Below are 63,139 nucleotides of genomic sequence, written 5' to 3' on the forward strand. Positions count from 1 at the left end.
GTTGACACACCCACTGTATGCAGGCCTCTCAGTATTCTGTAAATTTCAATCATATCCCCCTCATCTTTCTAAACTCCATCGAGTAAAGGCCCAGAGTCCTCCACAACTCCTCGTATGACAAGTCCTTTGTCTGTGGGGTCATTCTTGTAAACCTCCTCCGAACCCCGTCCAATGCCAGCACATCCTTCCTTAGATATGGGGCCTAAAACCGTTCTCAATATTCCAAGTGCAGTCTGACCAGAGCTTTGTACAACCTCAGCTCTGCTCTTGTACTCTAGCCCTCTTGAAATGAATGCTAACATTGCATTTGCCTTCCTAACTGTTAACTGAACCTGTGTGTTAACCTGCAGAGAATCCTGGTACATGATTCCTAAGTGAAGCTAAGTGCTAAAGATAAAGTGAAACGAGTAAAGTTTATTGTGTAACCTACAGACGAGTGATATGTTCAAACTCACAAGGCAACAGGTTTAGGTTTAGTCAACTCACATGAATGGTGATGCAGATGTAGAAACCCGCATTGAGCTAGATAGATCCAAAGGTCCTTTCTCAGCTGTCAGAAAGAGAAAAAAAATCATGTTTATGTGAAACAAAATAAGGATTCTGCAGTTATCTAGCTGCTTCCTCCTCCACACACCTTGGCACTTCACAGTCAGTGGAAAATTCTTGAGATACATTTGTATTTTTGTCTTATTCTTTCATGGGATATGGGTATGGCTTTGCAAAGCCATTTTCTGTCAGTCCCTAATTGCCTACAAATCGATCGGTTTGCGAGACCATTTCAGAGGACAGGTAGGAGCCAATCACATTATCGTGGGTCTGGAGTCACGTGTAGGCTACACCAGGCATAGACGGCAGATTTCCTTCCCTAAAGGACATTCGAGTATCAGGTGCATCTTTACAACAACCAATGATAGATTCATGGTCACCATGACGGAGGCTGAAACTAGCTTCCAATCCCACCAGATGGATGGTGCAATGTCCCCAGAACATTAGCCTGGTCCTCTAGATTACTTGGCCAGTGACCTTACTATTATGCCAACCTCTCCACTTGACTCCTGACCCATTATGCAGGTCAATACACAAACTGCAAAATAGATGTACTTTCTCTGTACCACCCAACCTTTTAAATTGACACATGTTCAATGAGAAAGATGCCAGGCTTTAGAAGAAAATCTCCATGTCAGCATTGTGATATCATATCGCAATCGATATCTCATTATCTTAAGGATGTAATTTATGATGTTACAATATGCAAATAATATTTAATATCAAAAGATGAATCATATCAGAAACAATAGCTCCCTTTCTACTTTAATTATATCTATATTTTCAGAACACTTTATTTGTTCATGAGATGTAGGCTAACATCTATTGCCCATCCCTGGTTGCCCAGAGGGCTGATGAGTTACCCACATTGCTGTGGGTCTGGAGTCACATGTGAGCCAGACCAGGTAAGGATGGCAGTTTCCTTCCCTAAAGGACATTAGTGAACCAGATGGGGTTTTTACAACAATTGACAATGGTTATGTGGCCAATGTTGGGCTAACCTTTTATTTCAGATTTTCATTAAATACAAACCCACTTTAGGTAGATTCCAAAACTGTCATTTTGCGTGAAATAAATGTTTCAAATTAAACTAATTTGAAAGGAAATATGCAATTATTGTTAATGGCTCCCTCCAGCTGAATGTTATGCTTCATGTATGTCCTGGAATTATTAACATCATCAACCATACCCAACATATCCATGCAGGCAAAACTCATGCATCTAAATGAGTTCATTCAGGTAACAAGAGATGTGAAGCATGTTTTAAAACTGCGAGGGAAAATGTCATTCAATATTTAAAACACAGCTTAGAGGGTAATATGTACTGTGTAAAATTTAAAATTATAATTTAGATTAGTCCACTTAAGAAGATAAATGGCTGGAACAGAAAGTGTATGGACACCTAGGCTGCAATTACAAAATACTTGCAAGAAATAGGAACTCAGAAAAGAAATGATAAAGAAGAAATGTTCAATAAGGAACAGGAGAGGAAAGGAGTAGAAGAATGAAACTGAAATGAACAAATGAAGCAAGGTTAGCAGCGAGATACTAGCTGGCCATAAGGGGAGTTAGAGGTGAAAGGGGCATTCAGTTTGGAGAGAGCAAAATGGGAAGCATTGTATCTGTCCACTTTTCGAAAGACTTCATTGATGTGGTTGCATATGTTCCTGATGGCAACCATTACTCACACCAGCAGTGAGAGAGAAATCGATTCCTAATCTCCAAGATAATCCTGGACAGGTGTCATTCCTAGGTGGTATTGTCTGGAGACAGATCCACAAATGCTGAAGTGCTACAAGTAGCATTCTATGAATACTAAGTACCGTGGAATGATTTGATGCAGAACAAGGCCATCGGCCCACTATTCCGGCTCCAGTGTCAGTAACACTGAAATTTACCTCATGCAGTCCTCACATTCAAGGACACAGGCTACTGATTTTGAACATGTACCAAGCCCAAATTCATACATTCTTAATTACCATGAGGTAGATTTCAATAATGGAAGAAAAGGCTGGAACCAAAAGGAACAAGGGAGAGAATGAACACGTCCATGAAATACTTATGAATTCATTAATGAGCCAATATTAAATCACGCTGGGAAGATTGTTCTAAAATCCGAAGTTGGATACCAATACATGGCAAGAGATACCATTGGTGAAACTGTATCAATAATGTTGGATTTTAGTCTCTGGTTTGCAGTGTGATCTGCCAGTTTCTGGGGAAACATTCGATAATTGTGAATTAGTACAGAGGGCCATGCACCTGCCAAGCAATCAATGCCCTGGGTTAATATAGAAATTCAAATGATGTGTTGACCATTTATCTGAATTTGAATCAGCAACCTGGACATCAAAACAGTTATCAGTGAAACTGACCATAAATTTGTCAGATTGTCATTAAACCCAACTGGTCCACTCTAAGCATTTAGAGAAGTAAATAAGTGGTCTTTAACTGGACTGGCCTATCTGAGCACACATCAGGGGCACAGTGGCTCAGTGGTTAACACTGATGCCTCACAGTGCCAAGAACCCAGGTTGGATTCCAGCCTTGAGTAACTGTCTGCGCGGAGTTTGCATATTCTCCCCGTGTCTGCATGGATTTCCTCCCACAGTCCAAAGTTGCCCAGATTAGATGGATTGGCCATGCTAAATTGCCTGTGGTGTCCAGGGATGTGCTGCCTGGGTGGATTAACCCAGGTAGGCATGGGATTACAGGGACAGTGTGGGGGACTGGATGCTCTCCAGAGGGTTGGTCATATTTCATAGAGTCCCTATAGTGTGGAAACAGGCCCTTTGACCCAACAAGTCCACACCAACCCTCAGAGCAACCCACCCAGACCCATCCTCCTTTATCGCACCTAATTTACAATCCCTGAACACTATGAGCAATTTGGCATGTCTCATCCACCCTACCTGCACATCTTTGGACTGTGGGAGGAAATTGGAGCACCGGGAGGGAATCCACGTAGACATGGGGGGAATGAGGGTGGGCTGAATGGCCTGCTTCCACACTGTGGGGATTCTATACTTAGAGTGTTTGACTTGCAAGTTGACCTTTCAATTAAGGCAACACATTCTGAGCTTGCCATTACACCCACATACGTCCTGAGATTTTTTTTAAATGTTCTAAACCAGCCCCTGACATTTCTTTAGCAGGTGGGATATGAAACAATATAACTAAGGATGGAGGTGACAGTAACTAAGAGAAACATCTCACAAAACTGAGTTCGCTGCGATCTCACTGGACAAAAAAATGAATACACAAAACATAATATAATCTATCAGGAAATGTCTATTTCACATATGTGTGAGACTATATCCTCCCTTTAATAGATTTTAATGCTAATAATTTGTATCATTTATTTGATTTGCATGGAACTAAAGTGAAGGAAAATGCAGTTATTGTTAATAATATTCTTTAACTAATTCTTACGCTGTCTAGATATCCCAGCATTATGTTATACATTCTTATGTGTGTGTCAGTAGATACTTTGCAGTTTGGTGACAGACAGGATCAAAAATTGCAAAGTGAGAGTCACACAGTCCCAGAGGACCATAGATTGCTCCTCATTAGAGAGAGGACAATGGTGGTGAGTTTAACTTGAGAGTCACCGTGCTTTGGGTGAGGAGTAAGAGTGACCTCAGCCCCTACAGGAAATGAACCCAAGCTGTTGGCATCGGTCTGCATGGCAAACCAGCTGTCCAGCCAACTGAGCGAAACTACACTCACATTTACAAAACACAGTAAGAAAAACACAGAGGGAAACATTAAAGATATAATTTAAAGAGTAACAAATTTCATCATCTTTGATTTTGTTTCATGTTTTGATAGACAAATAAATACAGTGCAAGAATAACATTTAAATCAGGAAACAGGGATGTGTGCAATCAGTATCATTTATTATGCACTTTGTTTTTTTTTAAATTAATCAGCGCTAATCCTGCCTGATGGCAACCGATGTGATAATACTGCTCATTTCCATCTTTATTAGCAAACAATGCTGCAAAACAGGGCAAGTGTGGGGAGCATACCAGCATGGGAGATAAAAATTTAAAGGAATGGAGATAATTAATAGAGAAGAACATAGCCATGGGAAGGACAAAATTTGATAAACCTTCAGGAGGACTCAAAATGCGTTATTTAAATATTTATAAAGCACTTTTGGAAAGAAAGTGAGGTCTATGCTCAAGTAGTGGGTTTACTGAACATAATGATAAACCAAGGATGGTCAGACAGGACATCTTACAGCCCTAGTCTCTAGTTCCACGTGATCTAATGTCACTATGACATAGTTTCTTATGGACACACTCAGTAGTTATACTCAGAGTAAAAAGTACAATTCCCTTTACTCTACATCTCCCCAAGTTCTTTTACAGTGCCCCTTGAAATAACTACTGTATACCAAGCCACGCTTTATTTACACACATACAGCACTGAGCTTCCTCAGAGCCAACTCTTGGAGTGAACAGGATGTCTAACACAGATAATGGGAACTGCAGATGCTGGAGAATCCAAGATAATAAAATGTGAGGCTGGATGAACACAGCAGGCCAAGCAGCATCTCAAGAGCACAAAAGCTGACGTTTCGGGCCTAGACCCTTCATCCTCTCTGATGAAGGGTCTAGGCCCGAAACGTCAGCTTTTGTGCTCCTGAGATGCTGCTTGGCCTGCTGTGTTCATCCAGCCTCACATTTTATTATCTAGGATGTCTAACACTCCTGTTTATATCTGTCAGACAGGGCTCCCTGACTGGGCCAGGTTAACAGCCCCAATCAGGGGACTCATATTCTAAGAGGTCCATCTGGCTAACCCTGTTACAAACCCTTTCTACCATTAACATGTTACCATGAACATCTAGCAATTTCACTCCATCTTCCTAGCCCAACCACCACACACACACACACACACACACACACACACACACACACACACACACACACACACACACACAAAGTCTCGTGTGCCTCAGGGAGTGATCTCCAACTGTGTTGTTAGTTCTCACAGAGGAATGTAGGCCATACATTTCCCCTTGACATATCCCTGGTAGGTGAACACATTGGAGGGATGTAATTATAGAATCTGATGGTGACTGGTCATCCGGCTGGTCTCCTGCTCCTAAGGCACAGTGATGGGTTTCTCCTGCAGCCTCCAGCTCCCCTGTGTTCAGATCAACAAATTCTACATGTTACACATTTACAAGACCCACTTTGGACTCGGCCATTCCCTTCTCTCTGGGTGGCTTTCTGTCAGTGACTGGAAGTTGTTGCATCTCCTCTCGATGGTGCTTCGCTGTGGATTGAAGTTTTCTTTTTCTGTTAACACTCCAAGCTTACGCTGAGGTTCTCTGTGCACCATTGCTGCGGTTTGTCATATACAAATGATTCCTATCTATTAAGATATTGGCTCTATCTGGCCTGGCTGACGCTTCGACTGTTTTCAAGCTCTGAGTCTTGTATGACTGTACAGCTCTTTCTAACCCCATCATTGCTGATAGCTCACACTTTACTGGCTGTAGAAATTCCTGCAATTTCACTTGCTTTCGTTATTGACTGAACCAGCATGCGGCTACTTTCTTGATTCCTAGAGGTGACCTAACTATCTAACTTCATTAACTAACAGTGAATATTGTTTCTGTTGCTACACACCCCGGGGCAAACACTGAGTAGGTGCCCCCTAATGGCGAGTCACAGCTTTCTTTAGCGTCTCCTTTGTCACTGTTTCCAGCTTTTGTTTGTAGACCAATGGAGGTTCTACACTATCCTTCCTCAATGCCAATGGCTGTTGGTGCCTGTGAGCCAAGGAGCTAAATAAACGGCTCTATTTAAAACAGAAACATAATGATTAGCAATTATAGACAAGGTCTCATATAACAATTATAACAAGGTATAGTACGTATCTGGCCTCATACTCTAATTTTTCTACTTCCCACAATCCAAAGCTTAATAGGTTCCTAACTTTAACACAGCATCCAAAAGGATCGATACATCTGCTCCAACTAGTGAAAACTAGTTTATCTGCCATTTACTTTATTCTTGGTGCCCCAAAGTTCATCATGCAGGTCTATCACTTCGCCAAAATAGGGATACATTTTGTTTGTCTTGGTCCTTGGGGGCATCATCCTCTTGTACTTGCAGTGGTCTACCTTTAAACCTTAAAATTGTAGGCTAAAGTCTCCTATCAATGCTTCAGACACCCACATGAAAGTGCCCTATCTTAATGCATGCAAGGCATTTTGCATCTGTGGCTGAGCAGTCCTGTCATTGATGTGAGGTTTCCCTCCATAATATGAACAAGAAGTCGTGGTGGAAGCAGTATCTTCTCCACTCTGTGGTTACTGTCTTGCTGGCTCTTTAATAACTTCCTGACTAATGACAACGGTTTGATTCCAGGGTTAGTCTTTGCCTTCCTAGATTAAAAAAAAAGTCCAGTTCAGCCTCTGAAATTCAGCCTGCCTTTTTTTTTGCAATGCGAGTTCTTCTTTAGACTGTGAAAAGGCTGACTAGGCTTCATCTGTATCTCCACTACAAGGTGGGTCCTTATGAGTTTATCTTCCAAGACTCTACACTGGCTGTATAAACCATTTACGATGGTTTCTCTTAACCCTTGCTTACCTTGATTAAAGTTTGTCCCATGTCTAATGGGGTTTCTTCTTAAACAGAATTAGGAGTTGAATGCTTTAATTCCATTGTTGTATGTCACAGTTTCTTCCACATTACCTTGTTTTATAAGTACTGCAGAGCATTGCCAGCTCTGTTGACAACTGAGTACGATAATAGACTGACCTGGCCTTTGTCTGTCTCCTTCTAGAGACCTGTCTCAATGGAGTTTTGCTGAATCATCGCAGCAAGTCAGGGCTCTCGTGTTTTTGAATGGGTCTGGTAAAAGTTTTGCTGTTTCCATCATCCAGGTATTTACAGTATGGGCTCAGGTAACTGCGCTATTTCTGTCTTCCCTGCCCTTTTCTGACTGTTATGTGGCTGTCTGTTCTTGCCTGTATCTTATCTTCCGGAAGCTCCTGATGTAGTGAACTTACTACTCACTGGAGTTGACTGATTTCTTCCTGTTGCTCAACTTGTACCCTGCTGTGAGCCCTCTGCCATTCTTTCTTCAGTTTCTGTGTGGGCTCTCCTATCGCACAGAGCTCGGAGTGTGGCTACATCTTGAAGTCCATTGCGAGCTGCCTCCTAGCACTGCTGATCTTCACATGTGGGGGCTATCTTCCCCGGCTCAGTGTTTGAATCACCAGGCTAATCTCGTGGTCTTCACTTCAGAGTTTTATCCCTGGCCTGTGATTCTCTGGGTCTGTTCACAGTCACGAACATGTCACAATGTGAGATCTTCGCTCAGTGAAAGGCAATAGATTTTTATTGAAGGTGACTACATACAGAGGATGATAAGAGCGGGCCCCTTGCTTGCCTCTCCACACACCCAGGTTCTAGCTCTGTGCGATCTGACTTGCTTTCATACCTGCCAGTGACTATTTAGAGCAAAAGTACAATTCTCTTGACTTGACACTCATTATGAAGAAAAAGCACTAGAAGTATTTTGCAGAGATAGTAGGAAATGCCGATGCTGGAGAATCTGAGATAACATGGTGCAGAGCTGGATGAACACAGCAGGTCAAGCAGCATCAGAGGAGCAGGAAAGCTGACATTTCCGGTCTGGACCCTTCCTCTAATATCTGTTATCTCAGATGTATTTTGCAAGAGTGTCCTTCTCTGTTGAGAGTTCTCTGCCTGAAAACGGCTCCACCATGGCCAAGGTAATCCTAAAATCCATTATGGCTGGAACGCAGATTGAACCCTGTGCTACTGGCACTAATCTGATCCACACTGGGCGATCAGCCCAGTGAGGAAGCTTAAAGGCCTAGAGTTTCCGAGGCAATGTACACCATTCCAGGGATAGAATAACCTGGAGCGATGGACAGCAGAGGCAGAGGTTCCAATAGCCTTCCATCACATGGGCTGTGGCTCAGTTTTCCACCTGCACCTTTGGGTGGCACAGTGGCTCAGTGTTAGCACTGCTGCCTCACAGCGCCAGGGACCCAGCCTCAGGGCACTGTCTGTGTGAAGAAGAACAAAAGAGAAGTACAGCACAGGAACAGGCCCTTCAGCCCTCCAAGCTTGTGCTGATCGTCATGCGCTGACTTACCTAAAAAACAAACCTGCTGCCCTTAGTCGGTCATATCCCTCTAATACCCCCTGCATTCATGTTACCATCCAGGTGCCTCTTAAATGTCGCCAGCGTGCCTGCTTCCACTACCTCCTCAGGCAGTGCATTCCTGGCTTCTACCACTCTCTGTGTGAAAAACTACCCTTGCACATCTCTCTTAAACTTTCTCCCTCTCACCTTGAACCTGTGCTCCCTTGTAATTGAAACTTCAACCCTCTGAAAAAGCCTCTCACTAGCCACCCTTTCTCTGCCGCTCATATCAGGTCGCCTCTCAGCTGTTGTCTTTCCAGTGAAAACAATCCTAGTCTTTTTAACCTTTCCTCATAGCCAATGCCCTTGAGACCAGACAACATCCTGGTTAACCTTCTCTGCACTCTCTCCAAAGCTTCCACTTCGGTCTAGGTAGTGTGGTGACCAAAACTACACACAATACTCCAAATGCAGCCTAACAAGGGTTTTACATGGCTGCTAGATAACAAAGTGTGAAGCTGGGTGAACACAGCAGGCCAAGCAGCATCTCAGGAGCACAAAAGCTGACGTTTTGGGCCTAGACCCTTCAGCAGAGAGCTCCTGAGATGCTACTTGGCCTGCTGTGTTCATCCAGCTTCACACTTGGATTCCCCAGCATCTGCAGTTCACATTATCTTTTATATAGATGCAACATGGTTTGCCAACTCTTATACTCCATGCCCCGGCTGATTATGGCAAGCATGCCATAAGCCTTCTTAATCACTTTGGCCCCTGTATTGCCACTTTTAGGAAACTGTGGACCTGCACACCCAGATTTGTCCATATGTTAATATTCCTGAGGGTTCTGCCATGTACAGTATAATTCACACCTAAATTTGATCCTCCAAAATGCATCACCTCGCATTTGTCTAGATTAAACTCCACCTGCCATTTCTGTGCCCATGCTGCCAATCTATGTATATCCTGTTGTGTCCTTTCACAATCATCTGCACTTTGTGTCATCTGCAAACTTACCAACCAGACTGTCCACATTTTCCTCTAGATCATTTTTATATACGACAAATAACAGAGGACCTAAGACTGATCCTTATGGAACACCACTAGTTAGTGGTCTCTACTCTGAAAAACACCATTCCGCCACTACCCTTCGTCTTCTTTGACCGAGACAGTTTTGTATCTCCTTGTGTCTGTATGGGTTTCCTCCGGATGCTCCAGTTTCCTTCCAGAGTCCAAAGGTGAGCAGGTTAAGTGGATTGGCCATGCTAAATTGCCCGTAGTAACTAGGGATGTGCAGACTAGGTGGGTTAGCCATGGGATACGCAGACTTACACAGACGGGTTAGGTCTGGGTGGGATGCCCTTCACAGGGGGTGATGTGGACTCGATGGACTGAATGGCCTGCTTCCACAGCAAAGGGATTCTATGCTCCTACAGTGTAAGAATTCACTCATTAATACTGATCCTGTTTGGTACGTTTGTAAAAGCACCTTTCTTGGTCATCAAGACCAGCAATGGGTCTTAAACCTGGAGTTTCTGGATTAGAGGCTTAGACGGTCCCTACTGCAACACCAGACCTGTCTCGCAGGAGCATTGTGGGTCAGAAATCGACACTGAGTATCTGATGGAAATGGTGGGACAGGGGAAGCTCGTCATGTTTTTAACAAATAGAAGTTGTTTGGAGCCAATTCTAACACAGGGAAGATGGCTGCGGTTGGCAGAGGCTGGTTATCTCAGCCCCACGACATCACTGTCAGCGTCATCTGTAGGACCCCGTTACACCAGGCCACTGTCTAGTGGTGATGGCTATGTGCTACAGGCAGGAGCTGACACTGGGCACCAGATTTAAACTGGGCCTTGAAACTTTTTATGGTAAGTTTGCAAAAGAGATTTGTCACGACATGTGAAGCATTTTCTTGTGATTATGAATGTTGGGGATGGTCAGCTTCAGGCTGATTAATGAGAAGTGACGTTTGTGCCATTAAAAATGCTGGAGAGAGAGGCTTGATATTCAGTAAATGCCCCACTATCAACATCCTGGGAGTCATTATTAATCAGAAACTGACCCTGAACAGTCACAGAAATACCACAACAGCAGGCTGGGAATCCTACATGGAGTAACTCACCTCCAAATTCCTCAAAGCCTTTCCACAGGCCCAAATCAGGAATGAGGTGGATTACTCAGAAAGCTTTTCTTTTTCTTTATTCATTCACAGGGGTGAGGGCGTTGCTGGCCAAGCGGCATTTATTACCCATCCTTAATTACCCAGAGGGCAGTTAAGTGTCAACCACATTGCTGTGGGCCTGGAATCACACCAGAGCTGGTAAGATGGCAGTTTCCTTCCCTGAAGGGCGTTAGTGAACCAGATGGGTTACACGCCATTCAGGGCCAAGCAACCTATTAATTGGGATCTGTCCATCAATTTTAACTTTCAGCACACATCTTTTCCACCACAGACACACCGTTCAGCAATGTACCATCTACAAGACACACCGCAACAATCCCGGCTTGGAACTACATCCCCATTCTTCCACTGTTGCTAGGTACCTACAAGACACAGAAAGCAGCAATTCAAAAAGGCGGATCACCACCACATGCTCAAGGGTAATTAAGGATGGGATACCAGGTTGGCCCTGCCAGTGATGCCCACATTCTATAAAAGTCCATATAGCTTTGTGAGTGTCGGTGACAGAGTGCATCTATATCCAGATGTGACCTTAAAATGCCACAGTAGGCTATGGACCAAGTGCAGTAAATGGGATTAGTGCAGTTTGGTGTTTGTTGGTTGACTCAGACATTGTGGGCCATGCTATATGACTCTCTGACTCTATTTTAATCTGTTCCTGTGTAGGTGCTGCATCTGAGGCTCGCGCAGTATTCACCCTGTGCTCTACTGCCATCTACTGGGTACCTTTTGGAATAACGGACCCTCTTTTCCTCCACTTGCTAACATCAGTGAAAAGATCAGAACGATTTAAATTGGGAGAATATTATTTCCAGTCTGACCTTTAACAACCATCAGTGAGGAAAGGGCACTGCAACACAACAGTATGTTTTTCTGGCACAGTAAGTCGTCAGTATCTTAGCTCCAGATAATCAGAGCTGGATTTTTGCTGTTGAGAGAGGAAATCCACAATGGGAAATTTGGCAGACCTGTCTCCATATAACAGCCTCCTCCTGCACTGCTTTTGCTTCAAAGAGGTTGGGGAAGAATTAAGATGGCCCTGTAAACATCTCAGAAATGGACGAGTGCTGAGTCAGGCTGGATAGTGGCCCTATCTCAGTCCTCTAGGATTTTGACCCAATTGTGTTAAATTATCTGGCAACTGTACCAACAGGAATAGGTGGCCAGGCATATGGTCTTGTCATGAATGCTTGGCTGAGCTCCAAGATCCAGACACCCCTTCTTCAGAACTTCACAATTTCAGTCCTGAAGAAGGATCACTGGACCCGAAATGTTAATTCTGCTCTCTCTCCACAGGTGCTGCCCGACCTGGGATCATTCTTTTCCAACAATTTCTGTTTTAGTTTCTGATTTCCAGCATCTGCAGTTCTTTTATTTTTGTTAACCGAATGGGTGATTTTTGATGTCAACTTTAAGACCTGCTATTGTTACTCTAACGCTCATTGGTTCTGTTAACATTGTACATAGGGTGATTGAGTATAGAGATGGAATGGTATGATCTGTTAAAAAAAGTTCAAAAGTATCCTGTTTCCAAAAAAAAAGACTCAAGTACCCTCTGATCAACAGTAAAACTAAGCACTCAAGAAGTTGTCAGCCTCATTGTACGGTGATGGGAGTGGGGGTGGAGTGAAGGATATAATGTGCTGAACCTGCCAAATTGCACAGTTGATTCGACAGCTGGTTTGCAACGCAGAGTGATGCCAACAGCATGTATATGTACCAAGGAACAGAAAGTGAGTAGGATGCAAAGTCGAATTGTTCAAGAGGAATATTCACCAGAAACAGTGTGAAATCAGGCCATTATAATTAGGCTGACCCACAGTGCCGTAAGGGAGAGAATTCCAGGATTTTGACCCAGTGACACTGAAGGAACAGTGACATATTTTGAAATCAGGATGGTGAGTGGCTTGGAGGGGAACTTGCAGTTCATGGTGTTCCCATGTATCTGCTGCCCTTGTCCTTCTAGATGGAAGTGGTCATGGGTTTGGAAGGGGGTGAGTAAGGATCTTTAGCAAATTACTGCAGTGCATCTTGTAGATAGTACACACTGCTGCTACTGAGCGTCGGTGGTGGAGGGAGTGGTTGCTTGTGAATGTGGTGCCAATCAAACAGGTCACTTTGTTCTGGATGGTGTCAAGCTTCCTGAGCGTTGCTGGAGCCGCACTCATCCAGGAGAATTGCATCACCTTCCTGACTTGTGCCTTGTGGATACTAGACAGGCTATGGGAAGTCAGGAGGTGAGTTTTTGCTGCGGTATTCCTAGCCTCTGAAGAAATCATCAAATCTGACAAGTTTGAATTCATTAATGTTCAAAACAGCCATTACTGGTGAATATCTTACCCTCATTCATGGAGTTAGGGAAGAAATGAATGTGGTCTGTGTTTTTTTTAGCAGATCATACCCATTCCATCTCCATACTCAATCAGGGCAACACAGAGATGAGTGTGGTATTAAAGCACTTTAAAATATCTCAGAACTTACCGAAATTCAACACATTCATGGCCTCAGGCAGATCCTAGGACTTCTCTCAAAGTTTCTCTGTTTCTCTAGCTCTCAAAGTCCTCCAACAGGCTTAAGCAATCACGTGCAGTTACTTAGGTCAAAGAACAGACCAGGAAAAACCAACTGAATACTACAGAAAGACATGGACATGGATATTAAAAATGTAACAAAATGTGAAACAAGATTGGTGAAACTTTCCAATTTGGGAAAGAGCAGGAATTGGGACCAGTGTAATCAACATCAATGTTCTGAGAAATGTGATGAGGGAGGGGACCTGAGTCAAACTCTGGGTTTATCGAAGTAAGGTGTGTTGTCCAATGAGATGAGCATGAATGTAAAGAAAATAAAGCTCAGTATGATGCCCAACTCCAACGTCACTGTGATGGAGTTACATGAAGCTGAGACATTGCTGAGGAAGGTCAAAGGGCATGGAGAAACACAAGTGTTTTTGCAAGGATGAATGGGTTCAAAAGATACGTAAGGGATAGAAAGATCAAGACTGTTTTCTTATATTTATCCATGGGACATGAGCATCTATTTATCAAAGAGTTAAAATAATTTATAATTTGGTTGAAAATAAATGGCTATTTTGCTGACAGGTTCGGGCAGACTTAAATGTATTTTCTTATCAATTTGTTAATTTGATTACACACCTCCAGACTAGATAGGACTTGAACCTAAGCATCCTGGCTCAGAGACAGTGGCACTACCATTATGCCACAGAGCCTAACTGAGTAATTTGTACGCAAGCCTGTTAAGGCAAAATAGATATTAAATAAGAGCTTTAATAATGAGATACACCTCTCTGATAGTCTGATATTAAAGCAATTTTATGCCTACTTGTTGCTTCTGGAGATTTAGCACTCGTAATAGAAGCAATTTTCATTTCTATGTGGACTCCATTCATCTACCTTTACTGAAGTGAGCTAGCTAATGGACAATGATACATCTCAAGATATTCCCTTTTGAAATCCATACTGACTAATAACTGTTATATTTCTAACTGTAGGTGTTCTTCCATTCTCCCTTTTAGGAATGTTTCAACCTTTTTCTACTGCTGATATTTAGCTGATTGGTTTGTAATTCCCTAAACATGTTCTATCCCCCTTAAATATCAGAATTTTCTTCCACAGATTCTCTTAAATTAAGTGGTACCATAACCATGGATCTGAACCCTGGACCAGCTATGAACATAACGAACTTCAAGTCCAACATTTATGTTTAAAACAGGACAGATACAGCCAAGATTACAGCCCATATAAATTCAGCTCTGATGAAGGGTCTAGGCCCGAAACGTCAGCTTTTGTGCTCCTGAGATGCTGCTTGGCCTGCTGTGTTCATCCAGCCTCACATTTTATTATCTTGGAATCTCCAGCATCTGCAGTTCCCATTATCTCTAAATTCAGTGACTGTTTGGATACAGTGAGAGACAGAAAGAGACAGAGAGATCATATAACATGACACCTAATGAAGGGTCAAGGAAGGATTAAACGGATGGACTTCAAAGGGAGAAATACATTACAAACTGGACTGGAATCCCCTGTAAATATCTAAGCTTGTGAATCTGATGATATAAAGAAGACAGTGGTCAGGGAGACCTCCCCCCTCACCCCCATTCCAGGCCCTAAGAAGACTTTCCACATCAAGCAGATGTTCACCTGCACATCTGATAATGTGGTATACTGCATCCGCTGTTCTCGTTGTGGCCTCCTCTACATCGGGAAAACCAAACGGAGGCTTGGGGATCGCTTTGCAGAACACCTACACTTGGTTTGCACTAAACAGCTGCACCTCCCAGTCGCGAACCATTTCAACTCCTCCTCCCATTCCTTAGACGACATGTCCATCATGGTCCTCCTTCAGTGCCACAACGATGCCACCCGAAGGTTGCAGGAACAGCAACTCATATTCCACTTGGGAACCCTGCAGCCCAATGGTATCAATGTGGACTTCACAAGCTTCAAAATCTTCCCTTCCCCCACTGCATGCCAAAACCAGCCCAGCTCGTCCCCGCCTCCCTAACCTGTCCTTCCTCCCACCTATCCCCTCCTCCCACCTCAAGCCCCACCCCCATCTCCTACCTACTAACCTTATCCCGCCCCCTTGACCTGTCCGTCCTCCCCAGACCGACCTATCCCCTCCCTACCTCCCCACCTCCTCTCACCTTTACTAGTTCCAACCCCACCTCTTTGACCTGTCTGTCTCCTCTCCACCTATCTTCTCCTCTACCCATCTTCTATCTGCCACCCCTTCTTTCCCTATTTATTCCAGAACCCTCTTACCCTCCCCCATTTCTGAAGAAGGGTCTAGGCCCGAAACGTCAGCTTTTCTGCTTCTAAGATGCTGCTTGGCCTGCTGTGTTCATCCAGCTCTACACCTTGTTATCTAAATAACTTGTTAATGTTTTTTAACTCTTATTTCATGCTCTTTGATAATTTAATAGTTCATATCTGCCTTCTGAATTTCCTACCACAACCCATTTCTGATTTATCTTGCACCACTCTGCTGTCTATATGTTTAACCCATTTTCCCTAATCAACCTGTTGAGAGATGTTTATACACACCTCTGGAGCAAGTGGGACTTGAACCCAGGTCTCTCGGTTCAGGAGTCAGGGCACTATCTCTACACCCAAGAGGGCCCTGTCTCCATCACTAAGGGATGCCTTTTTCAATATTTTCATCCGTTCTCTTACATTGTCATTTATCCAGAGTCACAGTCATGTTTAGTTTGTCCTTGGTTTCAGTAAAATATATTTTCTCAGTTCAACTCTGTTGAACACTTTTGTTAATGTTTCCTAGTGTTGTTCTGCATCATTTGCCAACATAATTGTCCTTTTTATTTTACCAAGTTCCATTCTCAGCCCCTCAAAATCAGCTTTTCTCTCTTCTACTAATCTGGCTTTCACTATACCTATCTCTTCTTCTATCATTATATTAAGGTCACTATTGCCCAGATATTCCCGTGCTTTCAGTGAATTCTTCAAAGAATTTCCAAATATTAACAGCATATTGAAGATTTGATAAAAGCACCTTGGAAACTCTTTTAGATAACAAGGTGTGGAGCTGGATGAGCACAGCAAGCCAGGCAGCATCAGAGGAGCAGGAAAGCTGACGTATCAGGTCTGAACCATTTCCCAGACTGGACCCTCCTGGAAACTCTCTTGACACACTTCAAGCGACCTCTTCAAACGCTCAATAGTAAGTGAATATAAATGGCTCTAAATAGCATTTGAAATTCTTTGCAACTGGTTTACTCCTACTCAGTGGCTTGCTATTAAGAAACAGAGTTAGTTCACTTGCTATTAATAACTTAAATACATGACTCTCTTGTTCTTGCTGATGATATAATGTTAACTGGGAATGCAAGCCGTAAGTAGGCCATGAAATGGGGTGAAACTTGTATATGTTGAAGTTCAGAGAAACTTGGGTGTACTCATTCAAGGAACATGCAGTTAGAATTCTGGTACAGCCATCAATTAGGGAAAGAAATGATGTGTTGACCTTTATAACAATGGTAAAGTGTTTGAAGTTTAAGAGTAAAGGTGTCATTTTACAGTGGTACAGAGCTTCGGTAATATTGTACTATTTTAGTTTCCAAAGGAAGGAATCACTTGATTAGAGGCAACGCTGCGAAGGTTTACTAAATCGGTCCGTGGGACGAGTCTGAGTAAATAATGCTTACAATTCCTGGGATTTAAAAGAATGCAAGGTGATCTCATTGAAATATTCAGGATGATGAAGGGGTCTCATAGGATATATACTGAGATGTTAATTTTTTTTAACAAATTTGTTTAATCTATTTTTCCCAATCAACCTGCTCAGACATGTTATTGTACACTTCTGGAGCAGGTTGGACTGGAACTTGGGCCTCTTGGAAAGGACGCTAACACTTTGCCACAAGAGGACCCCACTGAAACATTGTTTCTCCTATCTGGGAAATCTAGAACAGGAGGGCATAGTTTCAGGTTAAGGGGCTAACATTAGAACTGAAATGAGGAGACAATTCTTCACTCAAAGGGTGAACCTTTGGGATTCTCAACTTCAGAGAAATGTGGTACATCATCATTTCTATATTTAAGGTTGAGGTAGAGAAATATATTGGTGCTTCAGTGAACTGTGGGAAATGGGGAGTGGACAAAGGTGGAGTTTGAAACTTAAGATTAGCCACATTCACATTGACTGAGAGGTCAGTTTGCTGCCTGATTGACTCTTACTCCTTTATTTCACATTCTTACTGTTAAAATGTCATGCAGCCTCACTAACAAACACAATTGGCAGTTTAAGAGCAGTTGTTAATCATCTGGGCATCCAATCATCTCTCACACAGACACACACACACACACACACACACACACACACAAACTTCCAATTTCTTTACCAACACTGTATCTCACATTAAACTGCTGTTTGCAGCTCAAGATTTCATCTTTGCTGCCTTAGAGATTTATTTCATACCCAAAATATTTGTGTATTCACTCCCAGATCATCCGCAGAAATGGTCCATCACTGGAAACAGACAGAAGAGCTTTGACTCATCTTTACTGCATTGGTGGGCAAGCAACACAATTGTTTTCTTCTTATACAATCAGTTCCAATGCCATTTCAGCAGTACCTCATCATAATCTATTAAGCACAAAAAGATCCTGCCAGAATTTTCAGCACACTTTTTTTTAAAAAATGGAATTGTGCTTTGATGACACCTTGTAGTACAATTATGTTTTAACTGTTCAGTATTCTATCAGAGATGAAGACTGAATTTATTGTGCAGAGTCAGTTTCAATCCTGCAGGAGAAATAAGACATCAAGCAAATAAATAGAGATAACAAGGTGCAGAACTGGATCAGGCCAAGCAGCATCAGAGGAGCAGGAGAGCTGATGTTTCAGGCCGAGACGCTTCTTCAGAAATGGGGGGAGGGGCAGGATTCTGAAATAAATAGGGAGGTGGGGGGGAAGGCAGATAGAAGATGGATAAAAGAGAAGAAAGATGGTGATGACAGGTCAAAGAGGTGGGGATGGAGCCAGTAGAGGTGAGAGTCGGTGGGGAGGAGATAGTCAGTTCAGGGAGGACAGACAGGTCAAGGGGACAGGATGAGGTTAGTAGGTAGGAGATGGGGATGGGGCTTGAGGTGTGAGGAGGAGATAGGTGGGAGGAAGGACAGGTTAGGAAGGCAAGGACGAGCTGGGCTGGTTTTGGGATGCGGTAGGGTGAAAGAGGAGATTTTGAAGCTTGTGAAGTCCACATTGATACCAATGGGCTGCAGGGTTCCCAAGTGGAATATAAGGTGCTGTTTCCGCAACCTTCAGGTGGCATCGTTGTGGCACTGCACGAGGCCCATGATGGGCATGTCATCTAAAGAATGGGAGGGGGAGTGGAAATGGTTTGCGACTGGGAGGTGCAGTTGTTTAGTGCAAACCAAGCATAGGTGTTCTTGCAGGAACAGCACCTCATATTCCGCTTGGAAACCCTGCAGCCCAATGGTATCAATGTGGATTTCACGAGCTTTAAAATCTCTCCTTCCCCCTACCCCATATCTGAAGATGGGTCCAGGCCCAAAACATCAGCTTTCCTGCTCCTCCGATGCTACTTGGCCTGCTGTGTTCATCCAGCTCTACACCTTTTTTTATCTCAGGTTCTCCAGCATCTGCAGTTCCTACTATCTCTGAAATAAATAAATACCTACGTTTATAGACACCTCGACATCGTGGTGTTCAACCACGTCATAGGTCTAATACCATATTGCTAAGCTACTCTGCTTTGTCAGAAAGAAGACAGCAACCCATGTACCAGACAAGCAGTGGCGTAGTACAAAGCTGTTCACTGTTAAATGTGGAACAGAAGTCGCTGCTCAGCAGTTGTACACACGAAAAAATGTTATGGATCCCTTCCTGCACATTGAATGCAATGGTTTGGGCAGGTTGATTAAAAAATATCTACTCTAAGATACTAACAGAAGGTCTCTTGTGAGACAGTATTTGTCTGCCTATCTCCAGTCCAAGCAGTGCATGTCCCAACTACCCCCAAAAAAAACACACGTGCCCCAACACCAGCTACATTCAATGCTGCTTAATACTGGAGCAGCAGGCATTGACCCCGCCCATACCCGGAAGTTCCGTGGGAGCCCCGCCTCTACTTTGCGTCTATTGGTGAAATCATGCCGACGGCAACCTTTTCTCTGTGATGATTGGCTGATTGCTTTGTCAATCAGCGAGATGTTACATTTCCGTTGTATCGAGTAGGGCCGCCGTGCTGTGTCTGGGGAGGAAGCTGTGAGAATGGTTCGCTTCAAATCCAGGTAATTTGGATCCGCTCCACTTTTAAACTGGGAGGGATGCTCTTACGGGAAACATGGACAGTTCAACTGTGACTAGCTATCCACCTACTTTTTTTAATTACGAGGTGTAACAGCCCTACAATAGACAAAATAGGTGACAAAAAGACCTTTAATGTGTTCAGAGATAATGGGAACTGCAGATGCTGGAGAATCTACGATAACAAAGTGTGGGGCTGGATGAACACAGCAGGCCAAGTAGCATCTCGGGAGCTCAAAAGCTGACGTTTTGGGCCTAGACCCGTCAGTGTCTTTTTTTTCGAGACAGTTCGTTTTGTTCGCTGCACTTTCTCTCCGCCCCTTCCCCAGCTCCCGACCGGTGGTGGGTGTTTTCAGGAACCTAAGTTTCTGTTGTGCCAGATGAGAGCCTCACTGGTGAGGGTTGAATTTTGGGTCCGATGCCACAAACTGACAAGATGCATGGACACGTTGAACTCTCTTGATGAGTCAAAGTCTATGGGGCGAGGGGAAGAACAGAAAATGTCAACGGGTCAAGTAGCAGGTCGATATTTCGGGTCCGTGGCTCCCCATCAGAGCCAGCCTCCCAGGTTTAATATCATCTGTTCTCTGACCCCTGTATCTCAAAAGCCTGAGCCCAACAACTTTAGATTTCAAGAACACTTTTATAATACATTAGTCGAGGCCCCATGAATGTCTAATTAACGCTTTGTTTTCTTAATTTATGTTGACGTGCTTTGAATTGCTTATTATTTCTGAAAATTTGTAGTGTTTAAAGAAAGTCTGTGGAAACACTAGAGATGCTCCTGTGAATCGGCGAATGCTTTCACGTATCCAAGAGCTTGCTGAATATATCAAGATCCGAATGTCTACCAGAAAAGCCTTGTCTTTTCTGGTGCATTACGTCCAATTCTGGTCGCTCTGTTATAGAAAGTGTATTCTCGAGCTGGAGAGGGTTCAAAAAAAAATAATTACCAGAATGTTGCTGGGAAAAGAAGCGTTGAGTTATAGGGAGACTTCTGATAGGCTGGAATTCTTTCACCTGGAGTGTAGGATGTTTAGGGGTGACTTCCTACAGTTTTAAAATGATCAGGGGCATAGATAAGGTGTGTCTTTTTGCTAGGGTGCTGGTATATTTTTAAGGTGAGAGGAAAGAGATTTTTAAAAAGATATGGGGGGGGACAACTTTTTTAACAGCAGTTAATGTGTGGGTGAACTTCTAGAAGTGGTGGATTTGGATACAGTTGCAATGTTTGAGATTTTAGATAAGTACATGAATAAGAAATGTTTGGAGGGATATGGGCCACACATAGGCATCTTAGGTTGGGACTGTGGTTTGGTATGGACAAGTGGGACTAAATGGCCCGTTTCTGTGCTCTTTGTGTGAACAGTTCTTGGGGCCACGTTGTAAAATCTAAACTCTGTTTAGGATAAGAGTTAGATTTGTGACTGACAGATATGTGAGAATGATAGGTAGCCCCTAAAGGTTAAATTATGAGTAACAATTACACATGACCATAAGGTGTGGGAGCAGGCTGTTCACCCCATTCTCTGTTCTGCTTTAAAGTAACTGCCAGGATTTCCTCTCGAGCTTGTTGCTCAAGTGCCTCCTTCAGGCTAGAGAAGATAATGCTGTGAAAGGTTGTTTCTGCAAGTGAGTGATATGTGCGCATTTGGATATTTCTGCTTTTGATTTAAAGTTCTTAAGGACTGAAAGGATTACTTCCAACCCAATCACAAGGTCCAGGCCAAAGCTGAGGTGGCTTTGTTTCCTTCTGACATGTTTTTCTTTGCCACAACGTGGCCTTCAGTAACCTGGCTTTGGAGATGAAGTGAATGTCATGCTAATTAGTGTCTGTGGATCTGGCTTAATCAGTTGTAAGGAGAGAGCCTGGTACACACTTACTTGCTAGGCAAGAGGCTCATTGGTCTACACACACAAGCTGACTTAAAGAATGGATGTTTTTTTAAAAATAACTGATTATTCAGTGTGGGGAATGATCACAGCTCAGAATGCCTAGATCTAATGACCTAGATAGTTCTTTAAACATCTGCCTTTCAAAATTAGTCAATGGATCACTTGATGATAAGTCACTTTAAATCGCACCACAAATTGATTTAATCAGTAAATGATTCTTCAGAAAATTGGACTATCTGGCATGCATCATTATTGCCTGTGCTTATACAGCTGATTATTCTGAAAAAGCAACTTTTAGAGGAACTTAGCTTTGTGTCAGCAGTGTCCCTCCAACAAAGTAAATGTCTGGTTAATCTTCATGGTCAAGGAAGGGCACTGGATTTGACGGTAGTCATGAGCTGTCAGCCAATATGATGTAAAGTTGCGTGAAATAAAACACGATCAAATGCCCAAGTAAATGGGATTGCTCTATTCACAGGTACCTGCTATGCGAGATAGTGTTCGAGAATCCCCAGTTTCGGCATTGTATCGAGGAGAAGAATATCTATAAAACAGTTAAAGATGCAATCATTCGAGCACATGGTGACTTTGGACTTGGTTGTTGCTCATTATCCCTGGCAGGTTTGTAATGGAAGGTCCACAATAATAAAACAAAATTGAAGGGATTTAAATACCAGATTTCAGTGAAAAAGTACATCTCATTGTTTGTTTGAAAAAGTGCAAAACAAAAAGATTCAATTATGTGCACATCTGCAAGTGGACAACCAGCATCTACTTGTGGAAATGAGAAATTGTGCAATTTCTAACTCGCTCCTTATGGGAATCTTCAATGGAAGAAACGAGTGAGTTACAAATTGTGCAACTTCCAACTCACTCTGGCGTCTTCTACTGAAGTTGCCCACATCCCATGAATGAATAAAGTTGAGCTGGGCTAGACTGGTATTCTTGCCAGCAGTCCTTGAATGAGGGAAGAGGAGGAGAATTTCAAGTAAAATAGTGGGGAGAAGAGATCAAATCTTTTTTGTTTACGATATCTTAAGGCAAAAGAGCAGGGTATTAACGCAGAAAATTATACAGACTGAGGGAAAGGATAGAAAATCAAAACAAACTGGAATTGACAAAAAATAAAGGCTGTGTAATCAACAAATATACGGGGGAGAGAAACACATGAATGTACTTATTTCTATTTACACATTCCAAACTGGTAGCTATTATACACATAGCTGCAAGATGACAAGAAACCTGACCCTTGAGTACAGAACCTTGGATGGTACAGGAGACATGGGAAAAGTGGAGGGGTGTCTGTTTGTTAGTGATATTTAGCCTCAGGGGGATATCCTGAAGTCAGGATGTGGAAACATTTGGTAAAGATCAGAAATAACAAAATGAAAGGTCTAGGCCTGAAACGTCAGCTTTTGTGCTCCTGAGATGCTGCTTGGCCTGCTGCGTTCATCCAGCTCCACACTTTGATAACAAAGTTACTTGGAGTTGAGTACAGGCCCCTTAACAGTAAATACACAGTAGGGTGGATCAAAGTGTTTAGGAAGGTTTGATTATTTAAAGGGGATCTTAAGCCATATAATGACTGGAAAAGTCTCCTGGGCAAAAGTCACCTCGGTGAGTACAAACAAACTTTTGGAATAGCTTCTTAGAACATTTTCAGTAACATACGTGTGCAGGAGCTGATCAGAAAAAGACTATACCAGATTTGGTATTAGAATCCTAAGAGAAGGAATAGGCTATTTAGCACATCAAGCCTGCTCAGCCACGGAACGAGCATGGCTGATTAAACACTGAAGCACCTTTTACACACACTATCCCTGTAACCCTTTCACATAACTAATCAAATCTACCAGCCTCAAATACTGAGCTTCCATATCTCTCTCTCTCTCTCTCTCTCTCTCCAGTACAAAATGCTAAAGCCCTCAGTACAAGAATTTCTGCTCTTTCCCTTATTTTTAAACTGTCCCCCTGGTTTGAGACTTCACAACCAGTGGTAACCTCTTTGCTGTATCCATTCCTTTAAGACTTTTGTAGGTTTCAATGAAGTTGCCTCATTTCTCAAAACACTGGGGAACATGTGCCCAGTCGGCCAATCTCTCCTTTTCAGTCCAGCCATCCAAGAACAAGTCTAGTAAACCTTTATTGCCATAGTCGGTGTGCAACACCATCTTTTGTGATAGACATCAAATCTGCATAGTACTCTGGGTGAAACTTCTATATGATTGAAGCAACATGTCGTCATCTCTGAACTCAAACCCTCTTGCAATAAAGGCTAACATTACATTAGCCTTCCGATTAGCATGGTGTACCTTTGTGCTAACCTTTAGTGACTTGTTAACAAGGAAGCCAGGTCTCTCTGCACATGACTTTCCAACTCCAACCCCACCCCCTTCAATTTTAAAAAAAAAACCACACTGCTTCCCCTACAACAGGTGACAACCCCCTCTTTCTACATTTATAATCCAGATGTTTTTGCCCACTTACTACACCTTTCCAAATCTTTCTCAAAGCATATTCTCCACTTAAATCTATCATCTGTATATTTGGAAATATTCCATTTGGTTACCAAGTCCAAATCTTGATTATATAGTGTAAAGAGTTGGGGGGGCCCCCCAGTACAAATCCTTGTGGTATCCCAGTAGTCAGTATTCCAAGAAGGGAATGATCTGATTATTCGTACACTGGATGAGGAAAAAATACACACAAGTACACTAATATCTATCTTGTGCTATGATTTTTGCTAGCCAACCCACTGTAGGGACATGTATACTACATCTATTGCCCTGCACGTCTTCTCAATTGTTAGTATAATTCTCGAAGGCACAGCTACCAAACTTGCTGGTGACAAGAGGAAGCTACGAAAAAGTGAATGAGCAGACATGAGCCAAATGGGGTGTATAATAGAGGACAACTTCCCATTTGTACTGGTGAAAGTTTGCTAAGCTAAGATGAAGAGGGAGCTGGGTTTCATAGTGCATGAATTATAAAAGGGTGGCATACTAATACAGCATTTAATTTGAGAAAACTAATAGAATACAAACGTAGGGAAGCTTTTGGAGATAATGGGAACTGCAGATGCTGGAGAATCCGAGATAAAGTGTGGAGCTGGATGAACACAGCAGGCCAAGCAGCATCTTAGGAGCATGGTAGGGAAGTTTTTAAACTTGTCTAAGAGCACTTTTCACATGTAGACTCCCCTATGCCGTAGTGGTCACTTTATTTAAGAATAAATGTTAGAGAAGCTCTTTTGGCACATTAGTAACATGCCTACCACCGAGCTAGAAGACCCAGTTTCAAGAATCAATGGTGATGCAACAACCATAGACCACTTTGACTTGTGCATGTTTTCACTTCCTTTAGCGACTTCAATTCATTAGCGAGAGGAAGATGAGAACTGGAGCTGCTATTTGGCTGGTCTTAAAGGCATGAGAAGTCTCTAGGAATATGTCCAACCAGTGTTAGCCTTGAGTGTTCAGTCTTGACTGTTTAGGTGTATTGTGCTCTAATTCCTCTTCTCACCCAGCAATGAGCACTCCTTTGAATGTTTAAATAGTTGATTAGCAGCCTGTGATTCTATATAATTGCAAATAAGATTTTACACACTTGTTCTCTGCTTACTGATAACTCCTGTCCTACATTATGCTTAAACATTAGTGTTGCCTGTAACATCCAAAAACTATACAGTCAAAAGGCATTCCTATAAAAAAACCCTATGCATACAGTATCTGTAGTAAATGTATGAGTTCAGTAAAGGTTTCTTCTCCTATTCCTTTGGATGCTTAACCCTTAATTTTTGGGAAGCAATGATTTACAATATAAAGCAAGGAATGAGTGCAGTGAACATTGCTGTAACAAACAACTGTGAGAACAAAATTAATCCAAATAATTTCTTCGCAATTAAGTGAATTTTGGAATAGTTGACTTATCCACTTCAGCATAGAGCACAGAACATAACCTATAAAACTCAACTAACATTTTTCAATGATTATCTTGTCATGTAACTGTACATTGTCCTTCTTGAAGAAGCTAAATAAACCCATGTGGTTCTTTAAAGAGTAAATAGATATGGTTTTTAAACCTCAGAAATGTTGACTTTAGTCATTCAAGATTTAGATTGAGACATTACCAGGAAAGAGGAGTGATTGCACTTTCAATAGATCAAATTGTAAGGGTGATAAAGCAGATTGAAGTCTAACTAAAAAAGAGAATTGAAAATACACATGCAGGGATACAGTACGACTGTGGAACATTGAGTTGACAGGTCCACTAGGCTTCCCTCCACGTCATTGAGAGGAAACTGTGGAACTTAATGGAGCTAAGTGTCCTTTATTTAAAATGGAAGCCAATTAGACTTGGCCCAGCCCTGTTTATTATTTCTAGGGGCAAGTAATTAAGAGTGCAGATTATACTTTGGACTGTAGCAAGCCATGGCAAAAAAAAAGAACAGTTGACATAAGTATTACTGATCTTCTTTCTTTTCTCCCAGTCAAGTACCTGAATGCCTACACAGGGATAGTCTTAATAAGATGTCGGAAAGATTTTTATCGACTGTTATGGTCTGCCATGCAGTTAATCACCTTCCTGGAGAGCAAGAACCAGAAGTACCCCTGTTTCTTCAACACATTGCATGTGGGAGGTAAAATGCTGGAACTTTTGATGCAGAATTAGCTATTGACTTGTTACACCTGTCCAAGTTGCTAGGTTTGAGTCTTATCACCTGGCCAAGTTGCTTTAAGCTTTTGCCTTTAAATCACATTAATGACATAGGTGCAGATGTCAGTTTTAAAATGTGTCCTTAAAAATGCACTAATGAATTGTGTTTTTTTTGAGGTACTATCCGAACCTGCCAGAAGTTTCTCATCCAGTATAACCGCAAGCAATTGCTGCTCCTCCTGAAAGACTGTAAAACCAAAGGTGAGAAACTTTTACTTTGAACTTTGGATCCCCACTTCCACCATCCACTTTCAAAACAATTTAGCTTCCTATTAAATGCTGTGCTTAAAGAATCACCTCCAATAGACAAAGATACCTGACAAATTATTGGAAGTAGTGATATAAGAATCAGACAGGTGAGACATTGATAAAGCTTGAATAAAACCACTTGGTTAAAATCTACTAAAATGTTGACTAACTGTATTTATGACATTGTCACTTAGGTGTGCTGACTGGTTTTCTTGCTAAAAAACAACAATGGCACAGGTATTTATATAAGGGAAGGCAATGGCCTAGTGATATTATCACTGGACTGTTAATCTAGACACCCAGATAACATTCTGGGGACACAGGTTGAATCCCACCACAGTAGGTGGGATGTGAATTCAAACTATCTGGAATTAAGAGTCTAATGGTGATCATGCACCCCTTGTCAATTGTCAGAAAAACCCACCTGGTTCACTAATCTCCTGTTCAGGGAAGGATGGCAGTTTCCTTCCCTGTCTGGCCTACATGTGACTCCAGACCCACAACAGTGTCATTGACTCTGAACTGCCCCCCTGAGCAATTAAGGATGAACAATAAATGTTGGCCTGGCCAGCAATGTCCTCATCCCATGAATGAATGAAGAAAAATACTTTTGAGGTGATTTCAGCAGAATTCATTGCAATCTTAAGGTATACAAAACAGGTTCTTTGTGTCTTTTCACCTTTTTGTTCTGCTTTCAGAGGAGAGGGAATCTGTTCAAAGGTCTATCTTGAGTTGTTCACTGAAAGAATTGGAACAAGATCGATCGAAGTACCAAGAGGAGACAGAAGCAGATGCAAATCAAGTGTTATGAAAAAACTGCAAAACAGCAAGAACTGCACTGTGGTAATAGTTCCACCTGTACAATCAAGGTGTTTTGCTGTGACACAGTTTAAGATTGTGTAATCTTCAATTTAGACTTAGGCTCTCACACACCAGATGCAAATCTAACACCCCAAACCACTCTCTGCTGTTAAACTCCTGAATTATTTTCATTAGGACAGCCTTGTAGTGGAAAAGAGAATTTATTGGCAATGTGAAGTGATTAAAGGTTAATCAAGAATGGTACTTGCTACTGGATGCTAATCCTTGTGGGCATAATCTTAGAAATGTAAAAAGCTGGCACTTTAAACTACTGCCAACCATTCCACAGCAACTGAGTAACCTTACTGTGGGTCTAAACCATAGCCGTTAGCAAACTTCACTTCAATTAAATAAAACTGAACTACACTTCCCATCAGTAATAATGATCATGAAACCAAAGGATTATTAAAACTCACCTGGTTCACTATGTCCATCAGGAAAAGGAAATCTGTCATGCTAATCTTTACTGGCCAAAGTGCTTGATTTTTAAAACTGGCTCTTTGAAGCAGCCTAATAAGCCATTGATTGTTAGGCATATTAGATTTGGGTGATTACTGCTGATATTGCCTGTGATACTATGATGCATTAATGAATTTTACATGTTATCACTTGTTGTAGTTGGTGATAATCAAGGCTGTAGAACTGACTCAGCTAGTAAAACTCCTCAGACAGATACTTGATGTTTCAAACTGCCTCCACAACCTGAATATCACTTAGGTTAACAATCTGTGCATTACTTGAGCATTTCAAACCAAGTGTACAAAATCAAATATAGACTACCTTTAAAAAAATAAAGGAAGAAACTAGTAAACCATTTCTTCACTACTGCCCTGAAGCTACAAAGTAAAAATAACATTTTTCAATGCAGTTGCTCAATGTGCACTGTATAGCTATTAAATTACAAACCTACATGCTGGAGTACAAACATGAAATATAATACACAAGTAATTTTTAGTTACAGCTGGGTGTACTCATCTTGTCCCAAGAACTTGAATTTGAGAATGAGAGATGCTATTTAAAACCTGTGCTTATACTACAATTTCAATTGCAACACAGCATTAAAAATATTAAATGTTGATGGTCATGAACAGAGTTCAAGAAATGCTGGTGCTTAAAAGGAAACATCTTTCAATAATAAGCAGTCATAGTTGCATTGTATTTAGAAACAAACTGATGCTCTGGGCCAGAAGATAGATGTATTTTGCAAAGGATTTTATTTCATTTGTTTAAGGCAATTAGGTTAGTGGTGCAATGGTAGTGTTTCTGCCTCTGAGCCAGAAGGCCTAACTTTAAGTCCCACCTGCTCCCAAGGTGTGTAATAACAGCTGAGCAGGTTGATTTTAAAAGAAATCTGTCTGTAAAATCCAAGAGAAGGGAAAAGACAGGAACATGGCCCTGTGTAAATTAATTTTCTAGGGCAGATATGCCAGGTTTGACTTTAGTTAGTTACATATTCCCTCTAATTAAAGAGATCTAAAACACCCCATTACATTGGAGAGAAATCTGGTTATTTTAAGTGGTTTCTTCATTAGCTTTGATTTTCCAGAACATACAGTAGGTATTGACCCACATATTCTCTTCATGGGTAAGGCAGAAAAATGAACAACACACTGCACAAGGTTCTTTTATTGCATCTATTACTTTGCTGTTGCATGAAAGAAAAGTGAAGGGCAGAAGTAACAAAGCTGAACTCAACACTTCATTAGATGCTTGACAGTCACTTTTTTAAAAAGATACTTTTCAAATTAAAATTTTCAAAAAAGGGAAACTCCAGCTATTGTTAATTTGTATTTTACAACCAACAGCATAACACTTGACATAACCTGGTTGGGAGTGATAATTACAGGCCCATCCAATGTGTTTATCACTAAGGGGTTAGTGTGATTTTCTGAGGTGCAGAATATTTTGCAAATCTTCAGTGATGTTGGTTGAAGGGGTAAGAGGATCCAAAACACCACTTATTACTAGCACAATAACATATGAGATGAAAGAAAATCAAGTGTCAATTATTTACAAAATAACTACTTCTGAGGTACAGGGTAATAACAGCAAAAAAAAATCATCCCCAGTGAATGTCTACACAGAAGTAGTTAAGCTGTGGATTTGTTTGGAATTTCCCTTGTTTAAAAAAGTTGCATGTCACAAGCTATATGAATTGGTTATGTTGTTCAACCTCAAAGCTGTGAAACCTGCATTCAAACAGGAGGCAAACTTTTAATGACAAACCACTCAAACAAATGCCTTTGCTGTAATCTTCCGGGTTTGAAATACAACCAAAAATGTTTAAACTATAGCAGCAAATAAACAAAATCATTTTTGCACAGACAGCAATGAATGCAAATACAGGCAGTGGCTGCCTGTGGTACTGAAATGGGTAAGATGGGCAGTGAGTGCCTAAATTACTTTGTGTGAACTACTGAAGTACTGAAGAGCAACATCTGCCTTTTTTTCTTCTTTTTCCCATTCCTCTCCTCTGCAAGAGAAAAAGATCCATAATTAGAGGGGAAAAAAAGCACACATCCCTATTTTTAAAGTTGATTATTTGCTGAATATTCTGTTCACGTCATTGATACCCTGGAAGAGTACTTTGTTCTGCAAGGTGAATTTAATTGTATACAATGAGTAGACATTAACTAGTGACTTACTCTAGCCCCACAGACAGATTAAAACTGGTTGTGGGGTTAGGTGCATGCTTTCAATGTGTAATTCTAAATATAAAACATGTGGTGAAGATGGACTCCAATTCTACCCTCCGCTCAGTGGCTTTCTGCAGTATTACAGAAGACAAATGCGTAAACAGTTGAAGCAGTGTAAGAAAACTACTGCTTTGTACTTATCTATATCTACCAGCTCAACTCCTGCAAGGACCGCTTACAAATTAATCACAGGCTATTTGAATATTCATGAGACTTGCTGTAAATGATGTACAGTATGCTATCACATGAAATATTAATACCATTGAATTAGGGAAGATACTTTATCTTTCTTATTCAGAGAAGTGTTTAAATAAATTACTTTAAAGGCAGTAAAAGTCTCTCCAAACTGTTCCAATGCTCCCCTGTACTTAGTCTAAACAGTACTGGCAACAGTCTAAGCACAGGATGTCCATCCGCAGCCCAAGTCTTAAATGAACAACCCATACTGCTAAAGCACAATTTTAATGTTACAACAATACATCATTTCCTAAAATCAAATTAATGTCAACATATTGTTTAGCATTTTAAGTCAACCAACAACTTCCACTTTTCTCCCTCCCTCTAAAGAGCAGCAATCCATTCTTACCTGCACACACCTCTGGGCCTGGAACTTTATCAAGCTTGAGGAATGCTGCCTCCATAGCTTGACTGAAGGAATTCTGAAAGCTGGGTACAGGTACACGGTCTGAAATATCACTCTCTCCATCACTATCTGCTGCAGGTGGGGGCATCAAACTGGTTTCTGTTGTCAAGACAAATTCAATCAGTACACCAACCTCCATGTTAATGTTAAGATGATCATTAACACAATTAAAGTCATGTTAATTTTTTTTAAAAATCACCTTTTCTTGGAGTTACTTTGGGCCACACTTCTGCCTTAGCCTTTCCATCCTTCAGCATCTGTAAGGAAGAATATACATAGTACTGATTTTTTAAAAAAACTTTATGAGGAAAAATATTATGTCATAGGACTAAGGAAAAACAGATACGGACCAGATAGAGAGAGATTAAGTGGGTATGATGAAAAAAAAACTTAGAAGCACGTTTTAAAGAGGACCTTGACGAAAAGATGGAGAGACACCAGAAGGCTTTCGGGAAGAAATGCACATTACAGAAGACCATGAATACTGGAGAAATTGATGGATAGGAGAAAGGTGAAAACACAGGTTGAGGAAGGTTGAGAGCATGAGGGATTTAAATACAAAAGGAACTTAAATTTGAGGTGCTCTAGTATCAACAGCCAAAAGTGGCTGAGCTACAGTTTGTGGGTGTGCAAGAAAGAGGTACAGCAGTTGAAAGAGGCCAGCCAATCTAGAGGTGACAAAGGCATGAGAGATGGTTTTCAGCAACTGGCAGCTTAAGTAACAGCTGAGTGGGCATCAGTTTGATGATTAAAGCAAGCCACCTTTGTGTTGGCAGATGGAGCCAGAAATTCAGAATCTAACAAGGCAAAAATTACAACAGACCATGTCAGAGACAGTAGACAAAACATGGAGTGGAACTGGTGACAAGATAGAGTTTTAGCTTCATTTTCAAGAATGATTATCTGGAGGAATTGGCAACTCATCCAAGGCAAGATGGCTGACAACACAGGCAGAGGAGTCAAAAGATGGAAGGAGTACAGATTTCCTCAAAGCATTCAATTTTAATAAAACAATTAAACTTCACCCCAAGTTACTTTCTGTAAAAATTCCATGAATCATCTTATGTAGTTAAGATGGTTAGCAAGTGGATGAATCTAATCAACACAAATGAGATTTAGAAATGCAACCTAATGGCAGGTTACAACTTTGTGGCTGGAGTGGACGTTGCTTTTCTTTAGTTGTCCATACTGAAATGGAACTATTTCTCTTAACCCTTCTCAAAGTAAACAGGCTGCTCCCAAATTCCCAGATAATTAGAGCAGGTCTATAATCCTCAGAGCTCATTACTTCTGTTTCTTGAGAAATTAGTAAAGTACACCAACTGAACACAACCAAATCCCAATTTTAATCTTGGCAACCAAATCCCAATTTTAATCTTGGTAAAAGTAATTGGTGCACACTATGTTTTATTCAAAATCTACTCACAGCAGAAGTACATTTTTATCCCAGAGAGTGCATTATCTATTTTCACCTCAAGTGAAATTACCTGAGCAAACGAAGGAAAGCATGCATCATCTTCCAAGCTGCCAACGCACAGAGAAGGACTCCCTGGACTAAAAGCAAGGGCGGATTGATTCAATGCTGATTCTACAGGAAGAATTAAGAAGTGATTCAGAAGCATTCACTTCGTGCAGTTCCAACATTGCCAGCTAGGTTAAAACATTACAAAAATAAAAAGAAATTAAGCATTAATTACAAGATAGGACATGTCACGGATGCCTCTTCTCAGTAACCACATCATTCATTTCATGACAAGTACATTTCATGACAAGTACAATTCACTCCAAGAATTTTGCTGAACCCGTTTTCAGTTCCTGCCTCATTTAACATTTCGTGTAGAACAAACTGAGATTCAGAGTGGCTAGCTACTTATCAGCCTCACGTAAAACTTTCATGAACCTAGGAACTGCAAGCAATGCATTCTCTCATTCTGTTCCTTGAATGCTCAAAGTTCACACACTGAAGATATGAAAATTCAATCTCCTGTGAAGCAAACACCACATATTTTCTCATCAATCTGCTGATATTACTACACCTCTGGAACAGGTGGGACTTGAACCGAGACCTCCTGGCACAGAGGTAGGAACAATACTACTACACAAGAGCCCTTAAGAAAACACCATGTAAGAATTAGGTACAATTCAGCTGTGAATTTGTTATTCAATTATCAAGGTTTTACAAGCAACACCACAACATCAATACTAATCTTTCCACAAATCACCACTTGTCCACTTTTCAATTAAAGACAATTAGCATTTCATAGCCTCAAAGATAAACACTGCAAAAACTAGTCTGAAACTAAAACTTTAAGATTCAACTACTATGCTTAGCAGCCTCACTCAACTGACCCAAAACAGTAGCTTGACCACCTGTGTTTCAGTAAAACACAATACTGGGCGTGAAATCTACAAGTCATTTCAATTTTGGAAAAATAGTCAATTACAGATCTTCTGGCTCGTGTTCAGAGAAAGAAATAGCCATACAACATGCAACATCCATTGTTAAAGTCTTTTTTTTTAAATATAGAGAGGATGCAAGACTTGCCTGCTGAGGAAAACATGCGTGATGGGGTGATACCACTTCAACGAGTGGTATTCATGCATCTACAGCAATTTTTTTTTAAACTCAAGAGTGGTAGCAGAATTCCAAGTATTGACTTAATTACACAAAAATATAAATTAGCCAGTTCTTAATGTATTGATATTTAAATTGCTGTTATCCTGATATCAAAGGCTGCCGGGGTATATTACAAGTATATAACAATACAAACTCGGCTGGAAATAATAACATTACTTTTTGAAAGATGTATTCCCTTTAATTTTTGAGAACTTTAAAATCATAACTTTGTGCAAGAGCCTCTAAATAAATGATTCTATTATTACTTTTGCAGCTTTCAGATGCAACAAACACTCGCTAAATCCCATTACTTATGCCATGCCGTGGCACAGTATATGTTGAGATGTGTTGAGGTTAGCGCTCCAACACACCAGAGAGTAAGCTGTGAAACCTGCAGGAGAAACCCTTTTCTTTAATATTCATTCATGAGACATGGGCAAAGCTGGCTAAGCCAGCATGTATTGCTCAATCCTAATTGTCCAGACACTAGTTAGGAGTCAAACACAGCATTGTAGATCCAGAGTCACATGCAGGCCAGCCCAGGTATGGATAAGCAGGTTCCATTCCTAAAAATCTATGAACCAGATGGGCCTTTCCCAACAATCAATGGTTTTATGGTCTCCATGAGACTTTTGATTCAATATTTTTATTGAATTAGAACTTCACTCGTCATGGTGGGATTCTAACCCAGGTCCCCAAAACATTTCAGAAAGTATTGGAATGCTCAGGTTTGGCAGCATCTAAGAATCATATCAGCCTCCAAATGTTAACTGTTTCTCTCTCTCTCTCTCTCTCCACACAACTGAAACAGAATTAACATTTGGAGTTGGACCTATTTATTTCTTCACGGATGCTGCCAGACCTGTGGAGTCTTATTTCTAGTGTGCTAGAGGTGTCTCAACCAAGACAGCACCTCAGATTAAGCAGCAGGCTTTCAAGGCCTTAGGTATGGAAAAAGGTCTTCACCTCGAGGAGAATGAATCTTTGGACTTTCTAGGATAGAGCTGTGGAAGTTTAGTCATTGCGTATACAAGACAGAGGGAGATAACTACGTAGATACTCAACATATTGGGAATCCGGAGGGTGAACAGCATGACAAAAAACAGCATTGAGATAGATTGTTAGCAATGATCTCAAATGATGGAAAAGGCTCCAGGGGGCTGAATGCCTTAAGTTCCTATGATGCAAGGCAAAAGGAGATGGTGCTGAGTAGGAAACAAAAGAAGATGGGTCCAAGGATATAAATAGGTTAAATAAAATCATTTCCAACAGCTGACTGAAAAATAAAGGGACAGGTTATCCTGTGGAATCATGGAATTCAATATTCAGTCCAGATGCTGTTAAGTGCTTCATTAAAAGTTAATGTTCTTCAATTTTAAATTGAGCTTCACTAGACCACTGTAAGTGAAGCACAGAGATTAGAGCAGAAATGAGGCAGAAAATTAACAATCACAGGTTCGTAATCGGTCCCTCAGGCTAAAAAAAGTGGGTCACAACGTAATCAGTGAATTTGCTTGGAGTCTTTTTCACGAGACCGCTATAAGCGGAATACAACATACAGAACTGAAAAGAGTTGCGCTCCGACTAGCATCCTCAGCTTCTCACATGGGAAATGGGACTGAATGGTTTGTGCTACAGAGCCAGCATGGACTTGATGGGTTAGTCAAATAGCCTCCAGAAGAGCAAACATCTTTCTCACTGGACATTTTAGAGCCTTTGTTTCAACACCAATATCAAAAGATCTAAACCTTAGTTACTTCCCCAATTTTCTAAACACTAGCTCTGGGTGTTATACTCCCTTCAGACCTTGTTTCTTGTTTCACTGCCATTCCCTTTGTTTGCATCAACCCTTTTGTTATTTCTTCTCCCTTGCCTTCCATCTTTGCACATATTCCTTTTGTTCTTTTACCACAGCTGCCATATTCACTTGCTCAAAGCTTATTGTCTCAAACATTTTTGACTTGAAACATTTACTTCTCTCTCTCTCTCTCTCTCTCTCTCTCTCCACGGATACTACCAGAGCTTAATATGTTCAGTTAATTAACATCAGAGACATATAGTTGTGTAATATGAACCATGAAAGTAATCTGAAATATGTTTTAAAAATTCAGAACACTTTTCCCCTCCAAGGAAACTTTATGTAGAATAGAATTAAAAAGCACAATTTAAGCTGACATTCTGCTGTCTATTTCAAGTATTGCATTACTCCAAGTACTGACAGTTGAGCAATGATCACCATATCTGTCTGTTCAGATGGAACTTATAGAACATTCAGTATGGTTTTTATGCTGTCTTGGCCAACACTGATCACAATACCAAAATTGTTTAAATGGTTATTCTTGTCGACAAATCTTACTCTATACAAAATTTGTACCATGTTTGCCTGCAAGAAACTGAATATCAAATAATTGTATAGCTGTTCAAGGAATGTGGTAAGGCACCACACAAATGATAGTTTTTGAAAGACAAATATTTGCTTTTAAGTCTAAACTTAGTAGAAATTTCCTACCTGCCAAAAAATTGGGGCTGTTAAGAGTAGCGTTGCCTGAAAGACAACTTGAGGGCAGAGGATCAGCATCAGAAATGTTTGGGGAAACGAAACTTGGTACAGTTTCTAAAGATGATCCACATGCTGGGAATTGCTGGAAATTTTCCAAGGCAATGTGAACTTCTGGGTCTAATGAGATATGAAAACATAAGAAGCCAGTGAAAAAAATTACATTTGAATTGAAAGGTAAATGGAAGGGAGACAGATGACTTACATTTGCCTTGTTTTTTATTTTCTTCCATTTCAATCTGGCGTTCTCTTCGACGTTCATCTCGAGCCTTTTTTAGGCGAAGACATCTCCTTCTGTTCAGATCCTCTGTAAGCAGAAACACAACCTCAAATTTCAAAGCACAAGTCAGTCAATACAAGCTTGATTCACAAAGCAGAAACAAACCTGAAAAAGCTTCCAAAGTTTCCTTAGACACCACAGGGGGCTTCAGAGCCAGCTCACAAATACCAAACTCGCAGGTAAGAGGTAGATGACACAAATAGCGGTGTCTACGGCGTACCTCCTGTGGAAAGAGATTCAAGCACATCAACAAGTGCACAACATATTTAGATTTACAAACAGTAAGCAAATTGATACCCCTTGCACTGACTCAACAGGCAAATTCTCCACATACAAGGAGCTTCAACCCACGAATTCTGCTAAAAATCAGCCAATTTCAACTGGAACAAGATACTCCTGAATTTTTGGAATAAGAGACTGGGACAAAAGCATTCCAAAGGTGAAGGTTTCTCATGGCATTTTGTTTTGACCTAGTGGTATGTGGTGGAAAGTGCAAGCAATACAATAGACGTTTACACCTCTCAATTAGTAGGGATGCCACATTCACTTTAGATATTTTCAGTCAACCTGTTCAGAGGTGTTATATCTGTACAGCAGGCAAAACCTGAAACTAAGCCTCTTGGCTGAGCTGTAGACGCTACCACTGCACTAGAAGGGCCCACAATTCACAATGAAAACACTATCAAATGATATCCATGTCAATTTGTCAAATTAATGGGTAAAAAGCAAAAACAGTTCAATAGAACAATCTTCACATTCTCATTTGCCATCTCAATAATACTGTTTCACCAAGGGTGAAGGCAACTACCCAGATGAGATCAGTTATGAAACTGCATTATTCCACACAATATCATGAATTTATCCATTAAATTCAAAACAAATTCTGTACAACTGGTGAGCTCGGAAGGTATTGCAAACAGAACCTCAACCCTTTTCAAGATGTTCTATGTCTTTAGTAACTAAAGTACTGGAAGAGATTGGTGAGCAGATTGAGCTTTTTCTTCAAGGACAGTAGCTGCTGGAAAAGCTCAGCAAGTCTGGTAGCATCTGTGAAGAAAAATCAGTGAACGTTTTGGGTCCAGTGGCCCTTCCTCAGAACTGATGGTAACTCAGAAAATGTTGGTTTGTATGCAGAAGATAGGGAGGGGGTGAGGAGTAAACGATAGGTGGGGATAGAGCCCAAAGAGAGAGAAGAACAGTTGAACAAAGGAATAGATAACAATCAGGCTAGGAGAGTGAACAGCTGTCAATGGAGACTGTTAGTGGCTAACAATAGGTAGCATGTCATGGCAGGTTGAGATATAACAAGGCCTGGTGTGTGTGGGGTAGGGGGTTTGGGCATGGGAGAATTCAGGCCCGAGAATTATTGAACTATATATAGAGTCCAGAGGGCTGCAGGGTCCCCAAGCAGAAAATGAGGTGTCATTCTTCCACCTTGCACTGAGCTTTGCTGGAACACAGCAACAAGCCAGAGCTGAGAGTGAAGAAAGAGTGGACTAGGGTGTCCCAGAGGAAACAGTTCCCACAGAAGGCAGACAAGGGAGGGGAGAGGAAGAGGATAGGTGTCTGGTGGTGGTATCTTGCTGGAGGTGACAGCTGATGATCTTCTGGATGTGGATGCTGGTGGAACGGCAGGTAAGGACAAGGAGAACTATCACTGTTGTGGGAGGGACGAAACAGAGTGAGTGCAGATGTGCAGGAGGTAGGTCAGACCCAGTTGAGGGCCCTGTTTACAGTGCTGGAGAATCCTTGATCGAGGAAGAAAGTGGACATTTCAGAGGCTCCCTTGTCAAAGTTGACCTCATCGGAACATACGCAGAGACGGCGGAACTGAGAGAACGGAATGGAGTCTTTACAGGAAGCATGGTGTAAGAACATAGTCCAGGTAGCTGAGAGAGTTGGTGGGTTTATAAGGAATATTACTGGCCAGTCCTTCCCCAGAAGTGGAAACAGACATCAAGGAAGGGAGGAGTCAGAGATAGACCAGGTGAAAGTAAGGCCATGATGGAAAATGAGCAAATTTGATAAACTTTTCCAATTCAACAACGGGAGAAGCAGCAGCGAATATGTCAGTACACTGGAGAAAGGAATTGTGGGTGGGGGCCTGAATAGGGCTGGAACAAGGAATGTTCCATGTACCCCACAAAGAAACAGGCATGACTGGGACCCATGCAAATGCAAGCTCTTTTCCTGCCTGACTTCTGCTGTTGCTAAGAGTTTACAGTCAAATACTAAGGATGAGATTGCTGAGTACTTGGAAGTGCATGATAAAACAGGGCTGAGTCAGTACAGCTTCATCAAGGGCAGGTCAGGCCTGCCATATCTTAGGATTTTTTGAGAGGGTAAGGAGCAAGCTAGACAAAGGACAGTCAGCGGACACTTCAAATTCCAGGAGGCCTGTGACAAGGACCTGTACAGGAGGCTAAATAAGCAAAGAGCCCATAGTGTTAGGGGCAAAGTACCGACACATTTAGACAATTGGTTGACTGGCCAAAGGCAGAATGGGAATAAGTGGGCCTTTTTCAGGATGGCAGCAGGTGACTGGGGGGGATTCAACAAGTGTCAGTATTGAGACCACAACTATTCACACTATACGTTAATGACCTGGACAAAGGAACCGAGGGTATTGGGTCTAGGCCCGAAACGTCAGCTTTTGTGCTCCTGAGATGCTGCTGGGCTTGCTGTGTTCATCCAGCCTCATTTTATTATCTTGGATTCTCCAGCATCTGCAGTTCCCATAGTGTTGAAGTGGTGAGGCTGCAGAAGGATTTGGACATGGTGGGAGTGGGGAAGTAGTGGTACAAGGTAAGAAAGTGAGGTTATGCATTTCAGTAGGAAGAGGCATAAGCTATTATCTAAACAGGGAAGGACTTCGGAAATCTGAAGCAAAGGAATTTGGGAGTCCTAGTTCAGGATTCTCATGGTTAACAAGTTCAGTTGGCAAGGCAGATGCTCTGTTAGCATTCACACGGACTAGAATACAGATGAGACCACACTCGGAATATCGTGAGTGGTGTAGGGCCCTGTATCAAAGGGCGGACGTGTGTGCGCGCCCAGAGGAGGCTTACAAAAATGATCCCAGGAATACAGGGCTTGTCATGAGCAGCTGTTGAGGTCGCAAGATCTGTGTCTGGAGTATATATGGATGAGGCACCTGAACAGAGTGGATGTGGAAATGTTTCCACTTGAGAGAGAGACTTGGACCCAAGGGCACAGCCTCTGAGTGAAGGGGTGACATGATGCAGACCATTGGGGAGCACGTTCCAGGACTTTGACCTCATGTCAGTGAAAGAATGGCAATATATTTTCAAGTCAGGATGGTGTGGGGCTTGGGAACTTAATTTATAGGCAGTGATGTTCTGAAATGCCAGAGACCCTTGAACTTCATGGTAGTAGCAGTCACAGGTTTAGAGATAACGTTATGCATTTTGCACATGGCAGAAACAGTGCCATTGGTGTAGGGAATAACTGTTAAAGATTTTGCATGGAATGTCAATCATGAGGGCTGCTTTGCCCTGGGTGACGTTGAGCCTCAAGTTCTTGGAACTGCTTCAGACAGGTAGCAAGAATTTCATTATACTTCTGACCTATGCCTTCCAGATAACGGTAAACCTTTTGAGACACTGCAGATTTCCACTTGTAGCCACAGTAATTACATAGCTAGTCCAGTTAAGTTCCTGATCAATTTGTCACATCTTCAGGCACTGAACAGGGGCTTTTAACAGCAGCCATGTCACAAGGTTAAGGAAGGTGGCTGGCCCACTGGGGCATTGTTACTGACTGTAATTTGCCTGGCACAAATGTTTTATCTCTCATCATCCCGTCTCAATTTTGTCTTGCCTCATGACCAAAGGCATGAATAGAATTGAATCATACGCAGTTACTCCTTTCGAATGTTTTGAACTGAAAGTCAGTAATGAAGCTGTCATGATGCTTCAGCCTAGATAACACCATGCAGAATTTTGTAGTGATGCCTGGGGCTGAGAAAGGCTATTATATTTTTCATTAGAAAGATTCCAGTTAGTCTCAAACCCCCTAAAACACACTGTTAATTTAAATAAGATTCCTTGGTGCCACATTGTTTGATACTGTCTTGACATCAAGAGCACGTCTCCAGAATTTGGTTTCTTTGTCAAGATTGCAGTGATGAATAGTGCTGAATGCTCTTAGAATATCAGCAGCATTCAAGTTATGAGTAAGGAAATGGTGTTCGGCAGAATCAATGACCTGCTTCCATATTACTTATTAAGAATGATTTGGGCAGCACAGTGGCTCAGAGGTCAGCACTGCTCCCTCCCAGCACCAGGGACCTGGATTTAGTTCCAGCCTCAGTTGGCCGTCTGTGTGGAGTTTGCACATTTTCAGTGTCCATGTGGGTTTTCTCCGAGTGCTTCAGTTTCCTCCCACAGTCCAAAGTAGTACAGGCTAGGTGGATTATCCCTGAAAAATGCAGGGTTACAGTGCTGAACTGCTTGTCTATAGCCAAGATCCATCTAGAAGCACAACTGTTAATATTGTCGCAAGTACATTAAATTACTTGATCATAAGCTTGACTGGCAGTCTTAAGCTATTTTTTTACAGTGACCTTGAGACTGCTGGAGCTCAAACATTCAAAACAATTTCAACAAGTAATGCTAAACTGGGAATCTCAGGGAAATTAGCATATCCAGTGCAAAAATATATGGCTGCAGTGTAATCCAAGACTGAAATTAAGGTATTAATGGGACAGAGTGAATAATGTCTTGTAACTGCCTGTATCCAACTGTTATAATAGCATTGGATTGAAATCCAAAAGTAAAAGAATGTTCCAAAAGTGAAGTCCATGAGTACAAAATGTTCAAATTTATAAATTTAAATGCAAGTTACTCTACCTCAGTCATTGAATGCCCAACAATCTCCACTACTGTTGCAGTGATCTTCTCAGGACATTTCTCCAGGCTACCATATTCCCTCACCAGACATCGCACATTAACTGGGCTCAGAAACATATATTGCCCATCCTCAGCTGAAAAAAAGACAAGGGAATTAGTCTTGCAGAAACAAAAAGGGAATTTAAATGAGACGATTTCAGACTAGTTCAACAATTCAGTCTGCTTATATGATTTAAGTAACTTTTTTGAGAAGAAAAACCATCAACATTTACCTGATATCACTCAAGCAGAAGGCTCACCTTGGTAATAATAGTAGTAAGTTGTTTCTGAGCTTGGTCTAGTAGCCTCAAATGAAGGCCCATTTTCTGGTTCTCCACAATTAGTTCCACAAGCTCCCGTTTTGTCACTGCTGATTGATTCAGGAACAGTAATTGGCTCATCCGCCTCCGTACAAGCTGCAGCAGTGGTCTCCTCTTGAGATTCATCAATAATTTCATCAAATGCAGATGAATAAGCCAATACATCCTAATGGGAAATATTCAGACTACATCAGATTAGATTTCAATATATCTTCACAACCAGCAGTGATTAAAATCACAAAAAACTTCAATATTCAGTGCTAAATAAGAATTATTTTTAATAAAGACCAAGCCATTATATTTAGTCTGTCACAAACTCAGTTGGGCAACCCTGACTCACTGGCAACTAAGACTGTACCAGGTAGCAGTCCAAACATTACAGCTGATTAGATGAACTTCCCACTATACATCATTGGCAACACTAACAATACCTAAGTCCCAGTGCATCTGCTACTGAAATTGTCATTCTTGACTATTACCTCTGGAGTGGGTGGATGTAAAATGAGATTTGAACAGGTGGAAGGCCCAAAAATCATGAAACAGGGATTCATTATTCCAACAGCTGCAAACAGGAAGGAAAGTTAGGAGAAATTGGGAATTGCTTATTGTGCATATGTATAATAAAGCCTGTGGGCTAGTGGGTTGAGGAATCCTTTGCTTAATATGGTCCCCCTTCCCATCATTCCTCCTTCCACTGAAGGCAACTTTCTGCCCATTGAAAGAATGCTTCAGATGTCCTCCAAAACCATCACAACCCGAACTGCTCAAACAACCCACTCAGTTGCCTGGCGGTCTTGTTACACTTTTCTGCGGACAAAAAAGCCATCCTGGCAACTACACAGCATGGTGATTCCTGCGTGCTAAGTAGTTGCTAGATTAGCACATGCAATGGCATCGTGACAGTTTGAATGTTCAATTTATCAACAGGGTGTTCTTGCATCAATTGATCTGGGAAAAGTGTGATAGGGTGGCATTGAATATTTGCTCGAGAAGACCTTTACAGCATCCATGTAGCAGTGCCTTTCAAGGCATTCAGTCTCTACAGCAGACTGCCCACACTGGGATCTAGATCAGTCCAGGCACATTGCTCACTATCCTCCCACCTTCTCCCCCCGGAAACTTGTTATCTGAACTACTAACCGTGATCAAACTTTTATCAATTTCTATTCACTACCTCATGTACCCTGGCCTATAATGGCTTTCTGTTAAACAATATTTACATTAAATTCTTTTTTCAAACAACCCCCCCCTCCCCCGCCAATGAACACAAACTTAAAACCAGCCTGCAACACTGGTACTAACTTGGTTCTTGCTGCATTTAGTGATATTCTCAGCAGATGCTGTTGAATCAGCAATGGTCAACTCGTCAAGTTTAAATATTGCACCAAGAGCTTCCTTTCCTGGAGTAGGACAGCCCAGCAACTCTTGCTCTCGATTCTGTAATTTAAAAGTCCAATACACTCAGCTTGAACTGGGATTATAATAATTTCACTACAGATTCAGGCTAGTAACACTTGATAAGGGTACTGATTACTACGCAAACACTTAAAGCAAACTCCAATTACATTGTTCAGGTAGCAGGATCATGATGGGAGAACTGCCATCTAACTCTCACTTGTATCATTTGAACCAATTTAACAGGTGTGAAAATGCAATAAAACTAAGAAAACTGCACCAAAAAGAATCAGCTAACATTCAAGTGACTGCATCAGTTCCTCTAATTGTAGGTCAGAAGTCAGTGGTTTTAGAAGCTGCATATAACACTTAAAAGGTCTGATTTTCTTGGAAAACTGGGGGGAAACTGAGAAAATTATTCAACTAACGTCCTCAGACTTTGGAAATTTAGCAAAAAGCTAAGATTCTCTATCATTTTTAGATCAGCAAACCAATATCAAATTTTTTAATTCTGCTTGGCTCTTTACTTCTATAATAGAACATAATTCAAACTACAAAGGGAATGTCCCACCTACTGCTATCAAACACTACATGGGCAGGCCCCACATTTAACTCTAGCATTCTGTAGTAATAATTAAACCTTTGGTACAATGAACTTCTCTCATTTCCTGATCTAAAGATGAAGAAATTAAAGGATCATGATTCAGCGCCAGTGACAGCACAAAGTTTAGCACTGTTTATATGTACGATCAAATAAAGCCCGTCACCTAAACAATATTACCCAAAAACAGTCAAAGGCAAAAATCAGGGTATTACTTCTTATAGTGTCATAGTCCAAATATGATACCTGCTTTCAAGAGTGAAAGAGAACATTAAAACAAAAGCAATTCAGACACTGATCTCATTAAAAACATGTACCAATAGTAATTTATAATCATTTGGTTTGATAAGCTTTCATTTACAGAAAAATTCCTTAATGTTTATTCCTGTTATATTCAGACAACTTTCAAGAACATTCTACACATGCACAAAGTGATAGACTATTAACGGTAGTTTATCATACCTTGAGCTCTTGCATTGCTGCTTCAATAAAGCAGGCTTCAGGTGTATCTTTCTCCTCTTCATACTGTCTCAACAGGGCTGCTCGCTCTTTATCGATCACATGCTGCAAAACCTGCTGTGTTGTAGCCAGAAGTAGCTTTGAATATCGGCTGTATTCTTCATCTACTGGAAGTATTGAAATTAAACGTTACCATGTGCATAGAAGACTAAAAATGTCAACATCACTGAAAATGAAGTGTTATTTTATTTACTGCAAAATAAATTGCTTACATGCAACAACTTCGAGCTTGGTGCAAAATAAACTCATTTAAGTAAACTTCCTCAATTCATCAACTTAAAATTAGAGCCTCCAACTCAATATTTTAGACAGGCAGTATGAATCTTAGAATATCTAATGGTGACAAAGTGGGATATAGAGTTATGGGTAACATTCTCTGGGGTTTCAAACATGGAAATAAATTTATGGCACAGGAAGTGGCTAGTGAGCTTACTGTGCGACTGCCAGCTTAAAAAGACTGATGTTGTCAAATTCAAGCTTCCACCTCCATGTCCACAGGCCAATAGGTTACACATCTAAAAACCTTAGACATGGTGGATTTAAAGAGGGTCCCTGCCCCTACCACCCTTTTAATCAGAGTTCCAGACACCAACATTGAAAATAATTCAATTCTACTCTAAATCCTTCCAATTAATGCAAATTCCCTGACAGTAGCTGTTAGAAAAGATTAATAATCTTTTCTTTCCACTGTCTAGACCAAGTTTTACACAGGAGGTTACAGTAAAATATTTCATCCCCCTATCCTAAAGAAAACAAACAGCCTACCTGCTCTTTCGTCAGCAAAAACTTTGCAACAAAATCCTCTGTACCCATTTGTACAATCACACTTTCCATAATGTGACTGGAACTGTGTGTAATACTCAATTAAAATTATAGCTTAAATAATGCTGATATAGTTCTAGCGTAACCCTCTTGCATTTACTATGTAGACCTCAATCAGTAGGAAAATTTCCTGCTTGCCTTTGTAACAACTCCATGATCTGTCCTGCTACCTTCAGAGATTCCTGGACATGGAATGAAGATCTCTTCTTTCACTACAATTTATTGTATAATCCCTTACCCTCCCAAAATGGGGTGTCTCACTTCACAGCATTTAATTCAATTTGCCACTTATCTGCCCAATTCACCAGTCCATTGATATGCCTGCAGTCTAAGGCTCTTCTATACTGTTGAAATCAGCCCCTTTTTCAGAGATTGCAAACCTAGAATCTTTACAGTACAAATGAGGCCTTTTGGCCCATCAAGTCTGCATCAACAAAAAAGCTACTCAATCTACACTAGTTCCATCTACCTGCATTTGGTCCATACACTTGAATGCTATTACATTTCAAAGCTCAAAGTACCTTTTCAAGGCTGTGAGGTTAGTTACCTCAACTACCCTCCTGCAGTGCATTCCCACACCAGCTAGCTAAACATCTTGCCTTTCACATTTAATTTATGTCTGTATTGTTATCAACTCTTCAACCGGTTGGAAAAGCTGCTTTCTATGCACCCTGTCCATGCCACTCAATCTTATACACCTCAATCAGGTCCACACACAACCTTCTCTACTGAAGAAACCAAAACAAGATTATCCAGCCTCTTGTTCATTGAGACAATGCTCCAACCCAGGCAACATTCAGATGAATCTCCTCTACACCCTCTCCAGTGCAATCACAAGCTTCCTAAAGTACAGTGACCAGAAGTGCATACTGTACTCCAGGTACAGCCTAACCAAAGTCCAATACAGGTCCAATTTAACCTCGCTGCTCTTACAATCTATGCCACAAATGATAAAGGCAAGTGTTCTGTATGCCTTACCTAACACATTAACCTGAACTGACACCCTCAGGCAGCTGCATTTTGCCAAGACAAACCACGCCAGGACTTGTACAATTAATAGGAGGCCCCGGGGAGGGTTGCCAAACAAAGAGACCTAGAGATGCAGATGAATAGTTCCTTGAAAGTGGAGTCACAGTCAGACCTGATCATAGCAATGGTGTTATTTTATTACTGCCTCAAACAATTCAACCAAATTAGTGACGTCAGCTCTAAGAGCAGCAAATGGAGGCATCAAGATTTTAGAAGTGCAAATAGTGAGGTGGAATTGGAGTTGCCTGTTCACTCGTCTGATCTTTAGTAAAGCTAGTGTAGTGTGTAGTTACTAATGCCAGCAACTAAAACTAGTAATATTCAACTGCAAAAAGAGTACATCATAGGGCAACAAGGAAGAATGACAGACTTGAAAGTATACAACAGTTATTACAGCAAAAGCGTAGCATCTCCATTTTATAATTCTAAAGGAATAAGGTTACCCATTTTCAGTTGTGATTGCCATGCCAACAGTGCAACAGCCAGCTCCATCACATCACATTAAAACTAGAAATAGTATGTGAAGGTAGCCACTACTCCCACTGGTCTTCCAGTATCACAAACCGTGGAAGTAAATGAAGTACTTGGGCTCCCTGACAAACCGATGTTACAGTATCAATTTAAAACTTCCTTTTCTAGTATGGAAATAGGTTAATTCTAATCCAAGAGTGTTCTAGCACTTTAAAGTAAAAACATATATTTTCCTTTTTGGGATTTAGTTCTCCTTATTGACGTTCAACATGACTGTCACAGATTACAAAACTTCAAAATAGCTCATATTTAGTTTAAACCACTACCCTTCCAATTCCACTTCTGAATTACAAATTGCTATGACCTGACCAATAAAAACATTTGTTTGGCATCACTATTCAAACACCTCACATGAATTACGATGAAATGCAATAATCTTTATGCAAGTGTTGAAGTACTTTACGAAAGGTTATTTCAACATTTACTCAAATGTAGTTTGCATAGCTCTAGATGGCATTTGCAACATATTTGTGGTTGATGGTTTATGGAACCATTAGCTTTCAGCTCTTTCCCAACCATCCACAATTCCGCATACAATCTGGATGACACAACCTGATGCCCAATACATACACTCGTACAAAGTGGTGCTGAGTGAGCAAGCAGTGAGCCAAATGAATTAGTGCTTCCACTCACCTCCCAAGTAAACTGGTTCAACTTTCATCCACATTGATTTGGGTAAAGCCATCAGAACACCCTTCTCTCTACGCATCAACTGCATGGTTATTGTATCCTCCACACTGTACTGATGTGTTTCCATGGCAACAACACTGAAACAAAGCAAAGCTTTGGTTACACCTGCCTTATTCATGAAGAGTTCCAATCTTTGATCACGTCTATATTGATATTAAAATGAAGTACGTCAACAGAGAACTTATACTGGTACCAAATAGAACTACTTTGGAATTTAAAATGCTTGTCCACAATTTTGGCAGGATAACTTTTCAATGCTTGAAATATCTGCATGGTTGACTGAGTTGCTTGACACCTGACAGTGCTGCCTTAATTGACTGGTAATACACAGCAACTAAAAGTCAAAGGCTGCAAGTTAATTAACAGACTTGCCTTGAACAAATGAAGTACCGAAGTGGTAAAGATACTCAACAAAAGTTACTCATTCTAGTATAGACCAGCAACTCTCAATAAACAGGATATATTTCTTGCCAGAAAACATCAATGTCTTGATAAAGCTGGGAGAGAAATGTTAAAGATTAACCAAATCCCAAATTAATAGTATGGTTTAAGAGCATCAGATGGGACTCAAAAAGATCCAAGTATAAACATTATGCACTTTTATACTTCAATCTCACCATCTGAGGGACATCTAGACATCCTGCCCAGTCAACAAGAGCACTTTGCATAACTTGACAATTTAAAAAGTAGATGAAAATATCATCTCAGGCAGCCCTTCAAATAACAATTATTGACTGGTACAGATGGAAGATTTGCTCCTCCTTTTGCACAAAGCATAATGCAATATGGCGATGCATTCAAAGCTACCAAGGTAAATAAAATCAATAATTCAATTCAATTTCAAAAATATGGAGTAGTTAATTTGAATAAAAAAGCAAAAACATATTTCTGAAGTAGTGTACCTGATAAAACTACTGAAACAGCGTCAATACTAATTTTACAGTAAAATCTCAATTTGTGACTCAGTAGACATAATTTATTCTTTAAAATCTAGTAGTTCTATTGTACCTGTCTAGCTCTTGAGACAAGGGTGACAGATAAAATAAAACAAATATGAAAACTTTAAAAGAACATACTTGCAAGGTGCGTAGAACCAGGTTACCATAATAAAGCAATCAATCTTATGACTGAGAGAGATCACAGTCAATGGCATGGCTCTGACACTAAAGTGGTCACAGCTTAGGAAAAATGCTTACTTACAGCACAATTCATCTCTTTTTATTCTTAATACTGACATAAACCAGTGATCATAACTAGCTTCGGTGCAATGTCTTCTGTACAATTTGTTTCAGGCATGATCACCATTTGACCTATGCTCACGTCTCTCCATGGGAATTAATTGAGATATGAATAGGTACTCTTCCATCAAAATATTTAATCAAAGAGAATCAAATCAATGATTTTTGACTTTGTTGTGTTAAGTCCTCACATGTCCAAGTAGATTTTAATAATATGTAGAGTGCTGCCAGGTTGTCTACCAAATCTAGCAGAATCCAAAATGCATGGAATTTTTATCTTTTTAACTAAGAATAAACTCAACCTACATGAACAAATTAGTGATTCCAGACTACTTATTACCTTCGCATGCCACACTATCCTGCACTCCAAGCAACCCTTAACTTACTAACCCAGCTTGACCCAACATCTGGAAAACCCAAAATTCGGAAAACCCAAAATCCAGAATCAACTCAGTAGGGCACACTAGATTTGAGGTACTATGTCCAAATGTTCAGTTATTGGTCATTTATACCAGCCATTTGAAATCAAAGTCAGACATTATTATGCAAATACTACTACAGGTACTTCTGTTATAACGTGTTTCATTAACACAAATTGGCTGTAACACAATTGATGAAAAGTGGGCACTGTTTGAATAACACAAACTTTCTACTATACAGTATAGCAATTTCCCTATAACATGTTTTTCTATAGCACAAGGTTGCACAAGAACTCAACTATGTTTAGGAGAACTACCTTTTTGTGAATATTGTATTAAGTAGTACAATGTGTATCCAATTCTTACAATGAATTATACTTTGACAAATCCATACCATTTCACTTGGCATGTTTGCCCAATGCAAAACTATGTTGGAAAACAGAAATCAACTGGTTTCTTGAGAACAGTTCTTATTCTCACCTTTTGAGGTCTTTCTTATGTACGGCCTCATAACAGATAGGGCATTTACCCCATGTTTTCTCACTTAAGGAGAGATAGTGAAGAATACAAGCCCAACAGTAGATGTGCCCACAACGAGTTATCTTTGCAGCAGATGGAGGATACAAGCAGATTGGACACGAAGGAACTTCATGACTACAGATGCGCTAGAAAGCAAAGACACACTTTAGCAAGCTGTACTCAAGGTAATTAACAGAGCATATACGGATTGACAATACAGAAACAATACCTGATGTCAGAAGTACTTCAAAGTAATCAATATCTCATTCTCCGTACACACTTCATTATGTTTTCCACTCCTGCACTCATGTACTAATTTACTTCATTATTGAAAGTCACCAAGCCACTTGCTTTAATCACTTCCTGCAGTGGCAAGTTCCACATTCTACCAACCAAATGAAAAAGTTTCACTTCCCTTTCTATTTTATTAATTAGCTTGTATTTAAAATCATTGGTTTGCATTAGAAGCACCCAATTAGAATTTTGAAAAGCTCAGTTAAACTCAAAGTCCTTTTTAATTATACAAGTATCCCCAATCTGACGAATCTTTCCCAATATGGAAACTGGAATTATGCACAATACTGTAAGAAATCTGAGCAGGCTCCGAAAGAAGTTTAATCTAATTTGACCAATTGAAATACTAGAAATAATTTTAGGTTGGCCTCCATTTTTAATTGTTCACTACTTCTCATTATTTGCTCACCTGTATCCCTAGAATCTCCAATTTTATACTCCATTCAGTTTATTTTCTAAGACGCGAGTGGTGTTGCTACTTGTCTTATGACAAGGCTGTTCAGTTCTAGCTCTGCATATTAGATTCTAGACTTGGTCATCTCCCTACTGACTACAATCGGAGAAATCAATCCACTTGATAAAAGTCATATGCTGTTTTCAATGAAATTCCATCAGTTCTCTAGTTTTTTTTTGTTAAAATCGCAAAACATTTCCTTTGAACTATTTGGAGACTGGATGATAGCTTAGTCTCAAGCGACAGACATGCAGGAAGATACTACAAAAAGAAACTAAGATACACATATTTCCAAATTCAAAGTGTTAGCTCCACTGGAAACTATAATCCAAATGGTTTGACCTAGAGCTCTTTGCAGACAATTTCTCAGTTGTGGACAATGTAATGCATTTACAGAAATTAAGAACAACTTACTAAAAGGAACTTAAATGGTTTTAAAGTGCTTGGTAGCAAAATTTACTTTTTAATGTTCATAGCAAATCTGTTATTTTCTGCTCTTCAATTCACTAATTTTGCCAGTGAAACCAGAATACCTCTCACCATCTAATAAATACCAATACTTACCACCTGCTGCACAAAGTCCCATTTCACCAACATATCTGGGTCAGCAAAATGAACACTGTAGTCCTGTTCTTCAGAGACCACAAACTGACAGCTTGAAGAGAAAATGGGAAATTAGTCATCCAAAATCAATAGCTTAAATTAGACAAAAACAAATTACTAGAGAAACTCACCAGGTTTGGCAGCATCTCTAGAGAGAAAGCAGAATTAACTTTTGAGTCCAGTGACTCGTCTGCTGTCTCTCCACAAATTTATTTCCAGAATCCACAATTTATTTTATATTGGCTGAAATTAGACTTTGCAAACAGTCATTTAGAGCTCATGATGCTCCTAATATTACTTTGTTCCTCATCACATTTATGGGCCAAATAAAACTACATGGCCAGAATTTCAGCTTTACGCAGTAATGTCATTAGTTTTGAGGGGCTGACAGTGAAATGAAGTTTTACAACAGCTACCTACAGATAGCAATACCTGGACTCAAACAAATTTTACATTGTCAAGTAACAGCCAATCACGAAAGTAGTAAACAATTTCAAACTGCACCTTCAGTGGAACTCCAGAACAAAATATAATTAGAAAATATGAACTTCATCCTCCCACTTCTCTCGTTTCATCAAGTAGGCGTAAAGCACTTTTCCAATCAACAGTATTTGACAGCACTTCCACTAAAGCAGCAGCTAAGTGGAGCAATTAAATCATGCTGATATCAAAGACCATTATCAGAGTCTGATGAGTTTCACTGCAGGAACATATCCTGAACATGTACTAGAATAATTCAGATATTTGAGCATCAAGACAGATTGTTTCAAATTCCTGGCCTGAGCATCAAAACAGCAATAAAACTTCCAAATACAGTCAACTATCACAACAAACAGTAGATAGTTTGCAATTTGTGTGTGACTATGATTCTCGTCACCTAAGGTGAAGTAAACACATCTAGATCAGTGGATTCATTGTTTCTTTAACTTACTTGGCCTGCAAGAATTGCTCTTTGTTGAATGGTTTATGTTTGTGTCCCCACTTGTTTCTTCGTCCCCAGCCTCCATGGCAATTACCATCATAATGTGAGCCTGACTGACCTCGAGGTTCAAACGTAAAGTTTAACAAGTGGTTTAGGCTTATCTTCTTAGGACCAGTAAACTGGGCAGGACTGAACTCTGCCCTCCGCACCTCTGCTACCTGTAAAAAGAAGAAAGTTTATTTTGTACAGGAGGCCAACTTCCAATAACTTGTCCAACTATGGTTGAGCAAAGCCCTGTTTAGAAAACATCTGGAGCAATGCAAGACACCACATCTTAAGGATTTACTGTCCTTGGAGAAAACGCAGCATTGATTTCCCAAGATGATACCCAGGATCCAATGGTTAAATGAAACTTGACAAAATTCTGCTTTGGTTGTGTCAGCATCACAGACTAAAATCTGTATCAATCAATATTTATACTTGCAGTTAATAATGCAATAACAGGCAGATGATCTGTTTTTTGTCATTTTGACGGAGAGATATGGACCAGGACACGAGGAATAAGTCACTGGCACTTTCAAAATAATGCCCAGAGACACAAAGTAGACAAGACCTAGTTTCATCTGAAAATTGCCATCTCAAATAGTGCAATGCCCCTCAGAACTGCATTGTGAATCTTGGCTTTTAAGGCCATGAGTGGAATTTAAACTCTCAGCTTTGTGATTCAGAAACAAGAGTGCTGTCAACTGAGCCACAATTGACATCAACTAGGACTGCTATACCGCCTGATGCATAGAAAGGTGAAGGGGTGCTTTGATGATGTTTTCAAGATTTATTGAAAACAAGAGGATAGACATTTCCACTAGCTGGGGAATCTAGGACTAGGAAGCAGTCTAAAAGAAATCCCAGACCTTTCAAGCCACCAGACAAATTCAAGTTGTGCCTTGTATTTAAGACCTCAGCCACATATCTTGTGCAGGCAAGCTTTGGCAATATAAACAGAGGGCTAATAACCTTTTCGTCTTTAAATGGCCTTTTCAACAACCAATTGGTTTTAGCATTGTAACATGCATACATTAATGACAGCGTCAAACTGCTCAATCTCACCTCTTCCCGTCTACCACCATTACCAGAAGTGCTAAAGGATTTGTTGCTGCCACGTGCAGGGGGTCTCTTGTCAAAAGCTTTGCTTTTCTGTGGATTGGTGCGGCGGGTCTGGTTAGATACATTTTCATTTTTAGGAAAAGCTGGGTCTCGTTTCCTGCTGTAGCATCTTGATCCAGTTCCACCTTTGCCATCTGCAGAAATATTTTAAAATGACAAAACAGGTGATGGATCAATTGTTCATCTTAAATCATTGACTGATTTTTGTTTAAAAAGGTGCAAGGCATAAAGGTCAAATGGAGAGATATGATATAAAAGGACAAAATGCTGAAGAAACTCTGCACATTGGACTTGAAACTTTAACTTTGTTTCTCTTTCCACAGATGCTGGAAAACGTACTGAATTTCTTTAGCATTTTGTCCTTTTGACTTCAGATCTCTACCATCGACGACGTGGCTTTTATTAGAGCGCTATCGAGTCAGGTTGTGCACCCGCCACCTACTCCTCTCCCTCCATGAGCAATGTTCGGATATATTTAGATTCTAAAGGAATTAAAACATGTTACGATGTAAAAGAACAATTCATCTAAACATGAAACTTTCATGTTTAAGGTTCATGTTTAAGAGCCAGAATTCAAGAACTCATGTTGAAATAGATATGCAAATAAGTTGTCACCTACATATGGTCCAATGTTAACATCAATAAAACATGCCTTACAGTTTTACACATTCAGTACATTTGTACAGCGTACTGCATAAAGGAGGAGCGCGAAGTAGAAATCATTGACTCGATATTGAGGACTCAATGATTAGAGTTTTCAATCCTGAGTGTGCAGATTAAAAATTATAAACATCTGAAGTGATCCAACCAAAAAACTTAAAACAAACTAGAGAGTACACAGCTCACCAACAATTTTCCAGTGTCACTGGAAAGTACGAAAAAGAACTGTAGCCTTTTGCTTCGAAAGCCAGATACCAGGTAAACCACATTTTTTTGGGCGTCGCTGGCTAGGCATTTATTGGCCATCCCTAAATGCCGAGAGGGCAGTTAAGAGTCAAACACTGCTGTGAATTCGGAGTTATGTAAACCAGACCAGGTAAGGATGACAGTTTCCTTCCCTAAAGAACATTAGTGAATCAGATGTGTTTTCCACAACAATCAATAATGGACTCACAGTCATCATTAGACTCTTAATTACATATATTTATTGAATTTAAAATTCACCATCTGCCATGGCAGGATTGAACCTGTGCTCCCAGACTTTATCTGGGTCCCTGGATTAACAGTCCAGCAATTGTACCACTAGGCCATCGCCTCCCCATTTATTGATGAAGTGAATCACCAGTGTCAACCCAACCCAAGAATATCTGTCACTGAAGTGCAAATAGGTGAGGGAGATATACTGACCCAAAAAAAACACATGCGTAATTTTGTTCAAGATAACATTTAGAAACTGCAAAGTTTGAAGCAACCATTGCAGCACTGGAATTTCAGGGCAGTGTAGAGAAAATTCAAGGTTACCTGCTTTCTCCCTTCTCCTTAACAGTACTGCACTTATTGAAGAATGATGCCCCTCTGAGTGACAAAGATATTGCACATTTCATGCAAGTTTAACAAAACTATCTCGAGTTGACAAATTCTAACGGGGTAAATAAATTCAACCTTAATTAGCCAAGCAGAATGTTTCAAAGAAAACTTCATGTTTAACTACTTCATAAACTATTGACACTTCACTGCCTTTATCAATCCACAAACACTCAACCAATTCTTATCTTCACTCTACCATGTCTCAAAGCATTTCCATGCATTTGAACACCGCACAAAGTGCATTTATGCATATTAAACAGACGGTCCAGCTCAGAACAAGGTTCAAACAAAATTTCTAGTTACAGAGCAATTTTAATGTGATAAAACATTTAAAAGGTGTTTCAAAGGAGCATTTTAAAATGACACTAACGCATAATGAGGTATTAATTCAGATGCTCAAAAGTTTGGTAAAAGAGATGAGTTTTAAAGACTGTCTTAGAAGAGAAAAGCAAAATCAAGAGGCAGAGATGTAGGGAGGCAATTCAAGAACACAAGATCCAGGCAAACTGAAGGCATGATTGCCAATGCTACAATTATAATTGCAGATGCACAAGAGGTCAGAATTGGGGAAGTGCAGATATCTCAGTTGCCAGGCTGGAGTGCATTACACAAATAGGGAGGGGCAGAGCCATAGAAGGATACAAATTTTTAAATGAATGCATTGCTGAAGACACTCAACCTATGTAGTTGAACAAGCACTTAGGTGATACAGGAATGGGATTCAAGGGTTAAACTATGAACAAAGCTCTGGATGAACTCAGATTTAGAAGTTGGAATATGGGACATCAACCAAGCGTGTGTAGCAAGTCAGACTACAGGATAAACAAAAGCAAGGATTAGGGATGCAGGCAGGACAGAGCTGAGACAGGGCATGTTTGAGCAACGTTAGAGGCTGAAATGGGCAGTTTCAGTAATGGTCGAAATACAAAGTTAGAAACTCATCTTGGGAGAAAATGTGGTATGAGACTATGAACACATCAGCCGAAGTTAGATTGTCAGAAAGGGGAACGCAGTCAGTAGCTGGGGAACAAATTTTGTAGTTGGAACTGAACACAATGGCTTCAATCTTTCTACATTTCAGTCAAAGAGTCTAACAACTTAGTAACAATTGAGTCAGGAGAAGTAGTGGTGAGGTAGCACTGGATGCCATCAACATGGCTTAATGTAACGCTACTCCTTCAAATGAGAGCACGGGGCAGGGGGTAACAGAAACTAGAGGCAGACTCTCATTCAGGTTAGGGTATTAAAGAGAGTGTTTGGCCAGACAAACTCTTGGAAGGAGCAACACTGTTTGGATTAATCTCAATCTGGATAAAATTACAGTATATGTTACTAGAATGTTAAAGCAAACTACAGAGTTACTGTAAATAAGCATATTTTAGAAATACAAACTACCAAAAAACATCTATCATGTGATTCATCTAGCAATGGCCAACAAGGCACAAGGATCCAGGGTCCTAGCTCATGAACATAGAACATTACAGCACAGTACAGGCCCTTCGGCCCTCGATGTTGTGCCGACTGGCCATACAAATCTGAAGCCCATCTAACGTACACTATTCCATGTACGTCCATATGCTTGTCCAATAACGACTTAAACGTACTTAAAGTTGGCGAATCTACCACCATTGCAGGCAAAGCTTTCCATACCCTTACTACTGAGTAAAGAAACTACCTCTGACATCTGTCCTATATCTTTCACCCCTCAATTTAAAGCTATGCCCCCTCATGCTCGCCATCACCATCCTAGGAAAAAGGCTCTCCCTATCCACCCTATCTAACCCTCTGATTATCTTATGTCTCAATTAAGTCACCTCTCAACCTTCTTCTCTCTAACAAAAACAGCCTCAAGTCCCTCAGCCTTTCCTCGTAAGACCTTCCCTCCATACCAGGCAACATACTAGTAAATCTCCTCTGCACCCTTTCCAAAGCTTCCACATCCTTCTTATAATGCGGTGACCAGAACTGTATGCAATACTCCAAGTGCGGCCACACCAGAGTTTTGTACAGCTGCAGCATAACCTCTGGGTTCCGGAACTCAATCCCTCTATTAATAAAAGCTAAAACACTATGCCTTCTTAACAGCCCTGTCAACCTGGGTGGCAACTTTCAAGGATCTGTGTACGTGAACACCGAGATCTCTCTGCTCATCTACACTACCAAGAGTCTTACCATTAGCCCACAACTTTGCATTCCGGTTACTCCTACCAAAGTGCATCACCTCACACTTGTCCACATTAAACTCCACTTGCCACCTCTCAGCCCAGCTCTGCAGCTTATCTATGTCTCTGTAACCTACATCCTTCGTCACTATCCACAACTCCACCGACCTTAGTGTTGTCTGCAAATTTACTAACCCATCCTTCTACGCCCTCATCCAGGTCATTTATAAAAGTGACAAACAGCAGTGGACCCAACACCGACCCTTGCGGTACACCACTAGTAACTGGTCTCCAGGATGAACATTTCCCCATCAACGACCACCCTCTGTCTTCTTTCAGCAAGCCAATTTCTGATCCAAACTGCTATATCTCCCACAATCCCATTCTTCTGCACTTTGTTCAATAGCCGACTGTGGGGAACCTTATCGAACACCTTGCTGAAATTCATATACACCACATCAACCAGTTTACTCTTATCTGCCTGTTTGGTCACCTTCTCAAAGAACTCAATAGGGTTTGTGAGGCATGACCTACCCTTCACAAAACCGTGCTGACTATCCCTAATCAATTTATTCTTTTCTAGATGATTATAAATCCTCTTATCACCTTTTCCAACCCTTTACCAACAACTGAAGCAAGGCTCACTGGTCTATAATTACCAGGGTTGTCTCTACTCCCCTTCTTGAACAGGGGAACTACATTTGCTATCCTCCAGTCTTCTGGCACTATTCGTTTAGACAATGACGAGTTAAAGATCAATGCCAAAGGCTCGGCAATCTCCTCCCTGGCTTCCCAGAGGATCCGAGGATAAATCCCATCCGGCACAGGGGACTTATCTATTTTCACACACTGATTTCTAATACCTCTTCCTTGTGAGCCTCAATCCCAACTAGTCTAGTAGCCTGTATCTCAGTATTCTCAACAACATTGTCGTTTTCTAGAGTGAATACTGTCGAAAAATATTCATTTAGCGCTTCCCCTATCTCCTCTGACTCCACACACAACTTACCACTATCTTTGATTGGCCCTAATCTTACTCTCGTCATTCTTTTATTCCTTAAATACCTATAGAAAGCCTTAGGGTTTACCCTGATCCTATCCGCCAACAACTTCTCATGTCTCCTCCTGGCTCTTCTGAGCTCTCTCTTTAGGTCTTTCATGGCTACCCTGTAACCCTCAAGCGCCCTGAGCCTTCACATTTCATCCTAACATAAGCCTTCTTCTTCCTCTTGACCAGAGATTCCACTTCCTTCGTAAACCACGGCTCCCGTGCTCTACAGCTTCCTCCCTGCTGACAGACACATACTTATCTAGGACACATGAGCTTTTCCTTGAATACGCTCCACATTTCTAATGTGCCCATCCCCTGCAGTTTCCTTCCCCATCCTATGCTCCCTAAATCTTGCCTAATCGCATCGTAATTGCCTTTTCCCCCAGCTATAACTCTTGCCCAGTGGTATACACCTATCCCTTTCCATCACTAAAGTAAACATAACAGAATTGTGATCGCTATCACCAAAGTGCTCACCTACTTCCAAATCTAACAGCTGGCCAGGCTCATTACCCAGTACCAAATCTAATGTGGCTTTGCCCCTTGTTGGCCTGTCTACATACTGTGTCAGGAAGCCCTCCTGCACACACTGGACAAAAACTGACCCATCTAGTACTTGAACTATAGTGGTCCCAGTCAATATTTGGAAAGTTGAAGTCCCCCATGACAACTACCCTGTCTGTCTCATTCCTATCGAGAATCATCTTTGCTCTCATGAGTTCACATTATAATACTATCTCCCCCATCTTGTACATACTCAAAGAAAAATCATTATCCCACAGCAGTGCTCAATGGATCAAGTTATATTAACTAGGGTTTTAAACGCATCAACTTGAGGCCCAAAACCCACTGCATTTAAAAGTCACTAAGTTGATCAAAAGGGGAACCATTAGATTTGAAGTAACCAAACTCTAATATAAGTTGCTTAATCATTAGCAATGCCAAAGCCCTTTGTGAATAAGGAATCAGGCTAGTAATTCTGCCACAAAGGACATTCGGCACGAAACACAAAGAGAATACTGAAGATGCCACAAATCTCAGTCAGAAATTACAGGTGGCACACAGGTCAAGGAAGCGGGAAGCAGCAACGGGGTCAGACTGAGTTTATACTAATAGCTGCGGATTAAGTATTGACCAGGGCATCTCACCCGCGGCCCACCTCGCCCATCCACCAGGAACCTTTCCCAAGTGTCGGGAGAGGGGGAGATAAATAAACAGCACAGGATACAACATACGGTGCAGCACAGGATTACCAGATCGACAGCTGCTCAGGTGAGGGGAGTGAGGGGCAGCCCAGGTTTAATGAAAGCCGGAACAAATTCTGACAGATTGTATATGGGGTGGCGGTGGGGGCAGAGAAGGAGACCGAGGGAGGAAAGCGGAGGGTACTTGCAGTGGCCTTGTAAACACTGTACGATATGGATGGGGGCGGCGCCACCGACCCTACCTTGTTTACTTTTACTGTCCGAGGGTGGCACCTTGCTGGGTCCTGCCGAGGCGGAACGTGCAGACTTCTTTTCCATGTCTGGATCTTCCAGCGTCAGCTTCCAGCAGCTCGATGGGAACGACGTGGCTGGTTGTGCCAACCGGGTTTCCACAGGGCATCGCGTAACGGGGCCTAACTTTAATCTTCATCATGGCGACCTCTGCATTGTGACCAAATCTAAAGATGGCGAAAGTGAAGGTGGAGCGGAGGGGAGGATGAGGGGGAAAAGAGAGAGAGGGGGTGGGGGACGAAGCTGGCTTGGAACAAGCCGCTGGAGATGAGTGGAGAGGGCCCAGCGCTTTGACTTGACCCCCACCCCGCGCTCCTGAAGCGGTCTGGGTTCGTATAAAGGCCGAGACTCAGCTATCCAGCACCGCTCCCACTCCGCACAACAATGGCGACAAGTCGCCAGGAAAGAACCGAGGCACCCGGATGGAAGCGCTTTTATAGACACAGCGGAGATGCCGCGCATGCGCCCGACGCCCAGGGTGCTGCTGGGAATTGTAGTCTTCTCCCCGCGTTCCGCCAATCACGGCCAGTCTCCCTGAGCGCAGCCAATGGCCAGCCGCTCTCCCTGGCCACGTGATTCCCTGTCACAGCAGCCTCCTGGTTACACCACATTGCCCGTAGTTGGGGGGTCTGCTGGTGAAGTGGTAGTGTCGTCCCTTCAGAGCCAGAGGTGTCCTTAGTTCAAGCCTCAACCTTACAGAAGTGTGTAATAAATACCGCTGATCAGGTTAATTAAAAATATCTACAAGCAGTTGTTGGAGAGGGCCTTCGGGAAAAGATCAGAGAGGTTGACACCTTAGTAGAAGGGCCAATAACAGGGAGACATAGTCCTTTTCAGGTAAGAAGCAGGACAGGAGATTTGAGGAAAAGTGTTCTCTCCCAGAGGATGGTGAGTGTGTGGAACTCACTGCCTAAAAGGGTGGTTGAGGTGGAAACACACTAAGAATCGAGGCAATCTCTTGAACTACCTTAGTGTACAAGGCTACAGATCATGTTGACAAATGGAATTAGAATAGACAGATGTTAGATGGCCTTTATTTACGCTGTACAAACACTATGATAAAATTGAAGTGAAAAGTAAGCAGAAGATCAGCCACCTTAAAGCAAATGCATTTTCTCTTTCCACCTGCTGAATGGCCCATCATTTATTGTCAGCATCTTTTGTATTTTGATACATAGATACACTAACGTGAAAACGTATAGTGCTACTCCCAGTAATTTACCACAACGCATCAAGATTTAATACACGATAATTTTAAAGCACAATTTACATATGCACAATACTGAATAATACATTTCTGTGGCTCCTTTTCCTTCCCTGAATTTCCACAGATAATAAAAATAATACAAAGAAAGTTTTTGAGTTTTCAAAAATGAATTGCATAGCAGTATATAGTTTAGAGATAACACAGTATAAAGCTGGATGAACACAGCAGGCCAAGCAGCATCAGAGGAGCAGGAAAGCTGACATTTCAGGTTGAGACGCTTCTTCAAGTGCTTTCTTGGATCTTTGAACTCTGACCATTTTTACAAAGGGGTCACTGAACTTGAAACCTTAACTTTGTTTTTCTCTCAACAGATGCTACCAAACCTGCCGAGTTTCTCAGTATTCAGAGATAATGGGAACTGCAGATGCTGGAGAATCCAAGATAACAAAGTGTGGAGCTGGATGAACACAGCAGGCCAAGCAGCATCTCAGGAGCACAAAAGCTGACGTTTCGGCTCGAGACCCTTCATCAGAGGGGGTCTCGGCCCGGAATGTCAGCTTTTGTGCTCCTGAGATGCTACTTGGCCTGCTGTGTTCATCCAGCTCCACACTTTGTTATCTGAGTTGCTCAGTATCTTCTATTTTTGTTTCAGATTTCCAGCAAGCCTGGATCTTTGCTTTTATTTTAGTAATCCAATTGTCCAGTTCACTCATGACATTTTTAGTCCATATTGCCTTAGCTAAATTATCCCTGAGTCAAAATGCCAGAACGACAATCTTTCAGATGAGACAAGCCAACCCTTCACGCGATTCCCCTGGCACTGATCAATGAGAATTAATCACTACTGCATAAAAAAAAGAAACTGCTGGAAATACTCAACGGGTCTCACAACCTCTGTGGAGTGAAAAAAAGTTAACGTTTCAGGACAGCAAAATGTCATTAGAATATTCAATCCTACATTGTGGCTCAATTATACAGATTAACCAGTAAATGCCTATCTTATGGCAGGGTATTTTGAATTCTGTACCCTGGATAATAAGTGTTCAAATTTCACAGCATCCGCAATTTTTTGAAAGTCAGATGCAGGGTTGGCATAGCTGTCCACATAACTGGCAGTTTACGCTGTTAACTTAAGCAGCTGTAGCCGGGTACATCAAATGTTATGAAGTTGGCCTATAAAGCAAGCTAAAATAAATTACAGTGCTAGCCTTTGTATGGACCACGATTGTTAGCTGGTTTCCCAGGATAGGTGGTCTGCTGCATTGCAGCAGCTGCTTTTCTTTTGTTTCATTTGTACTTGCCACCTTGATGTCATTTGTCTTGATAATGTTCTTCATTGAAGACCTACTTGGGGACATGTCATCTAAATTATGTGGGAGGTATGTCATCTAAATTATGTGGGAGGTATGTCATCTAAATTATGGAAGCAGGTCAAAGATTGGCAAAGAAACCCTAAAATGAAACAAAGAACAATGAAAAGCAAGATCTGAAACACAAACAAAAATTTCTGGAGAAACTCAACAGGTCTGAAGAGGGAAAGGAAAGTTAACGTTTTGAGTCCAGTAGCCCAACTATAGAACAAGAGAAAAACACATACTTGATCTCAGCCTCACCAATCTGCCTGTCAATGACAGTATCAGTGAGAGTGAACGCCATGCAGTCCTCATTGAGACAAAATCCTGCCTTCAAATTGTGCTGTGTGGCATTATCACTATGCTGAATGGGACAGACTTCAAATAGACATAATAACTCAAAGGCCCTGTGAGCCATCAGCAGCAGTCAAATTATACTCCAACTTTCGGACGTGGCTTATCCTCCCACCTCACCATTACCATCAAACAAGGGATCAACCCAGTTCAAAGAAATATGCAGAAGCAGCTCCAGGCATACCTAAAAATGAGGTGTCAACCAGGTGAAACCACAAAGTGAGACAATTTCTTTGCCAAACAGCCTAAGTAGTGGATGATCTATCTCAGCCTGGTTCAGATGCCCCTAGCATCACAGATGCCAGGCTTCGGCCAATTCAACTCACTCCATGTGATATGAAGAAATAGTTGGAGTTTCTGGCTACACAATGACTAAGGGCCTATCACCGAGTGTGGCATTGAGGAGCTCCAGCAAAACTGGAAACAGTGAAAATCCAGGGGGAAACTGTCAACTGGTTAGAGTTATACCTAGCATGTAGGAAAAACATTGTGATGATTGGAGATGAATCATTTCAGCTCCAGGAAACCTTTGCAGGTGTTCCTCAGGATACTATCCATCTTTACCTGTTTCATTATTGACCTTCACTCCCTCTAACATCAGAAGTGGGATGTTCACTGATGATTGCACATTGTTCAGCACTATTCATAACTCCTCAGATACCGAAACAGTTCATGACCAAATGCAGCAAGACCTGGATAACATCCAGATTTGGACTGATAAATGGCAAATAACGTGCACCATAAAAATGGCAGACAATGACTATATTCAACAAGAGAAAATTTACCCATCGCCCCTGAGATTCAATTGCATCATTATCACGGAATTCCCTTCTGTCAACATTCCTGGGGATTACCACTGACCAGAAACTGAACTGGACTAGTCATATAAGTAATGTGCCACAACAGCATGTGAGGGGTTAGGAATCTTGCAGTGAGTTACTCACCTGTAGACAGCCAAAGCCAGTTCATCATCTACAAGGCACAAGTATGCTTTAATCGGTCAGTGCATTGAGTGGATGAGTTGGGAGATCATGTTGTAGCTGCAGAGGACATTGGTTAGGCTCCTTTTGGAGCACTACTTTCAATTCTGGTCTCCCTCCTAGAGGAAAATGTTGTGAAACTAGAAAGGGGTCAGACAAGATTTTCAAGAAGATGCTCACGATTCTGACTTGGAAATATATTGCTGTTCCTTCAGCATTGCTGGTCAAAATCCTGGAACACACTCCCTGACAGTATTCTGAGTGTACTTACGCCAAATGGGCTTCAATAAGTCAAGAAGACAGCTCACAACTATCGTCCTAAAGGCAACTAAGGATGGGCAATAACTGCTGTCCCAGTCAACAATTCCTGCATCCCATGAGTGA

The 63,139-nt window shown here is 41.2% G+C and overlaps 2 protein-coding genes across 4 annotated transcripts; one reads left to right on the top strand and one right to left on the bottom strand.

The window, feature by feature from the left end:
- Positions 1-19,557: 19,557 nt before the first annotated feature.
- pop5 (POP5 homolog, ribonuclease P/MRP subunit) lies at positions 19,558-29,171 on the top strand. The gene is made up of 5 exons (XM_048555703.2): positions 19,558-19,665; positions 22,056-22,198; positions 26,067-26,216; positions 26,411-26,494; positions 27,241-29,171. The coding sequence occupies exons 1-5, from the start codon at positions 19,646-19,648 to the stop codon at positions 27,351-27,353; spliced, it is 510 nt and encodes a 169-aa protein (XP_048411660.1). The 5' UTR covers positions 19,558-19,645; the 3' UTR covers positions 27,354-29,171.
- On the bottom strand, positions 29,015-59,278 carry rnf10 (ring finger protein 10). 3 transcript variants are annotated; one of them, XM_048555701.2, is made up of 17 exons: positions 58,814-59,278; positions 52,570-52,760; positions 51,472-51,680; positions 50,502-50,592; positions 49,151-49,335; positions 46,957-47,090; positions 43,885-44,045; positions 42,729-42,863; positions 41,367-41,592; positions 41,068-41,201; positions 36,302-36,419; positions 36,122-36,223; positions 35,869-36,036; positions 32,230-32,330; positions 30,942-30,999; positions 30,686-30,841; positions 29,015-29,876 (listed from the first exon to the last, which is right to left on the bottom strand). In XM_048555701.2, exons 1-17 carry the CDS (start codon positions 58,887-58,889, stop codon positions 29,803-29,805), a joined length of 2,319 nt encoding a protein of 772 aa, XP_048411658.1. In that variant the 5' UTR covers positions 58,890-59,278; the 3' UTR covers positions 29,015-29,802. The 3 variants fall into 3 exon arrangements, with proteins under 3 accessions (XP_048411658.1, XP_048411657.1, XP_048411659.1); XM_048555700.2 differs by having other exon boundaries at positions 43,885-44,048; XM_048555702.2 differs by lacking the exon at positions 42,729-42,863 and having other exon boundaries at positions 43,885-44,048.
- Positions 59,279-63,139: the final 3,861 nt, after the last annotated feature.

The sequence above is a fragment of the Stegostoma tigrinum genome, chromosome 26 (genome assembly GCF_030684315.1).
Source record: "Stegostoma tigrinum isolate sSteTig4 chromosome 26, sSteTig4.hap1, whole genome shotgun sequence".
Classification (NCBI taxonomy): domain Eukaryota; kingdom Metazoa; phylum Chordata; class Chondrichthyes; order Orectolobiformes; family Stegostomatidae; genus Stegostoma; species Stegostoma tigrinum.

Excerpts from the sequence above, each read along its gene's own strand:
- pop5 (XM_048555703.2), top strand. The coding sequence starts at position 19,646 with ATGGTTCGCTTCAAATCCAG. Across the intron at positions 19,666-22,055 it reads ATGGTTCGCTTCAAATCCAG|GTACCTGCTATGCGAGATAG; the intron begins GTAATTTGGATC and ends CTCTATTCACAG. Across the intron at positions 26,495-27,240 it reads GAAAGACTGTAAAACCAAAG|AGGAGAGGGAATCTGTTCAA; the intron begins GTGAGAAACTTT and ends TTCTGCTTTCAG.
- rnf10 (XM_048555700.2), bottom strand. The coding sequence starts at position 58,889 with ATGGAAAAGAAGTCTGCACGTTCCGCCTCGGCAGGACCCAGCAAGGTG. Across the intron at positions 44,049-46,956 it reads TGAACCAGTTTACTTGGGAG|TAGATGAAGAATACAGCCGA; the intron begins GTGAGTGGAAGC and ends CAATACTTCCAG. Across the intron at positions 42,864-43,884 it reads CAGCAATGCAAGAGCTCAAG|AATCGAGAGCAAGAGTTGCT; the intron begins GTATGATAAACT and ends TTTAAATTACAG.